The 72,089-nt window shown below is 44.7% G+C and overlaps 1 protein-coding gene across 3 annotated transcripts; it reads left to right on the top strand.

Annotated features, from left to right (window-relative positions):
* The first annotated feature begins 16,435 nt into the window (after nucleotides 1-16,435).
* Nucleotides 16,436-70,512, top strand: LOC147465031 (uncharacterized). 3 transcript variants are annotated; one of them, XM_086517568.1, is made up of 4 exons: nucleotides 16,436-16,834; nucleotides 66,391-66,735; nucleotides 66,954-68,509; nucleotides 68,591-70,512. In XM_086517568.1, the coding sequence occupies exons 1-4, from the start codon at nucleotides 16,787-16,789 to the stop codon at nucleotides 70,008-70,010; spliced, it is 3,369 nt and encodes a 1,122-aa protein (XP_086373694.1). In that variant the 5' UTR covers nucleotides 16,436-16,786; the 3' UTR covers nucleotides 70,011-70,512. The 3 variants fall into 3 exon arrangements, with proteins under 3 accessions (XP_086373694.1, XP_086373708.1, XP_086373701.1); XM_086517582.1 differs by lacking the exon at nucleotides 16,436-16,834 and adding an exon at nucleotides 46,436-46,470; XM_086517575.1 differs by lacking the exon at nucleotides 16,436-16,834 and adding an exon at nucleotides 47,030-47,176.
* The last annotated feature ends 1,577 nt before the right edge of the window (nucleotides 70,513-72,089 follow it).

Raw genomic sequence — 72,089 nt, 5'->3', positions numbered from 1 at the left:
CTCTTGTTGAGCTTGAGAAACTCTATAAGGAGGTTTATTAGGTGGTGAACTACCTAGAAGAAGTTCAATTGCATGGTCATCATTGCCTCGTTTAGGAGGTAGTTCACAAGGGATGTCGTCAATAAAAACATCTTGAAATCCCTTGAGAAAATTAGATAAGTCTAATTCCTTGTGATTGTTTATATTTTCTTTTGCTAAAACATTAGGTTCATATTGAGAATATTTAACAAAAATCATGTACGTGGAAATAGAGCTCTTTATTGACTTATTGAAAGCTTGTGTATGTACAATGGGTATGGTGTTACCCAACTCCTTAGCATCTATGTACATATCTTTTTACGTGAACCTAAAGTAGATTTGCCATTCAGGGAATTTAACATTGGTAGCCATGCGATCAAGCCATGGTGCCCCTAGAATTACATCCTCGTGCTTGAGAGGAGAGATAAAGAAATCCTCTTTGTCCACATTGCTTTGGACATGGAGCCTCAATTTCCCAGTTAAGGGAGTGACTGAGGCTTCTTGCCCCTTGAAAGCACCATCGGGAGGTAGGACATCTCCCATCACATAGGCTTAGATGCCTAGCTTGGTGGCCAACTCTGTGGATATAAAATTGTGAGTAGAAGCAGGGTCAAAGAGAATAAAAGCATCATGTTCTCTTACCTTTCCCCAAGCATGGCATAGAGGAGATCCTTTGTGGTGAGCATCCTCTTCTTGGATTTTGACCAAGGTAGCTCTAGAAGGCTCATTTCATGTATTCTTGTGGGGACAAGCATGATAAGCATGCCCTTGCTCCCCGCACTTGAAACAACAGTTATCTTTACGATAATGCTCTAGCTCTTCAGAAGAGAGTTTATTTTTGCCTTTATAAACTCCCTTCTCCTTAGCTCTGTTGTTGTTGGCATTGCCTTTGGGAGACTTTTGGACATGGTCCTTCCCCTTAGGCTCATTATTACGGTCCTTGTTCTCCGTGGGCTTAAGATTTCTCTTAGCCCCTTGTTGGAAATTGATTTGTGAAGCCACCATGGTATGGTGTATGACAGTGGACATGGTGCATGGCCTTTGGGAGTTGGCATAATCCGCCATATCTTCAGTTAAACCCGCATAAAATTGTTTTTTTTTCTCTCTCCAAAATCCATCTTTTTGAAGACAGTGGCTTTGAGATGTAAGTCCCAAAACTTGTCTACATATTTGTGAATAGATTTATAGGGAGAGAGCTTCAAGTTTCGCCATTTAGAGAGCACTTTGTCTTTGGCATCAGTAGCCAAAAATTGCTTCATAAAAGAAGCTTTTAAAGCTTTCCACATTCGTGGAGCTTCACCGTTTGCTCATAGGCTAGACCACCATTGCTCGTGGACTTTTGAAAATGCATAGTTACATGACATAGCTTAGAGGACTTCGTGAAGCCCTCATCTCCAAAACCGCATTGAATTGTTGGATGAAGGCCAAGGCTTTGTCCGTAGCACCAAAGGTGCCATCGTAGGTAAGGAAAGAGATGTTCTTTCCTCCCTCTTTTAACTTTTTGAGCTTGGACGACCTCTTCCACGTGGCATAGGATTTCCTATGGCCTCTTCTTTTTGGTGGTTCAAAAGCTGCACCATCACTTTCTTCAGAAGAGGAAGAGTATGAGGAGGATGGAGAAGAGGGTGACATCTTCCTTGCCTTTTTCTTCCCTTGTTCCTCCTTGTCTGCACCATCACTTTCTTCAGAAGAGGAAGAGGACAAAGAAGATGGAGAAGAGGGTAACCTCTTTCTCGTCATTTTCTTCTCTTGTGTTTTCTCTTCCCTTTTTGAATTATGGTATAGAGAAGTATGCGATGGCCTTTTCCGTTTAGGGGGTGTTGGAGAGCATTTTGCCCGTTGACTTCGTGGAGCCGTCTCTGTCGAGGTGGCAGGAGACTCACTTCTTTCTCGTTCTTTCAGTGAGGGCTCTACCGTTGAAACTTGGGTTCTCCTTTGAGAGGGAGATGCATCATCAAGTGGTAAGTTTTTGAGCCCTTCGTACGGATCCTCTTCTTCTTCCCTTATCGGAGAGAGGCCTCTTTTTGGAAGTCTCATAAGGAGGCTTCCTAGGTACTCTCTCTTCTTGGTGGGGAGTTTGGAGAATCCCATGAGTACGTAGCTACCGTTGCACTTCACCTTGGAGGGATGGATTTCCCATGGCTTGTTGAGGCCTGGTAACAAGGTAATTAACAAGCATAGGGGCATCATTAGTAGCTTGTTCATTAGCAAAATCAAAGCTATCAACATTCATTTCAATCTCTTTTCCTTTGTCAGCCATACTAGCAAATTTTAGGTGTAAACTTTTACTTGTACTTTGGCACTTCAAGCCCTAGTTGCTACTCCTCTTTACCTTCAAAGATAAGCACTCAAGCATCTATACCTGTGGCTCAAATATTATTGATTGCAAGGAATAGAAGAGAGGTTTCAACAGAGCCAAGAGAGCACCGTTCTTGTCAAGCTTCTAATAGCTCAATAATGGTTAAGCCGCCATAAGCAAGCCCTGTAGGACTCCACTATAAAGACCACAGCTCTCGACGGTGTCCCCGTTAATTGCATAAAGTAGGCGTGTTTCAAGGATGAAAAATCTCTATTCTACTTACTCTTTTGCAATTAATAACACCAAGTATTTTTAGCAATCTTGAGGACCTCTCTTCTTGAGCAAAAAAAGAGAAACCAATAGCTTTGATACCAATGTAACATTTAATGCACTAGCAACTTGTGTGTAGCGGAAATTGATAACATAGTGAGTATGTCATTAAGAGCAAGTTCCTTATGAGCATAGATACTGAGTACTTAATTGAGAAAGCAACATAGCAATTTACACCTAGCTAATTCGGCATTGACAATACTTGAAAAGAGAGAGAAATAGAACAATTGACACCAATTGAGGACCGGATTTACATGGAGCCGGTCCCCGCTCCATAAAGGCTTTGTATTATAGCTTCTCCCATCAAAGGAGACTTTTGTACAATACAATTCTTGTGTTCCTTGACAAAACTCGTTGGTGCAATGAATATGGAAGCTTCATGCACCAAATTATGCGTGAAAATCACACCTAGTGTCCCAAGCCTTAGTCCCAAGACCTCACACACCTTCAAAAATGGTGAGAGCTAGAAAGGAATGAGGATAGATTGAGAGGAAGAAGAGGCATCTTACGAGAAATAAGTATTCTCCTCACATAATCACTCTAATAGCATAGCTTAGCTTAGTAATTAGCATGGTAGAGGAGATGAGCATGCCATTGAAGCTTGGCTCTTGGTTGGATTTGCATCACAAAGCAAAGAGTGTTGGTGTAGGCCTCCCTTCTCAAAAGCTTGAGAAGATGATGAGCTTTCCATCAAAGTTTGGAGAAGGAGAGAGTTTTCTTTGCTCCACACATGAATGTGTGTGTGTGTGTGTGTGTGTGTGTGTGTGTGTCAATGCCTTTGCAAAATCATCCCCCCCCCTCTCTCTCTTGGTCGACTCCTCTTGCTATTTGCTCATGCTAGCATCATATTGGCCCCTGCAGAGCCTAGCCAATGACAATTAAGAAGCATAAGTGATAGCCTTGTGACATGTGTCCCCCTTTCCCCTTTTGTGAGAGCTTCAAGTATTTAAATAATTCATCTAAACTCTCATTGAACCTCTTTTTCTCCTGGCCAATAGGAATCAGGCAAGCCATTGGGCTGCTAAATGCTCATTGGACCCCTTGGTAGACTGTCAATAGTCTTCTAGGGAGCTTAATTTCTATTGGTTCTTTTATCAAGCATTTTTAAATTGATTAAACTAAATTTACTCTAGCCTAATTCTCATTGGTCCACCTCTATGGCCATCCAAGAGGATTTGAGGGGAGGTTGGGGGCAACTAGCCTAGGAACTTGACATGTGTCTAGTATTCCCTTTGTGTAAAGGGGAAGCCTTGGAGTGTGTGTATGTGTGTTTCTCTCTCATCCCCTACAAATCGGGCTCGCCCCCTCCTTCCTAGGGATGTGGGAAGACTTTTTAGTCTTCCCCATGACCATCCAATTTCCCTACACTTTGGCCATTGGATAAAAGGTTTAATTTTTGGAACCTTAGCCTATGGAAGTCTTTATGGAGCTGAACCTTAGGTCTTTTAAGCCCCATTGAAGCACATTACTCTTTTGTAGACTATCCCCCTTTTTATCCCTATATTCCCTCCTTTGGATCCATGATAGAGACCAGTGCAGCCTTACCAATATTCTAGCTTTTACTCTCGTGGTACTTCCCCATATTAAATGATCAGTTTAGCATGAGAATCATTTGGAAGTATTAAATATTAGTTTTTATGACAAAGTGCTTGAAGTGTTCAATTCAAACATGATCTCTCGAGAGGCATAAAAGATTGTCATGCTTAAATGACTAAGGTGCTCGAAGTGTTCAATTCAAACATGATCTCTTAAGAAGCATAAAAGACACATGTCAAGATCCTCCCCATATTGCTCTCATGAATGTGTTTGAATCCTATGGGACAGGCTTTAAAGGGGTCCAATGAAAATTTAGATGCATTTAAATAAATAGTTAAGCTCTTTCTCTCAAGAGGGAAAAGAGGACACTTGTACAAATGATATAATTAAATAATTCAAGAGAGAGAGAGAGAGAGGTGGACCAAGCATGAGAGGGGGTATATTCTGTCCCCCCCCCCCCCCCCCCCCCCCCCCACACACACACACACACACACTCTCTCATTATGCAAAGTGCAAGAGATCCATCTCCTTCTCTAAGCTTGTTGAGAAGTTGAGAGCGTACACCAACACTCTTGTCTATGGAATGCAAATCCAACCAAGAGCCATGCTTCATTTCTTAAGCTTGCCATCTTCTTCATCTTCATTACTATGCTATTATGCTATGCTAAGCAAGAAGAGTGATGATAAGTGAGGAACTATTTCTGTGTTTGAGGCCTTGGGACTGAGGTCGGGGATGTTTAATTCTTTTACAAAGTTTATGGTATGCTCGTGATGCATGAATCTTTCCATCTTCATTGCATCACCTAAGTCACAAGGAACATAAAGATTGTATTGTACCAAGTCTTTGTTGATGGGAGAATCTATAATACAAAAGCCTTTTGGAGGGGGGACCGGCTCCGACTAAATCCAGCCCTCAACTGTTGCCAAGTTCTCTAAACTCTCTCTCTCTCTTACAAAAGTATGGTTCATGCCAAGTTAATTAAGTATTATGGTTATGTTGCTACCACTAAGTAAGTTCACCCTCTATGTTCTCCAAGTAGTCTCACAAACATGCTCACTCTAATTCTCTTTATTCCGCTATTCTCAAAGTTCATAGGCCATTTCCATTACATTGGTATTAGAGCTATTGGTTTCTCTTTTCTTACTTAAGAAGAGAGGTCCTTAAGTTGTCCATGAAAGGTTGGACTTGTTCATTGCAATAGGGTAAGTGGGATAGGGATATATTATCTTGGTTGAGAAGGACTTAGTTCGAGGTACACCGTTAGGAACTATGGTCTTAATAATGGAGTCTCTCGGGGCTTTCCTTTGGCTTAACCATTATTGAGCTACGAGCAAGCTCAACAAGAACCATAATCAACCGAGCAATGTTAGACCCTCTCCACTTGTCTTTGCAATTAAGAGTGTCTAAACCACGGGTGTGGCTACTTGAGAACTAATTTTTCAAGGTAAAGAAGAGTAGTGACTAAGGTTTTTGAGGGTACCAAAGCACAAAGTAATTCTATACATAAGTTTAATTAGCATGGCTGACAATAACCAAGAGAGTAGAATAAACATTGATAACTTTGATTTTGCACATGAAGGTGCTGATAATGCCCACATGTTTGTTAATTATCTTGTTACTAGTTACATCAAGTTATGGACAACCCTGATTTGCAAGCCAAAGTTACCCAACAACTTCGTGCTTATGGGGTTTCCCTTCCTGTCCAAGAGGAGAGAGAGCTTAGGAGGTCTCTTGATGAGACTCCCAAAAGAAGACTCTCTCTCCCATGAGAGAGGAGAAATTTAAAGAACAAGAAAGAAGCGAATCCCTAAGTTCCTTTGAAGATGTGGCTCCACAAAGATGACGATCTAGACGATCGCCAATTCCTCCCAAGAGGAAACGGTTAGCCCATAGTCCTTCTCCTCATCACTCCGAAAGGGAAGAGAGGAAACAAAGGAAGAAAAAGGCAAGAAAGAGGTCACCCTCTTCTCCTTCTTCTTCACCTTCCTCCCCTTCCGACAAAAGCAATAGTTATTTTCCTAGAGAATACAAGAGGAGAGGACATCGTCAAACTTACCCTGCATGGTGAAGGTCTCAAAAGCTCAAGAAATTCAAACAGAGAGGAAAGAGTATCTCTTTTCTTACCTATGACGGCACCTTTGGTGATACCGATAAAGTATTAACCTTCATCCAACAATTTGATGAGGCCTTTGGAGACGAGGGCTTCACGAAGTCCAACAAGCTACGCCATGTAGCTATGCACTTCCAGAAATCTACTCGTCAATAGTGGGCTAGCCTTCATGGCAACGACGAAGCCCCAAAGACATGGAAAACTCTACGAGTTTCCATTATGAAGCAATCCCTTGCAAGCGATGCAAAGAAAAATTGCTTACCGAATGGCGAAGTTTGAAGATGCTCTCCAACGAGTCTATCCACAAATATGTGGACAAGTTTTGGGATTGATAGTCTTTTTGACAGGTATGAAATGTGCATGTTTGCTAAACCTGTCAACTATTGTCCATATTCTCGTATTCCCATGGATAGACTTGGGCAATCCAAAGATAAAATCCATGGATATGCTCTCCCATGGTGAATTAGGAATTGGCAATGGATGGAGTAATAGGCTGCTTCCCCCTATCATACTTGGTCTTTTCGCATACCACACATTTGGTAACATACTCTTGTATGTCCACTTTCATGGTAGGCCAATAGAAATACGTCTCTACTACTCAAAGAGTAGGTTGAATCCATCTATGCCCCGCATAGGGAGGAGCATGAGACTCATACTTTACTTTCTTGCAAAGAGAGTGAGTAACACATAGCCGATTGCCATGTAGAAGATAACCATCCTGCAAAGTGAATGGTTCTTCTTTCTTCCCTAAGGCAAGGGCTGAAATTACATCTTTAAAATCAGGGTCAGTAGCATACTCATCTATCATAGAAGATAGATCATTGTGAGTTGCTATGGACACCACATTGGCCCTTGGCCGTCGTGATAGTGCATCAGCTACTTGATTGTGCTTGCCAGCAATGTGAGCAATATGAAAATTGAATTGCGAAAGAAAATTTGCCCACCTCATTTGTTTGTCGGAGAGCTTGGTTTGCATCATCAAGTACTTAACACTTTGGTTATCCATTCGTAGGATGAATGGAGTCCCCAAAAGGTAGTGCTTCCACGTGTCTAGGGCATGTAGAATAGCTAAAAGCTCTTTTTCATTTATGCCCAAGACCCGTTCATCGGCATTGAACCTTTGGCTCTCATATGCTATGGCATGCCTTTCTCGAAGCAAAACTGCTCCAAGGCAATCTCCACAAGCATCACATTGGACCTCAAATGGTTTTGAGAGATCCGGAAGCGTAAGGATTAGTTGGGAGGTAAGCTTCTATTTGAGCTTGCCAAAAGCATTTTGCTCTTTAGCAGTCCATGAATACTTAACGTTCTTCATTGTTAAGTCATCTAATGGTCTTGCTATTTGAGAGAATTTGGCTATGAAGCGTCTATAGTATACACATATACCAATAAAGCTTCTTAGCTCATGTGGATTTGTTGGATTAGGCCATGCTTTTATTAGCTCCAACTTTGATGAATCCATACAAATACCATCTTGAGAGATAATATAACCTAAGTATTGAATCTCTTGAAGGAAAAATTTGCTCTTCTTTTGATTGATAAAAAGCTTGTTCTCCCTCAAAGCTTGAAAAATTACATGGAGATGTTGTTTGTGCTCCTCCAAGGACTTGTAGATGATGATATCATCAAAGAACACTCTAGTGAATTTGCAGTAGGGTCTAAATATTTTCTCCATTAAACAATTGAACGTGGCTGGAGCATTTATCAAATCAAAAGGCATGACAAGATATTCATAAAGACCAAACGTTGTACGAAACGCGGCCTTTACAATATCTTCATTCACTATCCTTATTTGATGATAGCCACTTTTAAGGTCAATCCTACTAAAGTAGGTCGAACCTTGTAGCTTATTTAATAGATCTTCGACCCCGGTACGGGAAATCTGTTTTTGATAGTGAGAATATTTAGCGCTCGATAGTCCACACACATGCAGTATGTACCATCTTTCTTTTGCACTAAAATGACTGGAGAACAAAAAGGAGAGGAGCTAGGCCTCACCATCCCTTTGTCTACCAGTTCATGCACTTGCCTCATAATCTCCTCTTGTTGAGCTTGAGAAACTCTATAAGGAGGCTTGTTAGGCGGTGAGATTCCTGGTAGGAGCTCAATTCATTGGTCATCATCCCCTCGTTTTGGAGGTAAGTCCATAGGGATATCATAGATAAAAACATCCTGGAATCCATTTAGAAAAGTAGACAAGCCTAACTCTTCTTGATTCCTCCCTTTTTCATTTGATAAAACATTAGCATCATTAGTAGATTCTTGACAAAAATCATGTACGCATAAATCGAGATTTTCATTGACTTATCAAAAGCAGGTGACTTTATAAGTAGTATAGTACGACCATACTCATTAGCATCTATATACATGCTATTCTCCCTATAGGTGAAGTAGATGACAACCCTCTTCATATCCCAAAATTTTAAGCACCATGGCTTGCCAGCATCAATAGTGTCAAATAGAGATCCTCGAATGACTAGTAATTTTGGGAAGGGTCTCTTTGAGAATCTAGGTACACAGCTAAATTTCTCTTCAGCCTATCACCCACAAATGGATGGCCAAAGCGAAATAACTAGCCTTACAATTCTCGATCTACTCAAGACTTATGTTACAGAAGTAGATCAATGTGCCCAATGGGAGAAGTACTTACCTCTTGTAGAGTATGCGTACAATAACACTGTCCATACCACTCCAGAGAAGGCTCCTTTTGAGATCATAGAGGGAAGACCTAAAACTCCCTTGCTACTCAAAGTACGTGGAAAGATCTTCGCTGCTGATGAGTATAGCCGTGACCTACATCAATCTTTTCAAAAGATTAAGAAGGTTATATTCATCACTCAACAAAGGCAAAAAACTGCTGCTGACAAGCGCAGAAGGGCCTTAACGTTCAAAGAAAATGATTGGGTCTTACTTAAGTTTCCCAAGGCTTGATTGAGGCAAACTACATGTAAAAATCCTTTGGGCCACCAAAAGTAGTATGCTAAGTTAGCAAAAAGATACTATGGTCCTTTCCAAATCTTAAAACCAATCAACGAGATGGCCTATCAACTCAAGTTGACCAACCATTGGCTGATTCACAATGCTTTTCATGTGAGCCTACTCAAGCCTTACAAAGGTGAGCCACCAAAAGAACCAATAATTGAGGACCTGCTAGAGATCAAAGATCAAGAAGAGGTGTTGCAGCCCGAATTGATTCTTCGACACAAAGACAAGGTACTAAGACATGGTAAGATTATCCAACGATATCTTATTAAATTTAAAATCTATCCTTTTGAAGATGCTAGATGGATGCAAGGAACATAGCTTAAGGATGGTACGAACCTTGTCAATCCTTACAATGCTACACTAGAGTAAGAAAATGTAAATGATCTCTAAATGAACAATGTTTTTGTCTTATAAGACTAATCCTCTTTTGTGCACAAATTTAAAGAGTATGCATGCTTAGAATCATGTTTGTGATGACGACGTCACTCAAACACCAAATAGAATTTGTCACTCTACTTTGGGATTATGATATGGACTAAAGAGCAGACATGCTTGCGACAGCTAAGTTTCCCAAGCACCAAATGGACTAGTCTTCCATTCTGGAATGATGTCGTAGGATAAAAAGGGATCCTCTTCCCCTTAAGAAACGTAAACTAATGACTACGACATTATCTCTTCTACCTCATGGTCGACAACAACTATGGTTTCAAGAGAGAGGCAATGTCATAAAATCTAATATCTAACCAACCCAAATGATTTTCTCATATTAAACTGATCATTTAATGTGGGAGAATAAACGGGAACAAGGGTTAGGATATAGACATGTGCTTATGGATCTATCTCAACACGGGGCCAAGGTAAAAGGGTCCAAATGAGAGATGGTATGTCAAAGAGCAATACTACCTAATGGAGCTTAAAGACCTTAGGGTTAGCTTCATTAAAGACCTCCAAAGGTTAGTGTTAAAAAGTCCTTAGACCTAGAACCTTAAGCAAGCTGGGGCTGACCTTGAGGTGGGAACCCTACCCAAGCTTGAGGTGCTTATCGTGCTTGCTGACTAAGGTGCTTAAGGTGTTTGTGGGAACCTTGCCCAAGCTTGAGGTGTTTGTCATGCTTAAATGACTAAGGTGCTTGAAATGTTCAATTCAAACATGATCTCTCAAGAGGCATAAAAGATTGTCATGCTTAAATGACTAAGGTGCTCGAAGTGTTCAATTCAAACATGATCTCTGAAGAAGCATAAAAGACACGTGTCAAGATCCTCCCCGTTTTGCCCTCATGATGTGTTTGAATCCTATTGGATAGGCTTTAAAGGGGTCCAATGAGAATTTAGATGCATTTAAATAAATAATTAAGCTCTTTCTCTCAAAGAGGGAAAAGAGGACACTTGTCCAAATGATATAACTAAATAATACGAGCGAGAGAGAGAGAGAGAGAGGGAGAGAGAGAGAGAGAGAGAGAGAGAGAGAGAGGTGGACCAAGTATACTCTCCCACACACACACACACACTCTCATTGTGTGAAGTGCAAAGTGCAAGAGCTCCATCTCCTTCTCCAAGCTTGTTGAGAAGTTGAGAGCCTACACCAACACTCTTGGCTATGGAATGCAAATCCAACCAAGAGCCGTGCTTCACTGCTAAAGCTTGCCATATTCTTCATCTTCATTAATATGCTATTATGCTATGCTAAACAAGAGGAGTGATGATAAGTGAGGAACTATTGCTTTCTCCTATTGATTGCTTCTTATTCCTCTTCCCTACCCTCATTCCTCGCTAGCTCTCTCCACCTTTGAATGTGTTTGAGGCCTTGGGACTAAGGCCGGGGATGCCATAATGCTTTTACAAAGTGAGATGTACTCGCCTCCATTGTCACTATGCAAAGATTTGAGTTTTTTACTTGATTGGTTCTTGACCAATGCTAATAACTTCTAAAAGACACTAAAGATGTCGCTCTTTTGCTTTAAGAGATAAACCCACACCTTTCTAGTAGAGTCGTCTATGAATGTTAGGAAGTATAACCTCCTCCTAGAGACTTGACTGATATAGGTCCGCACAAGTCGCTATGAACGAGATCTAGAGGACTTCCTAACTCCTTGTCCAAAGGCGTCGAAGTCAACCTAGTATGTTTGCCATAGATACAATGCTCACATAAAGAGAAGTTAGAGTAATCTAATACATGGATATAACCAGAACACTTCAAGACTTTCATTCCTTTTATATGTCCTAGCCGGACTTTGTAGACGACAGCTCGTCTACACAAATAAAATTCTCTTTCACACAAGAGACATAAAGTGAGTACAATGAACCAGACTTCTAGCCTTTAAGCATAACCAAAAATTTCCCTTCTTGATAATCAAAGAATCACGGGCAAATATAGTAGTGTAACCCAAATCATCTAGCTATCCAACCGACATTAAACTCTTTGTCAATTTGGGTACATGTCTAACATTATACAGCATAAACTCAGTGCCATTACGCATAGAAAACTTGATGCTGCCCACACCGCATATATCAAGCTCATAAGAATTGCCTAGCTTCACCGTGCCAGTGTGGCAATGTATGTAGAAAACCACTCCTTGTGAGGAGTCACATGGAAGCTTGCACCTGAGTCCACAATCCAATTCTGCACATATCACTCATAGTCGTGAGCAAACAATGCATCAAGACTCAAATTGATGTGAAAATCAACACATCATTTGACACTTCATAAACTTTCTCAATGGTTGGATACTCAACCACATTAAGCTCTTCAATTTTCATGTTGCTTTTAGGTTTGTCAGACTTTGCTTTCTCTTTGCCCTTATCACGCTGCATTATGCGGTAATCTTTCTTCAAGTGTCTCTTTTTATGGCAGTAGTAACACTCTACATTTCGCATGTCTTTGCCGCGACTCTTGCTACGAGCTTGCCTACGATCCTGTGAACGACCGCTGCTACGACTACACTTGCGGTTAGTTTCTTCCCAAACTTGTCAAAAATTGCCAGCTTCACCTGCTCCCATGTTTGCTTTTGCTTTTGCTTGTCATGATTGCCACTAGCCACATATGCATCACCATGCCCACTCGCATCAAGAGGTTGACGTCAGATCTCCTCAGTGAGCAACACTAATGAAATCTAACTTTCCATTGGGTATAGAATTGCTTATGGCTATGTTGAAAGTATCCCATGACAATGGTAGCGAACATAGCAAGAATATAGCCTTCATTTCATCATCGAAATTGAGACCTTTTGAAGTAAGCTGTAAAAACACGTTGTTGAACTCGTTCAAATGAGAACTAACATTATTGTCTGCTTTCATGTTCATGTGCATCAATTTCTTCATCAAGAAAACCTTGTTTGAGGTGTTGTTGCCATCCCAGCCTGACATAGAGCATCCCACAAATCTTTGGCATTGGTCTTATCCATTGTGGTAAAGGAAATGGATTCACCAAGGTGCAGGCGAATGGTCGCCACATCACGTTCATTCAAGTAATCCCACTCATCATTAGTGTACGCATTCTCTCTTCTTGCACGCAAGGGTGCTATCAAGCCTTTGTTGATCAAAACATCTCGCATACGCTGCCACCAAATGACAAAGTTTGGCCCATCAAACTTTTTGATATAGTACTCTTCTCTTTTGAAAGCACTGAGAGAATGTAGCAAAAACTTTATGGTGACCTGCCTGGGACAATTTTGGCCTTAAAGCTAGATGGGCGGATATCCGTCAGGATTATGATTGTTAGCTACAATATCGTAAGGGGCGATATAATGTAGTAGCGGATGCACTAAGCCGAATGCCTCGGATTAATTCACTTGCTTTCACAGAAATAAAAAGTGAATTTTTGGAGTCATTACGTGGCAAGTGTGCAAAAGATCAATCATATGCTAAAGTGTGGAGTGCAGTTTTAAGAAGGGATCCCTCACACTCACATGTCTTTGCATGGCCACATCAACATGTTTCTGCACGCATATATAAAAACTCCAACACACATAGCTCCACCCCTACTCACAGGAAAAGCTTAAGCGATGGAAGAATTTTTCCATTGACGATGGCTACTTACTCCATAAGGGTAGATTATTTGTGCCAAAGGACTCAGACACTAGACGCCAAATATATTTGAGTTTCACGATAGTCCAATTGCTGGTTATCCAGGTATTCGTAAGACGTATGTCTTAGTTCGCAAAAAATTTATTGGCCAAGCTTACATCGTGATGTTCAAGAGTATGTACTAAACTGCCAACAATGCCAAGTTAATAAGGTAGAGCGCCTCAAGGTAGGTGGCTTTTTTACATCCTTTAGAGACTCCACAAGGTAAGTGGGAGAGTATCTATATGGATTTTGTAGTAGGACTACCTAATACAAATCGTGGCCATTTATGCCCTATGGGAAATTGTAGACTGTCTAACAAAGATGTGTTGATTCATTTCCACTAAGACTTTGGTAAAGACACCCGAATTAGCACAGCTATTTATAGAACATATATATAGACTCTATGATCTTCCAACCAGTATCATTAGCTACAGAGATCGATAGTTCGATAATCCATATGGAGCGCTGTGTTCCAAAAGTTGGAAACTACACTTAATCTTAGTACAAATGATCATTCAAAAACAGATGGTCAAACCGAAAGGGTTAATCAAGTGCTAGAGCATATGCTATGAGCGTACGTTAGCAAGAAGCAAACCAATTGGGAAGACTACTTTCCTATATTGGAATTTGCTTATAATAGTTCAAAGCATGTGAGTACAGAGTTCAGTCCATTTATGCTTTTATATGGTTTTCAACCTAGATCACCCGTTACGGTGGGGTTGGCTACGGAGAAGAGACAACAAGTGAAGGATTTTCTCCAAGACCATTTTGATATGCTTTGAGTTGCTCGACAGAATGTTAAGCAAGCTCAAGATCGATATAAGAAGTACGCGGATGAGCATCGCCATCTTGCTACTTTCCAAGAAGGAGACAAGATTTCCTCAAGGTTCCGGAGTATTCAGAAAGTCTGAAGACGAAAAAAGTTGCTTAACTTTCACAATGATATTGTGGACTGTTTACCGTTCTCAAACGTATAGGTCAAGTGGCATATAAGTTAGCTCTTCCCGAGCACTCATGAGTTCATCCTGTTTTTCATGTTAGCCGTTTACGAAAACAACTAGGACATAATGATAATGTCGTTGACACAGGTGTGTTAGTTGATTGAACCGCCAAGCATCCCTCATGAACCCGAAAAAGATTTTGGATTCTCATGAGCTTCGCACCGGACATCATGTCAAACGACACGTGTTGGTAAAATGACTAGATAGACCTGAAGAAGGTTCTACATGGGAGAATGTCTCCACACTTAAGAAACATTTTTCTACGTTTGTTTTCCACGACGAAAATAATTCTCCAAGGGGGGGTAATGTAAGGACACGGGTCCTACGAGCAAGGCCACCGACACTACCGGACAATGTGTATGCTAGGGGGAGGCTACAAGATAGCATGGTTGGGTGGAGACTAGCACAATGCATTACTCCCCTCCTTTCAGAGCCCTTGCACATACAAAGTGTGTTAAGGTTGATTTTTTTTTAAAATCATACTCTGCAGGATTGACAAAAACCGCAGAAGGATTGACGGGCGTGACGAGTCTAACAAGCAGACTAAGGAGGATGGTGTGTGTGTGGTTTGCCTTGCTCATGGCCCTTCTCTAACGCTGTCCCTGCTTTGATTATGTCCTCGATTTGCTGATGGTTTGAAGCTCGGTTTCCCCCTTGCTCGGCCTTGTTCTACTACTCGCTGCTAGTAAGCCAGTGCTCCTTGCTGCTTGCGCGACTGTGTTCAAAGCCTCAAAGCTTGCACACGCCTTCAATTGCTCCAAGCCTTGGAGCTGCTCGACTTTCTATTCAAGATCAATGCCTTGCAGTGTGAGGCTTTTCCCCATTGCTCATCAATTGCCCGACTGTTTCTTGCTCGAGTTCTTTGGCTGCTGCTGCAGCCCAATTTGAATGGCTTGCCTTCTTGCTGTTGACTTTCTTGGCTGCCCCAATTATGCACTACCTTTGAATGGCCTCACTACCTGAATGCCTCATGAGCAGGAGCTCCTATGAGCTTCCTCGATTTTCCTACTCGCTCAATTTCCTCAGTTCGATACACCTGCACTCTGCTTGCTCCCCCTATGCTCTGTTCGGTCCTGCACCGATTGCCTCACTTGCTACCAAGGAGGTGCTACACACGCGGGTGGGGAGCGGGAAATGCCGAGGCTCGGGAGCTGTGCTCCTTGGCTCTGATACCAATTGATGGAGCAAAGGCGAAGTGTGCAAGAGAGGGAAGGAGAGAAGGGGAGAAGAAGAAGAACAATAGACACATAGTTTGGTGGAGCATGAGATAGTTATACTCTCTTCCTCCTTATTTCCTTTATGCCCAAAGAATAGATGTAATCGACGGACACCCAGCCATGGCCACCGGTCGCTTGGCCTAAAACCCAACACGATTCAGTATGCAACGATGCCTGCCAGCCATCAATAGCGGAAGGGGCATGAGAACACAGTGCGGCACCTTACTCCTCGGAAGCAGGAAGGGCATTAACAAGCACATACATGGCTTGTTGAATTGGGCATGCTTCTTCAATAGCAAGCAACCATGGCTACTCAGGCACCTGAAATAGGTAACACTAGGCCTGAAATGGGCTTGAGCAGCAAGTAGATCTGAAACGGGCTTGCTCGTCAGGGCTCGTGGAGTTAGGCCAGACCTTGTGGAGTCAAGTTTTTAACTACAAGGCTTACGCCTGTGGAATCCTCACTTTCTCTGCACGTAACGTCCTTTTTAATAGGGGAGTGAGAGGTTAGAGATGGATAATCCTTGTCCACATGTTGGTAAACAAGTGGCTTATTAACCAAGCCATGACTCGTGAGCTCTCTTTCTTGCATAGGATACCAACCACACCATTATTGCAACGCCGGTGGATAAATGGAAAGAGAATTAAAGGCCTCCTTTTCACTCCCATTTTTGATACCAAGAATTGTTTATTTTGACTTGTTACCTCATCTCCCTTCAGTGCAACACCTTCACTTTCTTTCCTCAACGCTCCTTCCCAGTTTCGACAACATTATCACGTGCTTGCATTGTATGTACATGGGTAGGTCACAAAATTGACAAGTGCATGCGCTGTACATGGGTAAGTTAGATCACACACGTCGCCATTTGAATTCGGCACTGAAGAAGTTTGGGTTTCCACACGCATTTGGGGGTGACCATTTCGTGGTGGGCAACGACGAAGTGCGGACATTAGGGTTCGCTCAGATTGGTAGCAGTCCAATTCTTTGTTGGAGACGCAGAAGCGATACGCTTTGCTTCAAACGCACCCACGCTGCCGTATTGTTCCGTTCCGCAGAGATCTGCCCTTGCATAGTTGGATATCAGAGAATTGCTCCTTGATTCTGCCTCGATACAAGCCTTCTTCAATTTCGGGTTTCTGACACACCTATGTATACGCGAACATCTGTTGCTTTTCCCCTTGTGTAGCAATCGAGTTTTCTGCTGCAATACCTTGGCGAGGGAGGATGAAGGTCCATGGAGATCGGAAGAAGCAGAGTGCACCGCACCATCTGGTTAGCATCGTGTCAAACTTTCTCTCTATCTATCTCCTCCCTCTCCTATTCTCTTTCATACTCCCTCTCTAGGTCTCATGTTCTACCTGAATCGAAAGGTACACCTAGACTGGCAGATGCAATGGGCATGCGTCTCCCTGACATTGAACATGTAGAAACTAGGCAAAGACAGTTCTGTCGTGAATCAGCCTAACTTTACGCCCGGGAAGTAAACTGCTGCTCCCTATTGTTATTGATTCCGATGGATTTACATACGTGATCCTTGATGTGTTCGAGGTGCACTTTGAATCTGGCACAGAGCGTGGGCTGGAGTATGTCGTCTGTGTGGCTCTACAATACGTGGCTCTACAATATGATAAGAAGCATATGTTGGAGCAATTTGGCAGCATTGGATTAGGATTTGATTGACCAACCATCATCGCTATGTTTACAGTCCTTCCTGTTTTTTTTGTGGTTCAGATCCTAGTGCACCAGCTTCTATTGAAAGCTGTAAAATTCCCAAACCTGGGCATACAAGAACCATCAAAATTTGAATAGAAGGGCAACATGTTTTGCTCTTAAAACAATGGGCAGGATTATTTTGACTTATCTTCTTTGACTGAGATGCAAGCTCTTAGAGTTCTTTAGAGGTTGGAGTCAAGCTTGTAAATTCTATGTTTTTAAGCTTGATTATTATTTCTTCTAGAGTATCATCAGGTCTGACAAGTCAAGGTGTCAATGCGTCTAGTCTCGTGCTCCAAAGTTATGGAAACAAGCTCCTTATAAGTTAGGGGCCCTCCCTGAATACTACGAAGTGTTTCTTTACTTACTTTGCCAAGAAGTTTTGGATGCTCTGGCTCCTTGTGTGAGAAAGGTATGGAACCAAATATGTGAAAATTTTAGGACAACCTTGTGTGTAGTAATGTTAGAAGTAATTCAAATCGCGAGAGAGGCTTGCTACTTTGGTATTGATTGTCCACGTAGTAAAGCTGCCTTCTTACGTTAATGGAGCAGCTAGTGTTGATTGGTCTTTTCTTCTTTTTGGTTTTGTGAAAGACTTATTCTCTAGATTCTAAATATAGGCCCCCTTTCTCAATTTACTCTTGTTTTCTCAAAAAGATTATCTAGTTTTGCAGTAAAGTTTGAAGAGTCTTTAGGAGTTCAAGGTGTTTTTTTGCACCGGAAGTCTGCAGAACTCAAGAAAGCTTGTTTGAAATCAAAATCTTTCTCCAGGATTCGTTCTTGAGGAAGAAATATCTTATATTTTTTCGATTTTCATGCTCTGAGGATATTTTATTGTGAGTTTATGGAGATAAGTACTCTAATCACTGCGTTGTTATGCGCATTCTATTGAGAATGCTTCTTAGGTGAAGTAAACTCTCCAAGTTACGGCCGCTATGCCCACTCGTTGCAAGAGAAACTCCAAGACTTTTGGTTTCAAATGCCATCCTAAATTTTCCTTTTGGTATGCTGTTTGGAAGTTCCACCAAAATCTATATTTTTATTTGCTTCTTATTACACCTCTCTAGTAGAGATAGAGATTTCCAAATGGCTTAGCTATTGTCTCAAAGCCATTTTGCGTAGCGTTAATGAACTTTGGGATAGGTAGTAAACATACCTAGTGTAGGGTTGTCACTGTATGGTTATACGGTAAAGTAGGGTACGGTTTTGTATGGGAAAATATGGCGTATTGGAAATTATATCATATGGTCTAGGTAATACGGTGTGTTTCTAAAAGAATTCTTTAAAACCATAAAAAAGATCTGCAAATCATCTCATGACTAAGGACTATACCTAGGTCCAAGGTTAAAGGACCTAACAAACTTATGAAAATGACATAGGGAGTTGACACGAATATCAAAGACTCAAGTTACAGGCTACAAATTTTTAGAAAGAGGTCGACGATAATGTATACCGAACGAGTGTACGACATGGGTATTTGTACAATGTATGTAACTTCCATGACCTACTGACTTGCAAGATTTTTAATGACTCGATAGGCGATCCTTGTTATCACGTTTATGAACTCTTCAAGAAGCATAAGTGAGAATTCATCTCTTTTATGTCTCCAAACTTGTGACTTTACAATGCTACATACAAAGTTAAATTTGAAGGACCTTTAATCCAACATGAACTTTGATTCTCAAAGGCTTTTGCTTACAAGTTTGAGAAGGATAGGAATGAAGTGTTCGTAAGGGCACCACATGCAGATGGAAATAACAATTTAAAGAAATGAAGTGGGAGGGCACCTCGTGGAGTCGTGCCGCCGGAAAAGCATAGAGGGAATGTACTTTTAAGCAATTCAAATGATTGAACAGAAAGAGATACGTATACACAAGACACCGAGTGGCGGAGTTCCATCCCAACAGAGGACTGGCTCCAAACTGTGGTGCCCCTTTCTATATTTCTTTATATTGCTTCAACATGTTACAACACCTGTGATTTTGCTTTGCATCTGCACGCGGTAGAATGCCAGAGAGAGAGGGTAAGAGTCCATAGTTCATATTTAAAAGCCCTTGGCCTACCAAAAGCAATTTACATGAAAAGCATTAAGTTCAAAATCATTTGGTCCCAAAAGCTGCCGCTAAAGCTGCCAGTGCAATTTGCGGGAGTTTGTATAGCCTGCCACGTCAATAGTGGAAAATGTGGGTGTTTGTACAATTGCCACGCCATCAACATGTCAGTGCAATTCGTGGAAGATCCGTACAACATGCCATGTCATAGTGGTTTTTATGCTAGGGGTGTGTATATAGGATCGTGCTTTATTTTAAGCCCCATTGGATGGGACCTTGTAAGTTAGGTTGGGTTCGGATTTTTAATCCTAACCCCTTGTGACTTTTAGGCCCCTTCGGGGAGGATTTGGAAGTTGATGAAAATTTCTTCTTCTTCTTCTTCTTCTGCCTACTCCCCTTGCTAGGGTTTAGGTCCCTTGACTAGGATTTGCAGGTTGGCTAGGGTTAGGCTCGTGATGACATGCTTGTAAAACAACTTAAGTTAGCTCAAAAATATTTGAGGGTCATTTCAAGGGTCATTCAATTTTCTCATTCCATATGGGAGCTCTTGATATTCTTGCATGGCAAAATTAGCCATCACACCTAGACCACGTTGATTTGTAAAAGGTGTGCATACCTAAGCAGTCTTACCTAATTAGGAATATTGAGTGGTTGCCACATAACAATGCAACGTAGATGCTTACCTATGTATGTTACAAGACACAACAAACATCGCCGTTGAGCACTCCTCATAGATGGTCTTAGGCATGAAGCTACTCAACGACTACCTCCTTATTCCCCCTGCAAATAACCTAAATGGTCCGGGCCATGAGCTTAGACAACTGATACAATCAAACTCTCCCCAAAATCCAGATTGTAGCTTGTGTTGCTTGGAGGTTCCGAGCATACAACTAAATGCTCCCCATACATGCAGTCTGCGTTGCTTGGAGGTTTCGAGCATACAACTAAATGCTCCCTAGACATGCGGTCTGCGTCGTTCAGATGTTTCTAACATTGAGACACCCGATCTACATCGTTTAGAGGCTCACAACAAACATGAACACTCCTCCCAAGGAAGCTCGAGATTGCGGCTTTGCTTGATCATCAAGGCAATGTGGAGTGAAGTGGTGGTCAATAAGAGTGAAGCTTGGTTGTAGACAGTCTGTATGTGTGCGTGGGCCTTGGCTCTTTGTATATGAGCTCATCTCAACTCATAAAGCTCGGCCTCTCAGGTGCAGTGGACGGGTTTTATGGATTCAGCTCAGATCTAGTACTTCACACAAACACAAGGTTACTTTAGTTGAGAGAAGTACACTGAACACAATGAAGAGAGGTAGAGAGATGACACCACATGTCGGGTCCCAACCACCCTCAAGGGTCCCCTTATTGTGTTGCCAGAGCAAGTACTTGCTTTAATTTCTTGCACAAATGTTGATACAATGGCTAAATGTTGAATACTGAGTGTTCCATGTCGATGATTAACAAAAATGCTCGACAATGATGCTCATGCAAAAACTCCAGGGTTGATTTTGTGCAAAATTGCAAAAATCTTGGTTGATCTGATGCAAAGATATTCAGACATTAGCAAGCACCAATTTTCTCTTCAGTTTTCCTCCCAAGAGTGTAAAGCACCAATCATTGAAATCAATATCAAAACAAGAGCCAAATTATCTCCAATTGGCACCAAGACAAGTTCAAAATATATAAAATCCATTCCAAATAAATTCCAAACAGGACTTTCTTAAACAAAGTCCAAAAAGATTTAAATACAGAGCAATTAGAAAATTCATCCAGGGTTTTGTTCAGATAATCGAACTTTGAGGATGACTGGCTTGTCCTTCTGGATGAAAGTGATCGTATGGTTCGGGAGTTGGAATGTCGCGTCATTCATGTTGTGCCAAGGCATGCCGAGAGAACGTCGCAATTGTCTAACTTCATGATGTGAAAATCTGCCTTTTCTCGATATCCTTGAATGCTTTCCTTGATATCCTTGAAGGGTTAGTGGAAGAGCACCAATGAGAGGCACCACCTTCCGAGTTTGCCCAGTGGCTAGCTTGGCTTCAAGTTCTCCACCTTGTGAATTGTAGCTTGAGGATGAAATTCTCGGTAGTGCCCGGGTCAAAGAAGATACGGGCTTTTAATCTAATGATTTTTCCATAAGCTTTGGACAATTCATTAGAACTTTGGAGATTAATGCCATAAATAGACAAGTTCAACTGTAGGTCTAGCTCTCTCATCTGGAGGTGGTCTTGCGGTTCTATTTGTTCTCGGAGCTGGAGGCTCCTATAAGGATGTTGTTAGATTCTTCATCTCCAGATGCTTCGCACCCTGCCTACAGGCTTCACACATCACGTGTGCTGGCCCTTGTTTGTGGGTTGGCCACGCGTACACCTATTGGACAAAGATCTTCAGGCACATTTAAGGTTTTGCTCAGCACTTTGCCCGTTCGGACCTATTTTTGTCCTTTTTCATTTTTTTCCCCGTATTTTTGTGCATTGTCGTTGGGGCTTCTTCTTGTTTGTCCTACCTCCCCCTATTCTCCTATACATAAGAGGGGGGGGGGGAGGGGGGATTGCACTCTCCCATTTATCTTGTCTTGTACACAACAATTTTGCCATCTGGAGTTATTGGGGCTTGCCGGCCTTTTCCATCCGTCTCTAGTTTGTCCATCGCCTCTCTCTCTCTCTCTCTCTCTCTCTCTCTCTCTCTCTCTCTCTCTCTCTCCACCTGAAATGGTATCAGAGCTCTAGGCTTGGATCAGCCATCGCCTACACCTGGGAGGCCCTATGGAGGATTTCATCGCGAAGAATCACCTTAGATCCATTTGCTTTTTTTTTCTGACTTGCATTTTTGCTTGCAGCTAGCGTTTTTTGTGGACAACCATCTTCTTCTGCAAGCCTCTGCTCTCGCCCTCCCTCCCTCTACCTGATCGGCACCTGTTGCCTATCCTTTGCATCAGCGTTTTTGGAAGCCAGACAGCCATCTGACTAGCGTTTTTTGTTGCAGGACAGCCAGCCTTTTGGATTTGTGTTTTTCCTGCACTAGCGTTTTTCAGCTAGCAACCCTTCGGCCTTCCGTTTTTGGGCAAGACAGCAGCCTTTAGACCATCGTTTTTTTACCTGTGCTTCATCGTTTCCTTCTCTCAATCTTGGACAGTTGGAGTCTCCCGCTCCTTGCCCCTTGGTCTTCCTCCTTGGAAGCTCAACAATTGTGACTATTGCCGGCGATTTCTCGATCACTTACTTGCAGATTTTCAGCCTGTTTTGGTGCATTTACAGCCCTCACCTTACCTTCTTGGCATCCGTGTTCATCACCTGGCGTTTTTCTCAAACCCCTGCGTTCTCGTGGTGTTTCGAGCTCCCTTTTGCTGCGATTTCACACCTGGCGTTTTTTCTCAAACCCGTGCGTTCTCGTGGTGTTTCGAGCTCCCTTTTGGACAACACCTCGACTTTACATCATCAACATCCCTTCGGGTTTCCCTTGCCTCTCCCGTCACTTACCCTCTACTTCGCGGTCTTTTGTCGTTCTATCCGGCATGGTTTTCTGATCCTATCTTCACATTTGCTTCTGATTTGCTTCTGCACATGAGGCATGGGGTTTCCTTTGCAACATGTACGGGGCGAAGACACCCGGAAGGATCCTTGCTCTGGAAAAGACTTTGATAGACTTAGAAGTCTCGTCATTTCCGATTATCCAGGATTTCATTTCCGGCCTGCCTTTGCTCCGTGATGAGCTAGCAACTTGTGGTCACCAGATCTCTTCCGAGGGCATGGCAACTCGGTTGCTACTCAAGCTTCCTGACACTTATGATTCATTGTTCCAGTCACTTACTACCTCTACGTGTCCTACTCCTATCACTTGCTATCACTTGGGAGGAGCTCTTACCCGCTGTGCAGCAGATAGCTTCGCGCATTCAGGACATAGCCACCTCAGACGCCTCTGCAAGCGCTACTGCTTTGGTTTCTACATCCTGTGGGGGTGGTAGTGCTCCCGGACAATCCGGACCTGGTTGTACACCTTCTCGCCGTGACATTACTTGTACCTATTGTGGAAAGAAAGGTCATTATGAAGCAAAATGTTATAAACGACGGTGGGACGGCAAGAAGGATCCAGATCCGGAGGATGGGATGGCTTCTCGACAAACGTTTGCCACCGCCATCTCTAGCCCTTCACAGGCGGATGGCTTCACCCTCTAGTTCCATCCACCTCCTTCTTCCCTCTTATGATCGAGATCACTTTTTGGCTTGGAGTTTACCGGTTTACCACCTTGGCCTTCTATCCTTTTGTGTCAGAGTGCTCTGCTTGAGGGGGGGTTCTCTCTACACAACAGTTTTGCCATCTGGAGTTATTGGGGCTTGCTAGCCTTTTCCATTTGTCTGTTGTCTCTCTCTCTCTCTCTCTCTCTCTCTCTCTCTCTCTCTCTCTCTCTCTCTCTCTCTCTCTCTCTCTCTCTCTCTCTGTGAAACCGGCCCGTAGGGCGGTAGGCGTTGGCTTTCACCCAAAATTCTTTACTTTAGACTCACACACAGAGCACTTTACAAAGAGAACCTGCGACGGGAGTTAACACTTAAACACACACACGGCTCAGAAGCTAGAATGCTCCAAGCAGACGCCGACAACAAAATTGGCGCCCCTTTCGGTATTTCTTTATTCTTTAGGAGGGTAAATTACAAGGTAAGGTCCTGGGAATCCTTCACGTGTATCCACCTAGATACCATTTGATTTGGCCAAATTTCGGCAGCATAACAACCCCAAAACTTGCGCGAAACCAATTCCCCTGCTGGAACTCGCTTGCACTGTCGTATACCCTCTGATTCCTGTCCAAAAACAGTAAATTCAGCACGCTGTATTTACTGGTTTTTGCCCTGTTTTCAGCCCCAAACAGTCCCCTAACTGTCCTTTGCCAGTGGGGCACGATTCCCAATGGTCCTGGCGTCCGTACGGCTGAAAAACAGTGAATTTACAGCGCATACACAGCGCTGATTTTGCACCTGAACGGTGAGGTTATGACCCTCACCAGTGCCTGCTTTGGAGCAGCAGTTAGCTACCCCTGTTCCTTCTCAAGGAGGTTCTTGCCTCAGCACAAAAGCATGAACCCACACAACTGTACATCAGTCAAATGAGTAGCCCTCTTGTGGGGCATCACATAACTGCACGTAGGGGAGAGAGAGAGCAGTGTGTAGTGTGCAGGGCATCACTCCTAGCACCACACTGTACATGAGAGGGAAAGGAAGCACTCCATAGCTCTTAACCTGTGACAAAAGCTGAAATGAGGCCTCTCCCAGCATAAAAATCAGCGCCCATTTTTCTGCAAGAGGAAAGTTCACGAAAATGTGACACTTGGCGCATTTTCAAGCATTTTCCCGTTTCGGGTTCGCCGCTTAAAAATATCCCAACCGACGCGTCAGTTGACTTCGCGGCAGAGTTATAAAATGTTCCCCTAGTCATACCGGAGGTAATGACGCGAACACATTTCACGGCCCAAAATAGCAGTTCCCTAAATTTTAGGAGATGCTTCCGTTGGGCTCCCACTGGTCTTCTGACCATCTATCCTCATTGGGACCGCATCCAAAAATGCAATGTGGCCCAACTGTCGGATACTTTTTGTTGGTAGTCCCACCTTGACTTTACGCCTTAATTGAGTTCACTTCCTAGTATCCACCAACTTGCTAAGTGCGACGGGGGGACCTATATGATCTTGCTCTGAGCCTAGACATCCTCTTACCATACGAATTCCAATGCCGACCACTTCCCGTCTGCGGGTGAATCTACCGTTCACATTGGCCATACAATGTCCGACCGTTTGCTACTTCAAAAAGAGGGTCTTAAACAAATAAAATAAACCCCATTGGAAAGAAACCAACAACCAAGGTTAGCAGTTGCCACATCTTTGTGACATGGTTAATAACTGCCAGGTCCTCGTGACACTCTCTATCTCTCTCTCTCTCTCCACCTTCCGCTGCTCACTCTGACAGATGTATTTGCTCTTGAGAACATGAAATGTAATTATGTAGTGTTTGAAAACATTCAAAGCATCGGCCTTCTTGTAATAGGGTTTCTCGTCGACTTTGTGTCAAACGAGGCTCCTGAGGTTGACTTTCAAGAGATTCTTGGGGATTTGTTTGTTGTGATCGATAATTTTGAATGTTTGCCAGAGTCTCTAACTTTCCTTTCATACGCTTGTAGCCGATCACAGCATGGTTCATAAGCTCGATCCTTGTTTAGAAAGACAATATTCTTGTAAGGGTGATGCCAACCCAATGGTATATCGCTCACATTGGTCCTCCAAGGAAATCAAGTTAAAGAAAGACACCGGAACAGACGTTCAAGCACTTTAATCAAGGGAACTGAAAGAGATACTTTGCACATGAGACACGGAGAGCACTGGCCCCAAACTGTGGCGCCCCTTTCGACACCTGTGGCTCTGCTGTGCATCTGCATGTGGTAGAATGCCAGAGAGAGCCCACAATTCATATTTAAAGGCCCTTGGCCTACCAAAAGTAGTTTACATGAAAAGCATTAAGTTCAAAAGCATCTGGTGGCATTTCCGTGGAGGGTCTCAGATACAAACAATGATCATTGTAATCATTCAACAATCACATCCAAATTGCGTTGATCTTTTCACGGATGTCTTGTTTTACTAGTTTTTGTTACTATCAGATTCATATCCTTTTTTTTCACAATTTAAGCAAACCGTGTCCTTGACCATCCCTACAAGATAGTACGTTCACAGAGCATGCATTTCACAAATCACACTTAGTTACATTGAATATTGTGTTTCATTTATTCAATCTAACCATCTCATCCTGTTTAGAACTCTTGATGCACCTAGATCCTTGTGCAACCATCTCATTGTTCGGGAACTCGATGTACTCACAATAGTAACTAGTTATCTCATTTAGATAGAAACTGGATGCACTAGAATCACATTCGTTTCACATTCACTTAGCCATCACATCGAGATCCGCTGATCTCTAACAAATGTCTAGTTGCACTAAGTTCAAATCATTCATTAGATGAAATGCTACAGACATTTGATCTTTCCAACACATAATCTAGAATGTTTAATTCAAGGTAATTTTCTATTTTATGTACATCATAAAGTCATTCCGCAAGATATTGTCAGCCTGTGAGTATCCCTAAAATCTCAAGGAGAAATTAGTGACTTCATTCAATCTAGGCAACTTGTGACAAAGGAGTCGAGTGGCTCCCCTCTTGTAGAGTCCGCACCACACAAGATTCAACCCGTTGATTCATCGATAGCTCTCAGAATAGACAGTGCGAATAATCCAAAAGCTTCAAGGTACAACTCAAAACTAAAGAGAATCTACGAGGCTCTCTTCCCCCATCCCTTTTGCATGGAGAGCCGAAAAGTTCTCTTGACCAAATTATGTGGTGGACCTAGCTTATCTTTCTGTTCTTTTCTTGTGCCTTGTGACCTGTTGATAGTCCCACTGCCCTCTCTTGTCTAGGGGCACCTTAATTTGAATCCTTGGAATTCTTTGATAACCATCATTTGATTCCCTTGCTCTGTCCGAATTCTCGGATGCACTATCATTTGATTCCATTACGTCTCCTGAATCCTGTGATGAACTTCTATCTATCTAGTTCCCTCGGTTCTTTCTTTTCTTTTTAAGGCTTGCCTTGTTGAGGTGGACACTGGCTTGTCCATAGGGCAGGTCAATGAGTCGGCATGCGTACCAAAACCTTGCTTGGCATGTCCTATAAGTCTTTGAATGGAGTCAAACTTCTTGTGCATACAATACAGTCGAATCTCTTTTGGCAATCCAGAACAAAACCGCTCAATGTGGTCTTTCAAAGTGATCCTCCGAAAGGAGGACATTTGCAAATAGGTATCTAGATCAAAACCTTTGGCAATAGTCATCCAAAGTGTCTTCATTCTTAGATGATGCCAAGCCGTGATGACATCTTCATATTCTTGCGTTGTGCAAGAATTAGTGAAAACTCTCTTGAATTTTAGCCACTGCTCAGGTGCTTCTTTGTGCTAAAACAGAGTAGACTGCCATGTCTGTGCGTTTCCTTTCAAGTAAGATGCCCCCTTCGTATCTTGGAGTGTTAAAGTGTTTTGAGAAACGACTCGTCGAAAAGGCCATGTGAAACTATTGTATGAATTTAAGGGCTCGATGGGTGTTGTGGTAGCTGTCACAAACTACTGACGTGTCAATTAAAGAATGGAGCCAACCTTCAGATCTCGATCGAGGGGCCTAAACCCTAAGAAGCAGCAAAAGAAGAAGAATTAGAAAACTGATGACGTGGCATCCAATACGGAAATTTGGATTTTACGCTGACTGATGACGTGGCATCTTGTACAAGGGATTTTGCGCTGACCTGCTAACATGGTAGAACTATACGGATTTCTGCGTTTTGCGTTGATTGCTGACGTGGTAGTTGTACTATTTTTCGTTAATCACGCTGGTAGTTTTTGTAGCTTTTTGGACCAGTTGCTTTTGAGTTTAAAGCTTTTTATGTAAATTGCTTTTGAGGCCAAGGGCCTTAAATATGTGCAAAGGGCTCCATCTCTGGCACGCTTTAGTGAGAAGGTGCAGAGCGTGAGTACCGGCATTGTACTCAATTCAAGTAATATAAAGGAAATATCAAAAGGGGCGCCAAGCATTGGGGCCAATACTCCCTGGGGTGGAATTCTGCCACTCCGTCTCTCTCTCTCTCTCTCTCTCTTTCAGTTTAGTTGTTATTAAAGTGCTAAAAGTCTGTTCAGTCTGTTCTTTTCTATTGGCACGTTGTGTCCATCTTGTGACAATGGTATCAGAGCATCACGGGTGTGCTTTTCTGAAAGCATATCGGTGCTACAAAAGAGCAAACAGAGCAAACCAGAGGCTATTGGAATTTTATTTGAAGTATCTTCGGGTCTGGACCCTAGACTTATTAGCCACTCCCACCCTTCATCGTGCATCGGGCGCGCTCCCGTCTGCACCGTTCATGTCTTATAGGGCATAAGCCATAAAGATCACTTGCAAGAGAAGGATCCAAGATTTGTTTCGAGCTGTTGTTTTTCTCAAAGGCAGTGCCATGCAGTGGTGGAAGTCTATAGCTACCAAGCCGCACACTCCACAAGGACTTGGCAAGCTTTCAAGAATATTTTTGCCCAAAGTTATATGGTTTCTGACATCTTCCTTTGGAGTGCAACTTTTGACAGAGGGGGGTATCTTGAAATGCTTGCCATGGAAACCCTAACAGATTATTTTTGGACATCTCTTAGTAGGTGTCTCTTTTTGTGCTAAAGACCATGTAGGTCCAATGTGATTGCTATGTCTTGGGACTACCATCACCGCCACATAAATATTTTCTGTCCAACAGCTTATGGACCATGATGCGGTCGGCTACGACCTTATGGAAGGAACCTAACCCTAATTTTTGGTGCAGGTTTCAGGATGGAAAGTTAGTTGACTTTTCGAGCTCGATTGATGTCGAGATTGCCTTTTAAGTTTGAAATCTGTTTGACAACTTGTTTGGTGATCCTGTTTGGAATTTGTTTGAATGTTTTGAACCTGTTTTGGTGCCGATTTGAATTGTTTGACTTTGGTTTTAATACTGGTTTTAATGATTGGTGATTTTACTCCCTGATGGAGTAGTGAGAAATGTTGTTTTTGGTATTGTTTGAACCTCGGAACGACGTAGACGGGATGTTTGGAGAGCGTTTCGTTGTATGCTAGAAAACCTCCGAACGACGTGATTGGATGTTTGGGGAGCGTTTGGTTGTATGCTTGAAAAATATTGTTGTTGTTACTCCCGTCTTGGATCTGGATGGTTATGCGGGAAGAGTATTAAGAAGTCTGAGCAGTGGTTACTCTCAGCACCTCCATACCACGCAGGCTGCGGTCTGAGGGGCGTTTGGTTATTAAAGGCTTCTATATCTCTCGGCCCAGACTTTTTAGGTTATACGGGGGGAGTGATCAGGGAGTCGTTGAATATCTCCCGGGCCGGACCTAGTTAGGTTATGCGAGAGGAGTGTTTATCGGTGACTTTATGTTTATATGTCTTGTAACATGCATATGTGAGTATTTGTGTTGCATTGTGATGTGCCAACCACTGAATATTCCTAATTGGATGAGATTGCTTGGGTATGTAATTTTAGTGCATCAAGACACGCGTGGAAAGATGAGTGCGGTCTGGGTGTGATGGCTACTACGCTGGAATATCAAGAGTTCCGATCTGGACGAAAGGAGAAGCCAACTCCTTAACAAAAAGAGCAAACTGATTGTCCCTCGGAATGATTCTCATAAATTGAGCTAACTTGAGTTGTTTTGCAGATATTCTGTAATCGTGGACAATTACTTTCTTTCAAGAAGGGGGGATGTCACAAACTGCTGACGTGTCAAGTCACTAAAGAATGGAGCCAACCTTTAGATCCCGGCCGAGGTGCCTAAATCCTAAGAAGAAGAAGAAGAAGAAGAAGAAGTGGAAAACTGATGCCATGACATCCAATACGGAATTCCAGATTTTACGTTGATTGATGACACAACATCTTGTACGAAATTCCGGATTCTACGTTGGCATGTTGACGCGACTGAACTGTATGGATTTCTGCGTTTTCCACTGATTGCTGACATGGTAGTTGTACAGATTTTCGTAAATCACGCTAGCAATTTTTGTAGCTTTTTGGACCAGTTGCTTTTGAGTTGTTTTCATGTAAACTGCTTTTGAGGCCAAGGGCCTTTAAATTTGTGCAGAGGGCTGTGTCTCTGACACGCTTCAGTGAGAAGGTGCATAGCACGAGTACCGGCATTGTACTCAATTCAAGTAATATAAAGAAATATCAAAAGGGGCGCCAAGGTTTGGGGCCAATACTCTCTGGGGTGGAATTCCAATTTCCGCCACTCCGTGTCGTGTGCTCTCTCTCTCTCTCTTTTAGTCTAGTTGTTATTGAAGTGCTAAAAGTCTGTTCAATCTGTTCTTTTCTAGTGGCACGTGGTGCCCGTCTTGTGACAGTAGCCTGCCCCATCCTTGAACTCCTTGGTCTTCTCGTTCTTTTTCTCACTGTCTGAATTGTCAGCAAAGGATGAAGTCTCCTCGATTGAAGTGCTAATTGGTTCCCTATGCCTTCTAGACGTTTTCACGAATTTATTTTTCTTGCTTTTTCTTTGCTTCTTCCGTTTTTTCTCATCCTCTTGGGAACTAGAGGAAGATGAATTGGTGGAACTCTTTGAAGATGAAGAAAAATCTAGGTCATTCTCGAAATGGACACGCTTCTTGGATCTGCTTACCACCTCAAAAGTCGATTTTGGAGCCAAATATCGAGGGAATTCCTCTAATTTCCTCTTCTTTCGAGAGTTCTTTTAGCTTTTCATCATCTGGTTCTTCTTCTTTTCAAGAGCTTTGTCAAACTTTGGCTATGAGTATAGTTTCTACTTTTTTGCAATCGGCATTGCTTTTTGTTTCGTCACCAACTTGATAGGAAGATGGACGGCCTCTTGCCATCTGAAGTGAACCTGGTCAAGCGGGTAATTCTTCAAGTGATTCACATATTTCGGGTCTTTGGTGTACTCGATGAATCTTCTTATACACGTCAACCTGCAATTGTCGTTTATACTCCGCTTTGTTGAGATTCCCCGCTAGGAATTTGCCAAAATCTCCGTTGGTTTCTTCCATTCCCACGTTGGGACTCAGCTTTGCTTCATCTCCTCGGCGACCAACAGTCGGAGGGGTGTGGTCTCAATTAGATTCTTCACAGGAACCCATGTGTGATGCAGAAGGGATCGGATCCTCCGTGGAAGACGAATCGTTCTGAGCTCCAAATGATTGTTACAGGCTTGGACACTCCAAGCGAGAAATCAATAGCAACACACGAGCAAAATCTGCAAAAATAACTAAACTTTAAGCGAGAGAGAGAGAGAGAGAGAGAGAGAGAGAGAGAGAGAGAGAGAGAGAGAGAGAGAGAGAGAGAGAGAGAGAGAGAGAGAGAGAGAGAGTCGACATGAAACAATAGAGTTCCGTCTTGGGATGCACCCCAATCTTCCGGTATTTCTTTATTATTGCTTCACAAGGGTATAACTTTGGAGGGTTCAGCTCTCTCCGAGACTTTGCATCCAGATGCTCTATAAAGACTGGACCTTTGGGCACTTATAAATAGTACAAAGGATGAGCCGCAAAAGCTATGTTCCAAAAATGCTTGGCACCAAAAGCATCTGCTCCAAAAGACATGCATAGAAACTGCTGCACCTCAGCCAACACAAAACGTGGATATTCGTACAGCTTGCCAAGTTTAACCCCTTGTCCTCTCGACAAGTACTTAAGGTTGGTCATGCCATGTCATTACTTTGTGAGAGGTAGGTCCTTTTTGAGAAATTTCCTCCTCAGGTATTCTTAATAAGTTGCCTCAATGCAATTAATGAAGGGTAAACTGATCATGTCTCGTATATCTCTGAGGTGTGTATCTAAATGGGTTTATTTTTGTAATCTTCTATTGTGTATACCTAAACTTTGCTAATGTGATCCTAACCCCTCTGGCTCAAGATTCGTCGTTTGCATTTCTATATTCAAAGAGTTCTTAAGAACCATCACTACTAGAATTGTACTACTACTGTTGTCCGCTGATGATGTGACAAGGGATGCTATAATGAATACGAGGGTACTTATAAGAGCTGATCGTTATATTTTTTTGTCCCTGCCATGTGTCTTCCAATGCATATGGCTCAATTTGATAATGCGATTTAGAGCTTCCTGGTTCAAGGCTCATCATTTGGTGTACCCTTAGAGAGAAGCATTCGTATATCTCTGTTGGGCATATTAGTATTACTACCATTGTACGCAGATGACGTTACTCGGGATGTTCCTTGACAACGGATGGGTTTTCTTGTTTTGTGGAGAAGTACTTTCCTCCACAAAGAATTTTCTTCTTTTTGGTGGGTTTTCCAGGTGGTCATTTTCTTTCAAAAGAAATTGAAAACTTAGCTGACTTTTGCTGTTGGAATTTAGTATCCTACTGCATTCAAGATTGTGTGTCGTGTTTTGTTTTTTAAGCTCAAATATACACTATGGTCTGTTTCATTAGCTCATGTAGTTTAAGTTGGCATGGTTTGTAGAGTGACCACTCGGGTTCAGGCTCTTGATCTTTGAGTAGCAGCAAGTAAGGTTAAACATCTTTATCCATTTTGCATGAACCTCATCCGAGAAATCCCTGTGTGGGGTATGCATTTCTTCGGTATTTGACACCTAACCCCCCCCCCAAAAAAAAAAAAAAAAAAAGGGAAAAAAAAAGTAAAAAGAAAAAAAAGAAACATTCCTTCTCCCCATCCTCTCTTGTCCTTGTTGTGCACACGGTCGAGCATTTGAACAAGACAACTGCTCCAGCTTGTGCTACTTTCCGACCTATTTTTGTAGTGGAGATTACACACACATTTGCAAAATTGGCATATTCCTAGAAGGTTCATTTGAAGACAGATTATTTCTTACTTGAGGCATATCCACCATTCTGCATACAACATTCTGACTTGACAACTTAACTCCATACATGGACCTGTCACTAAGAGATACCAAGTTTTCTTTTTGGTCCTGAAAATTGGGAGGGGTTCATTATGACAGCTGACAAGTTATCAAACTTTAAGCTTGAAGGAGGTATTTGTTTTTGGCTTTAATTGTGCAAATTAAATAGCAGTGCTCAAGACTTGCCTTTCATTCATGACGATGGGATGCTTTGTATTCATTGAATGCTGGACAACAACTCTCTTTTTTTACTACACTGGCAAGGGACAATTCCTCTGTTTCTACGATATACATACCTTACTGTCAGTCGACAAAATTTAATTGCTTCAACTCCCATTTCATGTTCTTACACAAAGTACCTTGATATCAAATTTTTTGATATATCATTCTTGGAATACTGACAGTTGGTATAAGAGCTGAAAAGTTCCCCTGAAGTCAAGCTGAAGGCTTAGTATGGGTCAAACTTTTACTGCTCAAACTTTATTATCGTCTGCTCCATGTACTAGCTGGCTAAGTTCTCCACGTACTTCCATTGTGCTATTCAATGCTTTTATCGATGTTGTCAAATCTTGTAAGCCAGTGAAATGGTGAGCTGTACTTTCAACAATTTACTTGTAATCAAGTTACTGATTTGTACATACTTTGATACACGTTCTCTGATATTCCATCATTCCAGTGACGAGTCGTACCTGACGTTTAAGGGGTCGGTTTGAGCTTGCGAGTATTGTTCAAAGAATCGATTAATATTCAAACCATTTGCTAAGAGGAAGCAATCGATTTATGTTTGCAGCTCATTTGCAAGATTGGTCAGGCGTTCAATGTTGACTGTGTTATTTTGAGAGACTAGCAGTGGCTTGAAGGCATACTGCCTCTAAATGCGGACAAATGTTTTGACAAATAAGTCTGAATTTAGAATTTTCAGCTACTCATGTTTCCTCATAAATGTATGCTCGCGGTAATGTAGCAGCAGATTTTTTGATCGATCCTTTAAGACTGAGTTGTAGCCCTTTTGTTTACCATTCTTTGTGGTTATACTCTCATTTACTACAAGTGGGCATTTGGAATCTGGATGTGACATGGGTAGATGGTCATTATGCTATACAGTAATTGTTGTGGTCGGATCATGGACAGGATGTGTTCCTACACTTCATTATCTTGGAGTTTTATATTTTGGACGTGATGTGTTCGTAGTTCACGAATGGGAATTATTGGACGTAGTATGGTCTACAGTTCAAAATTTCTACAGAGGCAACCGATGCTCAAGATGGCATTACTTTAAGGTACAAAGTTTAGGAGAGCAACATCGAGGTGTATCCTGTATCCAAGCCGGTGTTGGGGTGTCCATGGTAAGCTTCTTCATCGACTTGGTCTCACTATTGATGTCCACTATGAGGTGCAGAGAGAAGTTTAGGCATCTCAAGTGGACTGCCCAATGTGATCCTATTATTTAGTTTGCCTTTTAGGTATTTATTTTACTTATTTGTTGAAGTCTTGGGTAGGGCAATTTACTGGGATTGCTATATAAGCAACCCCTTGCCTCCATTGTATACACATTCAGTAATTCAAAACCAAGGTTGATTGGTTCAGGAGACTCTCTCTCTCTCTCTCTCTCTCTCTCTCTCTCTCTCTCTCTCTCTCTCTCTCTCTCGTGCTCACTCCCATTGGTCTCTACGCTTCCACATGGTCGACTTTGACATTTCTTCAGACTTAGCGGTATTTAAAATAGCCAAATTCGTTAGGCCTTTTCTATGCGACTGGAGGTACAAACTTCCAGATCATTATTTTAGGATGGAGTGATTCAAATTGGGGCATAGATCCAGATGAACGATGGCCAACAACAGGTTACACCTTTTCTTTTGGCTCACGAGTAGTTTCAAGGAGCAGAAAGAAACAACCTACAATTGCCTTACCATCCACATAGGCGGAGTATAGGGTTGTTTGCAATGCTACATGTGAGTCAATGTGGTTACAAAGGCTACTCAGCCAGGGTTGTATAACCATTGCGAGAAACCCAATTTTTCATGCTCAGACCACACACATAGAGATGAAGTACCATTATGTTCGTGAGAAGACCAAGGATGGCTCTATTCGACTAGAGTATGTTCCGACACTCTTGATATCTTAACCAAACCTCTACCACAAGCAACATTATGCTCTCATGATTGGTTCCTCATCTAGGAGCTATCTTGCGGTGGTAGCCTCAATATCTCCCAAAGGAACATTTGGGAGTGAGGATTGCTTTGTGGTTGTGCCCGGTCGTACCTGAGGTAAACATACATTCTCTTTGGTGCATTCCATGGTGTTGCCCACCCAGTAGGCTCGCATGAGGCGGGACTCCGTTCCTAGGGTTTCCCCGAGTCAGAATCTGGCGTTCTACAGTTTTGCTTACAAATGTGGGTCACTTTAGTAGTGACTTTACACATTTTATCACCAATTTTGTCCATTTATGGGTCGTGAGGTTTTCCAAATGTAGGGAGGGCATCTTTGGCCATTCCCTATACCCCAATTGTATTTGGCATATCATTGATTAGCAGAGCAACGATTGCTTGGGCCAAGGCACTCTCTCTAGTGTTTGAGCTCTCTAGCGTTTTTTCTCTCTAGCATTTTTCTCAACCCTAGTGTTTTCTCTTGGCAACATTTTTCCTCTATAATCTCTCTTCTTCTCTCTAGCCCTTCCACTTCCCCTCCCTTGTGTGCAAATTGCATAGCAGATTGGCTACCCGTGATCATTCGGTGTACAATACGCAATAGAGGACGTTTCCGTGGAGATCTATCATGATAGATCCGAGATCCATTGGCTGCCCAATCTTGAGACTCATGGTTGCAGACGAGATCATCACCCAATTCACCCTTTTCCATTGCACCTTTGACAGGTAGCAGGTAGTACGCAGAGAAAAGCAAGCGCTGGCTGATTTTGTGGGTACATAGGTGCCGCATTCATGCCGCCGTGTCACCATGTATGCCACGTCAAAACCCTAGCAATGCATCAACAAGTTTGCCACCTCACCTTATTGCCAAGTCAGCGGATCTTCCATGTCCTCTACATTGCCCATCCTTGCTGGCTACGTCATCAACAGATGCCACATGTCATCCTCAGCCAAATCACTATCTGGTGACAGCTAGCCTACAAAGCAAAAGGCCAAGGGCCACCCACCTAAGGAGTGAAGGACCAAAACACACATGCCAACAAATACACTTTCCTTCACATCTTACAATGTTTCTTCTCTTAGAAATTACTGTATAGCATAATGACCATCTACCCATGTCACATCTAGATTCCAAATGCCAACTTGTAGTAAATGAGGGTATAACCACCATAGTAACAGGGAATGGCCGTTTTCAGGTCTCCGTTCCCCGTTCCCATTCCAAGTTCCCGTTCCGAATCCCCGTTCCGTGTTTCAAACGCGAGTACCCGTAACAGGGAATGGCATTTTGTTCCGCGTTCCTGTTCCCCGTTCCCGTTCCGGTTTCCCGTTCCGGTTTCCCGTTCCTGGTAACTATGATAACCACAAAGAATGGTAAACAGAAGGGCTACAACTCAGTCTTAAAGGATCGACCAAAAAATCTGCTGCTACATTACTATGAGCATACGTTTATGAGGAAGCATAAGTAGCTGAAAAATCCTAAATTCAGACTTATTTGTCAAAACATTTATCCGCATTTAGAGGCAGTCTGCCTTCAAGCCACTGCTAGTCTCTCAAAATAACACAGTCAACACTGAACGCCTGACCAATCTTACAAATGAGCTGCAAACATAAATCGATTGCTTCCTCTTAGCAAATGGTTTGAATATTAATCGAGTCTTTGAACAATACTCGCAAGCTCAAACCGACCCCTTAAATGTAAGGTACGACTGGTCACTGGAATGATGGAATATCAGAGAACGTGTATCAAAGTATGTACAAATCAGCAACTTGATTACAAGTAAATTGCTGAAAGTACAGCTCACCATTTCACTGGCTTACAAGATTTGACAACATCGATAAAAGCATTGAATAGCACAATGGAAGTACGTGGAAAACTTAGCCAGCTAGTACATGGAGCAGACGTATGAAATGAGATAATAAAGTTTGAGCAGTAAAAGTTTGACCCATACTAAGCCTTCAGCTTGACTTCAGGGGAACTTTTCAGCTCTTATACCAACTGTCAGTATTCCAAGAATGATTAAAAAATTTGATATCAAGGTACTTTGTGGAAGAACATGAAATGGGAGTTGAAGCAATTAAATTTTGTCGATTGACAGTAAGGTATGTATATCGTAGAAACAGAGGAATTGTCCCTTGCCAGTGTAGTAAAAAAAGAGAGGTGTTGTCCAGCATTCAGTGAATGCAAAGCATCCCATCGTCATGAATGAAAGGCAAGTCTTGAGCACTGCTATTTAATTTGCACAATTAAAGCCAAAAACAAATACCTCCTTCAAGCTTAAAGTTTGATAACTTGTCAGCCGTCATAATGAACCCCTCCCACTTTTCAGGACCAAAAAGCAAACTTGGTATCTCTTAGTGATAGGTCCATGTACGCTTCAGTCAATATGGAGTTAAGTTGTCAAGTCAGAATGTTGTATGCAGAATGGTGGATATGCCTCAAGTAAGAAATAATCTGTCTTCAAATTGAACCTTCTAGGAATATGCCAGCTTTGGAAATGTGTATGTAATCTCCACTACAAAAATAGGTCGGAAAGTAGCACAAGCTGGAGCAGTTGTCTTGTTCAAATGCTTGATCGTGTGCACAACAAGGACGAGAGAGGATGGGGAGAAGGAATGCATCTTTTTTTTCTTTTTACTTTTTTTCTTTTTTCTGTTTTTCTTTTTTTTCTTTTTACTGTTGTTGGCCGTCGTCCATCTAGATCTATGTCCCAATTTGAATCACTCCATCCTAAAATAATGATGTGGAAGTTTGTACCTCCAGTCGCATAGAAAAAGCCTAACGAATTTGGCTACTTTAAATACCGCAAAGTCTGAAGAAATGTCAAAGTCGACGATGTGGAAGCGTAGAGACCAATGAGAGAGAGAGAGAGAGAGAGAGAGAGAGAGAGAGAGAGAGAGAGAGAGAGAGAGAGAGAGAGAGAGAGAGAGAGAGAGAGAGAGAGAGAGAGAGAGAGAGAGAGAGAGAGAGAGAGAGTGTTGTTATGGATCGATGCATACTGGACAATATCTTCACCTTTTATGAGGGAGTAGAGTGGGCCAGATCATCTTCGGAACCTCTCGCTTTTTTCATCCTTGACTTCGAGAAAGCATACGATCGTGTTGAGTGGGAGTTTCTCGAAGGATCATTGGCTAGGATGGGTTTCCCTTCAAGATGGATCTCGGGCATTTCCGCTCTCTTCAGAATTGCCAGCAGTGCTATTACTATTGGTGGTCGTGTCAGTCGCAGTTTTGAGCTCTCTCGATCTGGCCGTCAGGGATGCCCTTTAGCAGCATATCTGTATCTGTTTGTGGGTGAGACTATGTCAGACTTTCTTCGTGCTCAGAGTCATGCATTTCGTGGCTTGACCATGCCAGTACCTTCAGCTCCGGACCTTATCGATCAGGAGTTTGCTGATGACACTATGCTGATGTTGCGCTATGAGTTAGCAGCTCTTGATGCCATGCGGGGAGCCCTGGAGGTTTTTTGCATTGCCAGTGGTGCATGCATTAACTGGCATAAATCCTATGGGTTATTGGTTGGCAGTGATGACATACCTACATGGGGGGTAACTGATGGTTTCACATGGCTTCAGCCAGGTCAGACATGCAGATATCTGGGCTTCCAGGTTGGATTTGACGTTTCCTCACAGCAGCAGTTTGCACCTGTGCTACAGTCTATTCGCAGGAAGCTTTGTCATTGGTCTTCACGTCATCTGTCGTTGGCTGGCCGCGCATTGGTCGCCAACCAGGTCATTCTGGCTACAGTATGGTATACGGCCTCCTGTTGGATGCTACATTCTGGTGTGATAGCTCAGCTACGCAGACTCGTGCGGAACTTTTTATGGAGTGGCACAGATGGGACTACTGATACTCGTGCTGGAGTTCGCTGGTCCACGATTATTCGTCCTAGATCAGAGGGGGGCCTTGGCATTATTGATCCAGAATTACAGAGTCGCGCCCTTCTTACCAAGCTTATTGTTCGGGGTCTTTTTCCCGGCCAAGAACCTTGGAAGATGCTTCTTCAGGCCGCTCTTTCCACAGTGACTCCGCGCCTCGGAACTAGAGATGGCCATACTTGGCAAACAGGGTATCGTTTTCTCTTCACGGATGCCCCCTTGTGCACCAGCACTCTCTCACCCTTTATTCGTTCGCTCCTTCAGATTTGGGTATCCATGCGACGCGCTATCAAACGATCACCTCCCTCATGCCGTGAGGAGATTGAGCGCCAGCCTCTCATTTGGAATGATGCAGTTCTTGATTCTTCGGTTAATCCACCTCGTCAGCTTGGAGAGAGGACTCACATTGACTGGGCTGCTTGGGACACTGGACCTGCTGCCTCTATGCGGTTGTTTCATGAGACGCGTATGCTGGATGCAGATTTTGTGGCAGAACATTATGACATTGGTCGCGGGGTAACAGACAGACTGCTTGAGATTGGCTCCGCCATTCCTTCACACTGGGACGTAGTCATGCGCGGTACAGTTCAGATTCCTCCACATTGTGGCTGGGAAGGCCTCTTCTATCAGAGCACTCTCTTACTAGTTCGTTTCGACACTATGCTGTTCACAGTTGATACTGACTACTCTTCGGGGATGCATGCTAGACTGACTTATGCTACTACCTCTCCGCACCTTGTCTACCCCGATGCTCGTTGGGAGGCCATACGAGTACTTGGCTCCCGCGGGAAGCGTCGTGTTGACCCCCGTTTCGCATGATGCTGCACTTTGGAGGCTTTGGGTGTGGGAGGGTCGTGCCCTATCTCAGCTTTATTGGGACCCAGGAGAGTGGCATTGGCCTCACTCTAACCCTGCCGGCGCACATGTATCATTCTTTGAGTATACAGTCAGAATTGGAAGATTCGCATTGATGAGACAGCACCCAAAGCAGCCCACTCGTATGCATTTCTGGTTACATTCAGGTCTCTCACACGCCTATCTACGGCAATTTTGGTCAGCCATCTGGGATTTACATGTGGCTCGTCGTATTTCCTTTTTCCTTTGGATGATTGCACATGCAAGACTTCCAGTTGGGACTTGGTTAGCTTCTATGGGTCACGATCCGTTATGTACTCGATGTTCTTTGCGCCTACCTGAGTCACCTGCCATTGCCTTTGGTCATGCTCGTCTTCTCATGCAGTTTGGCTAGCAGTTGGTTTTTTACTTAGCAGAGCTGGAGTTCAGCATGGATTTCTCACTCGGGGATCTGTTTCCTGGTTGATGCCGATGCCTGGACCGCATCTTTTCTATGAGGGCTCAGACACAGATCCAGCTCTTATGCTTACCGCGACTGGTTACAGACGAGGGACTTTGGCTATGTTACCACAGATTGCTTGGCAAGGAGATCCTCAAACACGTGATGAAATCTTCTCAGTAATCACCAGCATTGCACTCTGGAATGTTTGGAGAGCTCGTTGTCTTCATATTCTCAGTGCGGCACCGCAGCTCCTTCAGGATACCCTCACTGTCATTTGGCTGGACATCATTCACACCCTCATCTGGCAGTGGGATTCTTCCTCAGGCACATCTAGAGCAGCCGAGGCTCGTCGATTTGATTTCCTTCGACGTTGGGCAAGATCTCCACTCTTCTTCACACTTACAGGTGGACAGATTACATGGCATTATGCGCCTCCTCAGTGGTTTCTCCTCCACTCATCACACAGACCACCATGAGATTGTACTAGTTGAGTTGTCACTATAGTGGCTCTCATCCTTACATTCAGCTTGTACACCCCACGTGACAGGCTATTTTGGCATCCGTTGGGGATTCTTTTGTACTCAGTAATATACAGCCCTGATTTTTCCAACAAAAGAGAGAGAGAGAGAGAGAGAGAGAGAGAGAGAGAGAGAGAGAGAGAGAGAGAGAGAGAGAGAGAGAGAGAGAGAGAGAGAGAGAGAGAGAGAGAGAGTCTCTTGGACCAATCAACCTTGGCAATGAATTACTGAATGTGTATACAATGGAGGCAAGGGGTTGCTTATATAGCAATCCCAGTAAATTGCCCTACCCAAGACTTCAACAAATAAGTAAAATAAATACCCAAAAGGCAAACTAAATAATAGGATCACATTGAGCAGTTCACTTGAGATGCCTAAACTTCTCTTTGCAGCTCATAGTGGACATCAATAGTGAGACCAAGTCGATGAAGAAGCTACCATGGACACCCCAACACCGGTTTTTATACAGGATACACCTCGATGTTGCTCTCTCAACTTTGTACCTGAAAGCAATGCCATCTTGAGGATAGGTTGCCTCTGTAGAAATTTTGAACTGTAGACCATACTACGTCCAATAATTCCCATTCGTGAACTACGAACACATCACGTCCAAAATATAAAACTCCAAGATTATGAAGTGTAGGAACACATCCTGTCCATGATCCGACCACAACAATGAATTGGCGCGCCTATCCATAGTGTTTTAGACGTATGATTGGTTCCCTGCTAGATGCATGTGCATTGAACTCTTACCTACGGGTCCAAACACTAATAACTTGAACTCCAACACAAGGGTCCAAATTAATTTTAGGGAGCGTTGTTTGCCCCTCTCTGCCACTCACAAGCCTCTCTCTGGCTGAAAATCTGAAGTCGAGGCCATTGTGGCCACCGCCACGAGTGCCATGCCGATCTCTGTTGTCAAATCTTTATTTACCGTAATCTGTGTCTAGCTTGCCTTTATCCTTGTCTTTTGTGAGTTCCTGCTTTTGCCTTTGGCTTCAAACTCCCGAGTCAAACAGAGCGTCGTCACATTTATAACAACTCTGGTCGTACCTCATGGGTACCAAGGCAGCTAATTGAGTACTGGTATTGCCATCCTTCTCCAACCGACCTTTGCCGCTGTGCTTTAGCAAACTTCTCCATTTGCTTTTGACTTCACAAACTTGAGCCAAACAATTTGTCGGGTTCGTTGAGAATTGTGCCAGTGCACAGGCCGCTAAATGGATGGTTGACGGTCCGTTATTCATAGCCACCTTGCTTTTGGTCTTGTCGTTGCGGGCGCTCGAGCCTCAAGCAAGGGGGGGCCATGTTGCAATTGCAAAACTTGGTATTTTGTACCTTCTCGCACTCCAATAGGCCACAAAAAATCTCCTTGCCGCTTCAAATTCCAAGCTGCAAGAACTCAAGCTGATAGCGATCCACTCCTCTGCACTAATCCCAAGCTGGAAATAACTCCCAAGCCGCACAAACCAAGCCACAAGTTGTCCAAGCCACTCGGCAGCGTAAGGTTCGCCCAAAGGAATTTCTTTCCGAACCAAGAAACTCCAAGCCTCTCTGCAGCATGCGTTTCAAAACGCTGCATGGGGAGGGGGACATGGCGTCGTCGACAGGGCACTAAGGAGCGGGCCGCTGGCATCTCAAAACGCTACACCAACGTAGTGGAGAGGTTGACACCACATAAGCAGAAGGCAAGGACCCGAACTTCGGCAACACGGACTGTCACGTGACAAGCTACTTCATGACAAGGGTTCAGTTCAGTCGAGTCAGTCTGACTTAGGAAGTGTTCTCGCACTTTTGCGAGTCTGTTCGCAGATTGGCATGCCGAGGCACTTAGAGTAGATGCATATCCTCTGCTTGCACACAACATGATCATCAGCATTACCATCAGAATCCATCAGGAGCAATTTTCAGTGCATAGAACCTATTTTACCTATTTTAGGCATTTTTCACTTATATTTTCTAAGTGACTTTTGTAGGGAACTGGGTAGGGCAAATGAGCCAAGGCAGTATGAAAGAAAACTAAGCGCTATGCTTATCTGGCAGAAGAGTAGGAAGTGCACAGGCAAGTGATTTGCAGCAGGCATCTCCCTCTCTCTCTCTCAAGCAAGAACCTTGAAGGCTTGGCGTTTTTCCAATAGTAAGCCCAGCGTTTTTTCAGTAATAAAGCCAGCGTTTTCAGCATTAATTACCTGGCGTTTTCAGCTGCTATCCAGAGCGATTTTTCAGCCTGCATCAACAGAGTTTTTCAGCAGCCTGTAGCAGCGTTTTCATAGGCAGCAGATCAGCATTTCCATAGGCAGCAGATCAGCGTTTTCATAGGCAGCAGATCAGCGTTTCCATAGGCAGCAGTCAGCATTTTTGGACAGCAGCAGTTCAGCGTTTTTATAGCAGCAAATTCAGCAGATAAGGAACAGCCCAGACGATGGCATTTCCAGCCGTCGCCGTCGCCATTCTCGTCGTTGCCGTCGTCTTCAAATTTTGATCTACATTGCATCACAGCCTCACAACTTGCATCAGCGTCTTGTACCAGATTTGTGCAATCAATAGCATAGACCTATCTCGCCATCGAGAGAGGGGCCCTTGGAGGAGGGTTTGACAGCTTGTATGGTGTCGTATTCTTCTCTCTCTTATCTCTTAGTCTCAGCACCTTCATTCACAGTGTTTATCCACTTTGTTTGTGATCACTTGCACTCTCTCATTAAAGGATGAAAGGCTCTCCCTTCCCTAAGTAAAAGGAACCTTGAGCATAGTTCGGAGCACTCGTCTGGAGCAAAGTTCAACATTCACTTCCGTTGCTCCTTACATTGGTATCAGAGCTTTGGCAGTGTTCTGTATCATTCAAGGAAAGAACCACAAGAACCACATAATTTTCTTTGCTTGTTGTGATCACACATAACCCAAGTCTACTTGGGCAAGTCGATTCCTAATCGTGTTTTCGAAGAGTGATAGGAAACCCAAGAAAGAAGGGCTTGTCCAGCCTCCCCTTGCTCTCTTCTCACTCATTGCGAGCGGACCGTGCACTTAGCGGCCGACCAATCAACGTGAGGTGGGAAAAAGCAACCTTGGTGTGAGCGCAAGTTCGCCAAGGGTGCGCCCGCATGGAAGAGTATCGCTTGGGTGAAGAGAAGATCCTTCTCTAACACGGATTACAAGCTCAAGAACCTCAAGAACCCAAGAGCCAAGACCCACAAGAACCCAAGTTCTTCGTGAACGTAAGAACCGACACCTTCAGTATATGGTCATCACTCGAAGTGGAATGGATACTTCGCATGGAGGTGATGGGCATGAAAGTAGCGAAGAAAAATCTCACCACCAAGGAGGTTTTTTTGACCCTCCTCCTTTCCCATCTATGCCACGGATTGTACCAAATCCTATGGAGGCTTTGGTCAAGTCAATGATGGACATGATGACACAACAACAAGAAGCGCAGTGCGTTACCTTGGAGCGTGAGCGTCAAGAAAGACAGACATCCTCAGAGGAACGGATGATTCGCGAGCGTGAACAAGCGCGCTTGGCGGACAAGGAACAAAAGGAAAGAGAAGCAGAAAGAAAGGTAGCTTTGGAGCGTGAGCTCGATGAAGCGCGCTTGGCGGCCGAAGAAGGACGAGTGGCCTTTGAGGTGGAGCGTGAGGTGCAGAGAGACCTACGCATGCAAGAGTTGGTCCGAGAGGTTCTCAGCTCGAAACCCGCATCGGCCAAAGATGTTGGTGGGTCTTCAAGTGGCGCAAGCCGAGATTCGGACTCTAACAACCGAGTCATAGAGAAGTTGACTTTCTTTAAGTATGATGGTAAGATGGATGCTACTGTTATTTATTCTTGGTTGCATCAATTTAATGCTTATTTTGCAACAACTAAGAAGACAAGCAATAGCAAGGTTTTGACGACAGCCATGTACCTTGCCGGTGATGCCATTAATTGGTACCACGCATGGCAAGACACACAGTTGGCCGCGCACCTAGAGAAAGCCGATGAAGACTTTCCTTCAATTGCGCCGACTTCCGAGACAAGCTCAAGGCGCGGTTTATACCACCACAGTACATAGCGCGGTGGAAAGAGGATTGGCGCAATCTCAAGCCGTGTTTTGCAGCTTGGCACCCAATCACGCAAATCGGATGATGAGCGCAAAGAGGCTTCTCTTCTTTGGTTGGATGAATATATCAAGTTTGATGTAGAAGTCTTCCACCCCTCGGATCTCAACAAGGCAGTAGCAATTGCTCTCTCCCAAGAGATGAAGCACAATGAGAGTAAGCCTAAAAAGAACAAGTCGTCTCAAAGTACCTCCCAGACTTCTCAGAACCCTCAGAATGGTAAGAATGGTAACTCTTCTAGCCAATCTTTCTCTAATTCTTCGGAAAAGAACTCTAACAATGAATCTAAGGATAAAGCTAAAGCACCTGCAAAACCTAAGCTAACCCCGGATGAAAAAGCCGCACAAGGAATTGTAGGATGATACATAACGGCTGAAGAACAAGTGATTTATGCTAAGGAAGGTAGATGTTATCAATGTCACGTCAAGGGTCACATTAAGAAGGCTTGTCTAAGACAGCCCCACCTAAAGAACCTAAGGCACCCACAACAACCACAAGCACTTTAATGAACCAAGCTGAATCTTCTCATGTCTCTGACACACACATTGATGAATTTCTCATGAAGTGTTATGGTTATGTAAAGGGTCAGCGTTTTATCATAATGTTTGATCCAGTCAGTATGCATGATGTGATTAGTGCCTCTCTTGTTGAGAGAGCCTGCCTGGAGGTTAGTCAAAAATCTCCTCTCGAGGTATCTGGCTTCGCTCTCTCATCACGAAAGAGTGCCTTGATGTGTTGTTTACGGTTGGAAATTTCTCGTGTCTCCTCTTTCAGGATGTGATATGCTTTTGGGCATTAGATGGTTTCGTGAGCATAATCCTCTCATTGATTGGGAGACCAACACCCTCACATTAAATGCCAAGACCGACTCTCGCATGATTCGTGCTGAGGAGGGTCTGTATTCTTTGTCTCTCATTTCTCATGTGCAAGTAAAGCGTGAATTACGACGAGGAGCACAAGCGGCATACATCTATGTTGCTTCAGTTTCCTAGAGCATTCAGGCTCCAGACAGGTATTTAGATTTGTTTACCAAGTTTCAACATCTCTTTTTGCAGGATGATCTTCCACCCCGTCTCCCACCCGAGCTGCCGAAGGATCATCGCATCAAGCATATGCAGGGGGCACAGCTTGTCAGTGAGGCTCCTTACCGTTTGAACAAGACACATGAGGAAGAGTTAGAGCGGCAACTCACGGAGTTGGTGGCTAGAGGATTCATACGTCCTAGTGTAAGTCCTTTTGTTGCTCCTATTTTGTTTGTTCGAAAGAAAGATGGTTCGTCTTGTTTGTGTGTTGATTACAGGGCATTGCAGAAGATGACCGTCAAGAATAAGTTTCCGATGTCTCGCATTGAGTATATCCTTGATAGGCTCAATGGGGCAAAGGTTTTCAGTAAGGTCGATCTCAAGGGTAGATACCATCAGGTACGGATATTCAAAGGCGACATCTTCAATACAGCTTTTCGCTCAGAGCGAGGGCAATGGGAGTATGTGGTTATGCCTTTTGGATTGACAGGTGTCATGGATACATTTAATCGTCTCATGGTAGGCCGTTTGGGCAATATGGTTGGTGTATGTGTGTTCATCTTTCTGGATGATAATCTCATTTTTTTTCATCGTGGGAACAACATGAAAAGGATGTCAAAAGGGTACTAACCCGTTTGGATGAGTGTCAGTTGTACATTGCAGCTAAGAAATCTGAGTTTTTCTCATTGAAGTTACTTATCTGGGTTATGTTATTTCTGCAGAAGGCGTCAAGCTAGACCCTGCGAAAGTGGAACATGTACGTAATTGGGATCTGCTCAAAACTGCATATGATGTCCGTTCTTTTCTTGGGTTATGTCAAGCATATAGTTCGCACATAGAGAATTTTGCACGCATTGTCGCACCTATGACTGATGTTTTGAAAGGGGTAAAGACTTGTCAACAGCGCGTAGACTTGCCCGAAGTAGCCATTGAGGCTTTCGCAGCTCTGAAGGTTGCAGTGACAGAAGCACTGTGTCTTATCCTTGCCTCTTGGGATGACCCTGACCCCTTTGAGGTATGGTCGAATGCGAGCAATGTCGCCAGCAGCGCTGTGCTTCAACAGCATAGTCGTCCTGTAGCTTTCCTTAGCCAGAAGCTCAATAGTGCAGAAAAGAACTATTCAGTTTATAATAAAGAACTTTTGTCTGTCATTCACTCTCTTAAGCATTGGAAGCGTTTTCTTTATGGTAGAGAGTTCACAGTTCGCACAGATTACCAAGTCCTCAAGTGGCTCCAGTCTATGTCTAGTGCACATTGGAGTGATCGCCAAGCACGGTCGTCATAATTTTTTGAGCATTTTGGAGGTTTGATTGAGTATGTGCTTGGAAAAGCTGACCCTGTTGTTGCAGATGCATTGAGTCGCAAAGGACAACTTTTTGGCTCTTGAGTCAAGATTCACAGTTTTTATACAGGGGGGGTGTCTTTCGACAACATGAAGAACCAATATGCGGATTCCGAGTTTGGTAAGCAGTGGTTGCAGGCTCTTGCTTCCCAAGGGCCAAGCAACTATCTCATTTGTGACAGTTCATTGTATTTTCGTCAACGTCTATGTGTGTTACCCTCTCTCAGACCAACCATATTGCATGATGCACATGATTCTCTCACCGGTGGCACAGGAGATTGAACACGACTTTGGAAAAAATAGAAAGATTCTTTTATTGGCCTAAAATGCGGAAAGATGTGTTTCGTTATGTCACACAGTGCACTATATGTCAAAAGGTTAAAGCTCCTCGGGGTAAGCAGCAACTATTCCCGATGGACCTTTTCAAGATATTTCCATGGATATTGTGACTAACCTTCCACCTAGTTTGTATTCAAGAAACACTCAATATTTGACAATTGTTGATCGTTTCAACAAGTTTTGCATGCTGATTCTTTATAAGGCCACAGTCACTGCACAAGATGTAGCACGGTTGTTCATAAAGCATTGGTAGCCTCTCTGTGGTTTGCCAAAATCGATTGTTTCAAATAGGGATATTAAGTTCACGTTTAATTTTTGGCGTGCGCTCTTCGAAAATCTTGGCACTAAGTTGAATTTTTCATCGGCTTTTCATCCACAGTCAGATGGTTAGACAGAGATTTACAATCAGTTGGCTTTTGATGTTTTAAAGTCATATGTGCATGATCAGCAGTCTCATTGGGAGCTCTATCTCCCATCGATACATGCTTTTTTGAATGACTCTTTTTCCTCTGCCATTGGTCGAACTTCGTATGAGGCAGCTTTTGGCCGTCCGTTTCAGTGACTTTTGACTCGCTCGGTCAGTCAAATGTTTGATGTCAATGCTGAAAGTTAGTCATTGGATGAGATTTCTGAGAGTGTAAAGCTTCTGCTAAGCAAGGCTCTTGAATCTCATTCACGGCAGGCTAATAAGCATCGTCAAGATGTTTCGATTAAGGAAGGGGATTGGGTGTATTTAAGAATCATGAAGCAATGTCTAGCAAGTTGGAAAGAGGTGTGCAAAGTTGTCTTTTCGAATGTATGGTCCATGTCCTGTCATCAAAAAGATAATGAGGTTTTAAGGAAATTACAATTGCTTAACTCATGGTCAATGCACAATGTTTCCATGTTTCTTGGTTGAAAGTGTTTTAAGGAACACCTCCAAAGGACATTTCGGAAGAAGAAGAACTGGAGATCATCGATGAAGCTGAAGTCATGGAGCCGGAGCAAGTGTTGTTGCATCGCTTTCGACATGGTTCGAAGAAGCAAGTGAGAATACTTTTTGAAGTTCAAGGATCGAGAAACCCACGAAGCAGTGTGGGACGACGAAGAGTTTTTCCAAGCTTACCCAGAGGTGTTGGCAGACTACAAGGAAGCCATGCAACTTGGTACCAATACTTCACTTTAAAAAGGAGAGGATGTCACGTGACACATCTAACCCTATGTGTACGTGGACAAGCTACTTCATGACAAGGGTTTAGTTCAGTCCAATCGATCTAGCTTAGGAAGTGTTCATGAGTCTGTTCGCAAATCGTGTAGATGCATATCCTCTGGTAGCACACAACATAATCATCAACATCACCATGGGAATCAATCAAGAGCAATTTCCAGTACACAGAAACTATTTTCCCTATTTTAGGTATTTTTCACTTACTATTTTTTAAGTGACTTTTGTTGGGAACTGGGTAGGGCAAATGAGCCAAGGGAGTATAAAAGAAAACCTAGCGCCAGGCTTATCTGGCAGAAGAGCAGGAAGTGCACAGGCAAGTGATTTGCAAGAAGCATCTCCCTCTCTCTCTCTCAAGCAAGAACCTTGAAGACCTGGCGTTTTTCCAACAGTAAGCCCAACGTTTTTTCATCAATAAAGCCAGCGTTTTTAGCATTGATTACCTAGCGTTTTCAATTGCTATCCACAACGATTTTTCAGCCTGCATCAACAACGTTTTTCAGCAGCCTGTAGCAGCGTTTTCATAGGCAGCAGATCAGCATTTCCATAGGCAGCAGATCAGCGTTTTCATAGGCAGTAGATCAACGTTTCCATAGCCAGTAGTCAGTGTTAGTCTAGCTTAGGAAGTGTTCTGGCACTTTTGTGAGTCCTCTGGTTGCACACAACATGATTATTAGCATTACCATCAGTATCCATCAGGAGCAATTTCCAGTGCACAGAACCTATTTTCCCTATTTTAGGCATTTTTCACTTATTATTTTTTGAGTGACTTTTGTTGGGAACTGGGTAGGGCAAATGAGCCAAGGCAGTATAAAAGAAAAGCTAGCGCTAGGCTTATCTGGCAGAAGAGCAGGACGTGCACAGGTAAGTGATTTGCAGCAGGCATCTCCCTCTCTCTCTCAAGCAAGAACCTTGAAGGCTTGGCGTTTTTCCAACAATAAGCCCAACATTTTTCCAGCAATAAAGCCAGCTTTTTTCAGCATTGATTATTACCTGGCGTTTTCAGCTGCTATCCACATCAATTTTTCAGCCTGCATCAACAGCGTTTTCAGCAGCCTGTAGCAGTATTTTCATAGGCAGCAGATCAGCATTTGCATAGGCAGCAGATCAGCGTTTTCATAGGCAGCAGTCAACGTTTCCATAGGCAGCAGATCAGCGTTTCCATAGTCAACAATCAGCGTCTTTGGACATGAGCAGTTCAGCGTTTTTATAGCAGCAAATTCAGCAGATAAGGAACAGCCCAGAAGAAAGCATTTCCGCCGTCGTCGTCGCCATTCTCGTCATCGCCGTCGTCTTCAAATTTAGATCTACATTGCATTAGAGCCTCACAACTTGCATCAGCGTCTTGTACCAGATTTGTGATCACTTGCACTCTCTCATTAAAGGATTGAATGCTCTCTCTTCCCTAAGTAAAAGGAACCTTGAGCACAGTTTGGAGCACTAATCTTGAGCAAAGTTTGACATTCACTTCCACTGCACCTTACACGGATAGTGTTCTAAAACGCTTGTCGTAGGGGGGTGGGTGGCGGCATGGAACGTCGGCAGAGGTGCTAGCTTCTTCGGCTAGCAAAAAACGCCAGCGTTTTGATATGTAGCTACAACGGCGGGGGGGGGGGGGGGGGTGGGGGGGTGGGGTGGGGTGGTGCCGGCAACGACAAGGGAAGTGACCGCTTCTTCTTCTCCTCTTTTGGGTTGCTCCTCCAATCCAAGGGCTTCAAGTGCTAAGCTCCATCAAGAAGCTCTAATACCATGTCAAAGTCGACGATGTGGAAGCGTAGAGACCAAGGGGAGAGAGAGAGAGAGAGAGAGAGAGAGAGAGAGAGAGAGAGAGAGAGAGAGAGAGAGAGAGAGAGAGAGAGAGAGAGAGAGAGAGAGAGAGTCTTCTGAACCAATCAACCTTTGTGATGAATAATTGAATGTGTATACAATGGAGGCAAGGGGTTGCTTATATAGCAATACCAGTGGGCAGTTCACTTGAGATGCCTAAACTTTAACAAGAACTTGCTCCATATGTGACTTGGCGAGTCTCTGCATGAATGAATTGAGAAGCCTCATAGGGAAAGTGACATCAAATTGGGTATTGAGTACCCAAAAAAGAGAACCAACCAGCTTATAATACTTTGTAGCATGTGCTACATCTAAGGGTTATATTATAACAACTAGTGGTTGGGATCCATAGGAGATATAAGATAGGTTTGGATTGAGTCATATCAAATGCTTCTAGTTGTTGTTGATTGAGAGAGATGCCCTCCTGTTTGCAATATGTCCAATCCAAGAAAGTAGTGAAGTAAGTTGAGATCTGTCATCTCATACTCCTTAGCCTAGATATTCATAGTACTACGAATGTGCTCAATGTGGCTACCTATAATCACAAGATTGCCCACATATAGGATAATAAGAGTCACCAATCCTCTCTTATTGTAAATATACAAATCTGGATGTGTAGAAGGACGATGAAAGGTCGTAGGAAGAACGAGTCTATCTTAAGCTTCCCCTTCGCACATATTGACTCAAAAAGGAGTCCCTTTCTCATGGGGATCGGCAGAGGTGACTGCCTTTCAGACACTTAAAGAGAAACTGACTATTGGACCAGTGTTGACTTTGCGGGAATTGCAAAAGTCATTTAAAGTATATTGTGATGCTTGTGGTCGTAGTCTGGGAGCGGTCTTAATGCAAGAAGGCCATGTGATTGCCTATGAAAGCCGATTGTTTTCAAGGCTAGAATTGATAGCACAGATTTATGAGAGAGCTTTTGGTAGTGATCCATGCTCTTACTTAGTGGCGACATTACCTACTCGGAGCTGATTTCATGGTGTTCACTGATCATCAGAGTTTACACTACTTCTTGTCACAGAAGCAGCTTTCGGAAAAGCAGACACGGTGGGCTAACATCTTGTCACAGTTTCACTTCCAGCTTGTCCATGTTCAGGGAGGGAAAAACTTGGTGGTAGAATCATTGTCTCGAAAGCCCCTAGTCTTGGCTATTTTCGTGATTCATTTTAAAAGCTTCGAGGACATGGTTGATCAGTACGGCACAGATATGGATTTTTCCGATGCATTCACTCGAATACAGAATGGGGAGATAGTAGCGGGACGTTCCATACGAGATGGCTACTTGATGAAGAAAACGATGTTGTGCGTCACACAGCCGTTGAGGGAAAAGGTTCTGATTGAGTGCCATTGTCCACCTTTAATGGGTCACCGCGGCATCGACACCACCTTGAAAGGTGTAGAGCGTTACTTCTTATGGCCAGACTTAAGAACGATGTGGACGACTCTGTACGTAGTTGTTTAGTATGCTAGAAGGTCAAGTTTGACAGGCATAAGACACAGGGATTGTTACAGCCTTTACCCATTCCCAACCGCCCCTGGGAAAGTATTGCAATGGATTTCATTTTTGATCTCCCGAAGACACAGAGTGCGCATGATGGCATTTGGATTGTCATATACAGATTTAACAAGCAAGCTCACTTCATTCCAGTGAAGAAAACAGACAAGCCGGATCATTTAGCGAGGCTATTCATTGCACATATTTTCAGACTACATGGCATGCCTGAGACAATAGTCTCCGACAGAGATCCCCGATTCACGAGTTTGTGTTGGAGGGCTATTTGGGAGAACATTGACACACGATTGCAGTTCTCGTCATCATTTCACCCACAGATAGATGGGCAATCTGAGATTGCAAATTCAGTTGTTTTGGATTTATTGAAGTCTTACATCTTTGATCAGAAGACTCAATGGGAAAATTATTTACCTTTGGTGGAATTTGCCTTCAACAACACAGTTCACTCTTTGACGTGGAAGGCGCCATTTGAGATAGTTGAAGGTGCTCCGAAGGTTCCACCCTTCCTTAGCACTAAAGTCAAGATTTTTGAAGGCGACCAATACGCGAGGGACTTGGACACTGCTTTTGCCAAGGTCCGGGAGGCTTTACGAAATCTCAAGGAGGACATAAGAAGGCAACAGATCGACATCGACGAGATTTGAAATTAAAGGAAGACGATAGAGTGCTCTTACGTTTTGAGAAGGCACGCCTAAGAAAACGAAAGGGGAAGGAGTGGCTTTTTCCAAAGCTTAGCATAAGGTATTATTGTCCTTTCCAGATAAAAGAAAAGTAAATGATGTCTCCTCTCGACTAAAGCTGCCTGATACTTGTAAGATTCACAATGCATTCCATGTGAGTCTATTGAATCCTTTTCCACCCAAAGTGGAGGAAAGCGAGGAGATACTCGTTGCAGAACAGATTTTGGCACACAAGGAAAGAAAGATGAAAGGTAAATCGATTCGGCAGTTCTTGGTTAAATTCAAGAACTATCCCGCATTGGATGCGAAGTGGATGGAGGAGCAGGACCTAGCAGATACTCCTCAGATTTTGGAACTTTACCTTGAAGCATTCGGTTTAGCATAGTCTACTCCGATAGAACCCCAAATTCAATAAGTGCAGGGGGTTGGCACAAGAGGGGAGCTCCTTTGTCAACAGATTGTCTCGATTTTTGAATAAGGTCATGGATGTCTCCTTTGGGTTTCAAGGACACTAATGGGCTCACCAATATTCTGCTGTATGACTTTATGACACGGAATTCCCGAAATTGAATATGATTGATTTGTACTCTCTCATTTGACTTGTTGAGTGCAGGAACTGAAAGACGAAATGATTGCAGCATTTCGGTCTCATAAATCTCTATAGACATGATCACAATAAGGATTAGTTAATCGCGGATCAGTGAGGTCCGGAATGGATCTAGATGCGATTGCTAAATACTTTGTTGGCAGTCATGGTTTGAGATTTGGAATGAATTTTTGTGTGATTTCTCATATGATGTCTCGTGATGTCGTGTGATGTGACTGTCGATTTTTGCAAGTGCTAGATGTGTCGTGTCCAGTGCGTCTGTACTAACCGTCAGTGTCTACTAAGACAATTTATGGCCTGTGTCTGTTTTGCAGGCGTAATCGAGTGGCTGACAATACGGATCTCCGCAATGCACACTGACTTGCTGTTGTACGGAATCCCGTGATTCCTGTTGACCGGCTGACGTGGTAGCTGTACGGAATCTCGTGATTCGCATTGACTGGATGTTGACGTGGCAATGCGTACGTATTTTTGCTTTTTACGTTGGCAGGCAGTACGGATTTCTGCAGCTTACGCTGATTGCTTTTTGTTGGCAGATTTTAGCCAATAAGGTTTTGGGCCAAATTGCTTTTGATATGAACGCTTTTGGGGCTCTGCTTTTAGCAACCCTTGTAAATCTTTATAAGTGACCCAAGGGGCTCACTTTGCAGAGCATCTGGACGCAGAGTTTGAAAGCGAGCACCTGTGGGCCGGTTGTACTTTGCTCAAAGATTTATATAAAAGAAATACTGAAAAGGGCACCAATCTTTGGGGCCAATACCTCTTGGCACGGAACTACGCCGGGCCATGTCAACTCTCTTTTGATTTGTGAAGTGTTTTGAAGTGAATCTCTGCTGTGTCGCGGTAGAATCTTGACTTGGGGTGTCCAAGTTTGTTACAGTGTGCTCCTCGTCCTGTGAAAGTCTGGATAAGCCCATCTCTGTAACATCAAGCTCCCCAAGCATCTCCTCTGAAGTATCATAGAATACTGTCTGATGATGGGCAGTCCTAGCATTGATGTCTCTCAATATGATAATGTCACCATCCTTGGAAAACCCCCATATGTCATCATCCAAAATAGAAAAGGGGATTGTCCTGTAGGTGGTGCATATATTGACGTACTAGGAGGGAAATAACAAATAACAATGTCTGTCTGTCTCTGCCTTCAATCTCATTCACATGTACCTAGCTTGCTCATCCTTGCGTGCTTTATGTATCAATGGCTACAACTCCTGCTGAATAAAACTGCCAGTCCCCCTGAGCCTCGTCCTCGATGCTCTGATCGGGTCTCTTGTCCGCAAGCTGTCTCCCATCTATATCTCCTCACCTGTGGCATGGAGTGCCTAGGAGCTTGATGTGTCTTAGAATAGAAAATGATGTCCCTCCTAGTGAAACTATCCTCAAAGGCATCTACATCAAGGCGTACAGATCCATTACAGTTCTAGGCGGCCACCTTTAATTTAGTCCTATAGGTCATGCACCGTCATGTGGAGCGTCGCTCCATTATCACGACCCTCTCATCTGTATAAAAAGCAGTCTTTCCATTTTCCTTTGTTGCTCTAATCTCTAGCATTACCTCCTTCATATCAGCAATGTGCGAGAGTGTGAGGTCGTCCCCAAGAAAAATACCCGTCTTTTTAATAGTGGGTCTTTTCTTCAAAAAGTCCTCCTTTGCTTCCAGAGAGGGGAAGCGGAGGATAAGTGCTCTTTCCTTGGAAGTTTCCCCCTTGCTCTCACTTTTCTTGTTACCTACTCACCAAGCCTTTGTATGCGTTGGAACTTGGCGCAGTAACCCCCACATAAACATGAGTTTGTTGACCTCTTCCTCAACACTATCTTGGTCTTTGAGGCAGGTAATCCTCACATGTAAGGAACGCAAACGCCTCCTTTGCTCCTGTGCTAGTGTCAAGTTAAATGATGGTGGGTGTGGGGGTTTTGCCTTTGCCTTTGCCTTTTTTGGTGACCTCAATCCGAGTTTTTGTAATTATGTCCACCCAAGAAGTCGTCATTTCTTTATTTTGCATTACCTCCTTCATATGAGCAATCTGCGAGAGTGTGAGGTCGTCCCCAAGAAAAAAACTATTCTTTTTAAGAGTGGGTCTTTGATGACCCGCACTTGCTCTTTTATGGTGTTGAGCTCTTCGATTACCGATGGTTGAAGTTCCCCTTCTTCGAGTGCACTTTGTGAGTGCACCTCTTCAAGCTCCTTCTTGAGTCATGCAATCTCCTCATCCTGGGCCGTCACCCGATCCTCAATTGTCACACACACACACACACACACACAGAGAGAGAGAGAGAGAGAGAGAGAGAGAGAGAGAGAGAGAGAGAGAGAGAGAGAGAGAGAGAGAGAGAGAGAGAGAGAGAAGAAGAAGAAGAAGAAGAAGAAAGTTTTGAACTTCGTATGAAACTATTCCAAGAGACCTTAAAGATCTATTCGACGAGCAGAGAGAGAGAGAGAGAGAAGAAGAAGAAGAAGAAGAAGAAGAAAGTTTTGAACTTCGTAGGAAACTATTCCAAGAGACCTTAAAGATCTATTCGACGAGCAAAGTTAAACTCAATACCTGTTATGCAAGAGGGAAATGGCATAACCAATCTACCACACTTGGAGAGAGAGAGAGAGAGAGAGAGAGAGAGAGAGAGAGAGAGAGAGAGAGAGAGAGAGAGAGAGAGAGAGAGAGAGAGAGAGAGAGAGAGAGAGAGAGAGAGAGAGAGAGAGAGAGAGAGAGAGAGAGAGAGAGAAATGAAATGAAATGTTATATTAACGTCTTCAAAAGGCCATAATGACCTATGAGACCCGAAAGGCCATAATGACCTATGAGACCCGAAAGTTACAAAGTGGTGGATCTGATACAAAGTCAGAGTAACAAAATAACCTACCAACAGTACAAAACAAAGATATATACTATGGGGTCCTAAGCTGGTCGATGTGAGCCAAGCAACAAACTAAGCAAAAAATGGGCGGCTTGTTGGGATAGCTGAATCACAAGAGATCTATCATCGGTCGTTGGCGAATCTCATCAATTTCCTCCATGGTTAGTAGTTTGATCGGGCGTCGTGCATGCCTGGCCAGCGTGCTCCGAATTTTCTGTCGTAGCTCCGTCGATGCTGTGTAGTTCTTCGCAGTCGCTGGCGCCTGGATTTCCCCAATTCAATCGCTCGGTCAATCAGTGTGCCTCTGGTGTGAGATGAGGGGGAGCTCTGTTGTGGGAGTGGCTCTTGCGGCTGTCCCGTGTCTACTCTGAAAAAGTCTGTGATCCGTCTTTGAGACTGGCTAGCCTCTCCATTCATCAGGCTATCTCCGTGTCTGCGCAGCTCGAGCAAGAACAAACCCAGACATCTCTGATCTTCGTATCCCATGACTCTTGAGAGTGGTCCAAAACCCTCTCTGAACAGGCAGTGGAATCGGCCTCGTATCTCGTAGTAGACGGGGCAGCGGCATGTATAGTGTAGCTCTGTCTAAGGTTCCATGTGACACAAGGGGCATGTCCTGTCTTCTGCTGGTACTCCGTTGTATCTCCGAGTTTCAATCCGCAATTGGTGAGAGGATGTGCGTAACTGGCCAATAGCACATCGTATCCCATGAGACAAGTGGGTATCCATGTATTTGGGTCTCGTCACAAAACCATCTTCCGTAAGCTAGAGAAGGTGGTCTCTGTAAAAAGCCATCTTCGTGCCCAATTCCTGTGCTGGTTGTATCCATGTCCATGTATTTGGGTATCCATGTATTTGGGTCTCGTCACAAAACCATCTTCTGTAAGCTAGAGAAGGTGGTCTCTGTAGAAAGCCATCTTCGTACCCAATTCCTGTGTTGGTTGTATCCATGTCCTCCTGGTGTCTAGCTGGGTCAGGTCTTGGCGGATGAGCTTGGTGATCTCTGACTGTGTAAGAGTGAGAGATGGTGCATCCAATGAGTAATGGAATGGTGGCAGCCTGTCGATGTTGAACCCATGTGCCTGAAACCATGATGTCATCTCCCCATACTAGCATGCTGTATCTCCTTGTATGGCTAACTGTCGAGAGGATTCAAGTGCTATGCGAGCATATCTGAAGTTCCCATGTGCGGTTTATGAAGGAGACTGATCTGGTGAGCGCCTCCACCACTAGTGGAGGGGCCGCTAGCTCTGCTCGGATAATGGCTCGCGGTACTGATGCCTTGGCTCTAATGAGCCGCGAGATCATAGAGACGAGAGGTTTCTCCATGTTCCCCCAACCGTCTGTGCGACCCGGCCTCCCGTGGTGATCCAGTGAAGGTCCCCATATCTCGGTTCCATAAAGCAATGCTGAAGCCACCAAGGTGTCAAAGAGCCAGAGCTTCGTCCGTGGCTTCTGAAACTGAACCTGCGAACACATCCTTTCCAATCTACCCAATGCTGCGTGGGCTCTAGTAAGTCTGGTCTCAGCTACTCTTCTGAGTGAGAATGCAGGTCCGTTGAAAACCACTCCAAGGTAAGTGTAAGCGTCTGTGTACTCCACAATCTCCTGGCCGTATGTGAATGTAGGTGCTGACCTCCTGATCCACTGTGGGGTGGTATTAAACACCATAACCTTGGTTTTAACCAGGTTGACAAACAAACCACCTTCGTGGGCAAACGTATGCAAAGCATCCAGTTGACGTTGCATTCCCTCTGGGGATTCGGAGATCAATAGTATGTCATTAGCATATAACAAAAGTGGAATCCATGTCCCTGCCAACTGAGCACCTTTATCTCCATTGGTGTCAATGTAGTCAGAAATCTCATCCACATACATACCGAAAAGAGCAGGGGAGAGCGGGCAGCCCTGCTTCACCGCAATAGTGGAGTGAACCGGTGTAGAAAGTCCCTCCGGGGTGCGTACATGCCCTACTACTGATCTGTACAATGCCATGGTCCCCCAAATGAGTTCTGTGGGTACTCCCATTTCCTGTAGTCTGCGCATCAGTCTAGCTCTGGGTACTTTGTCGAAAGCTTTGTGGAAGTCCACAAAGCTACAATAGATCCGTCTCCCATGAGATCTGCCTTCCTCGATGATGGCCCCGAGTGTCAGGATATGGTCAAGAGTAGAGAAGCCTCTCATGAATCCTGCCTGCCCAGTTGCACGTATTCCCTCCCTCTGTGCCCATCTACTCAGCTGTTGCTCAAGGATGGATGCATACAACCGTGCCGGTGTGTCCCCAATCATAATAGTGCGATAATTCCGAGGCTCCATGGGGTCTCCTGATTTGAAGATAGGTACGATCGTAGATAGGCTCCAAGTGTCCGGTAGGCCCTCACACATGGCACGGTTAAACATAAATGCTAGAAGCTCTGCTAGTAGGTCTTTGGCATGCATGAAATGCTCAGCGACTAGGCCGTCATGATCATATGCTCTCCCAGTCTTCATCCTGTCAATAGCTTTCTTCACCATCTCAGGGGTGTGAAAGACACATGCGAGTGGGCATGGATCGGGGGGGTCGGGGAGGGGCGGCTGTCCAGATACTGTGTACAGAGGTGATGCGTACTGACCCCAGGTCTTTGCGGAGGAAATCGCGGGGGTGGGGGGGAGGGGGGGATGCTCATGAAAGAGCCGCCACGCCTCATGCGAGTCCTGACTCAAGAATAGCTGATATAGATTCTGCTCGAGTCGAGCCAAAAAAGCCCTCTTCTTCCGCCGCACCAGGCGTCGGAAGTCAATCTGTGACTGTCTGTGAGTGACGTCCCCCAACAGCACCTCCTTCTGAAGTCTGGCCCTAGTCTGGCGGCACTCCTCATCGTACCAGCTGTTCTGAGGCATGCTCCCTGATCGGCGGCTCTGCTCAGGCTTGGTGTGTGGGTATGCTTCTGCTGCTGCCTCATGTAATGTTTGTGTCAGTATAGTAGTTAGCTCCTCCAGAGGTCGCCCCGGGTCCTCAGTGCATAGGCGTCTGTAGATTCCGTCCATGTATACAGAATCCGTCTCCCGTGTGAATGTGTAGCGAGTGGGGGCTGCTACTCGTGGCTTGTGTGCTACACTGAACTGGAAGGAGATGGTCACACCAGAGCATGACCCACTGCCACCTCGACTGGTCGCTCCTCTCTCGCTGCAGCCCGGCGAGCTAGAGACTCCTGGAGAAAAAAATGGCTAATCTGAGGTAGGCGTGACGCCACTCTTTCAGCAGGAGAATCCTGCCTGTCCAAGCTCTCTGTCCAGAGAGCCTCTACCCACTCTCTGAGTGCTGAGTCCAACAGGACCCTCTCTGGGATGCGAACCATCGTGCTCCCACTCCTCTGCATGTTTGCCACTGTGACGATCACTAGTGCATGGTTCGAGAAGGAAGTCCCTGCCAGAATGCCCACTGTCCCTCCCAAGTCACTAAAATGGTCACTAGTGTAGAAGCGATCTATCCGCGATAGATTCACTCCTACCACTCTGCGGTCCGAACGAGAGAAGGCAAGGCTGTCTGGGGGCCTCACAAAACCAGAGTGCTGCCAAACATCCGAGACCCTCAGAGTCATATAAAACCTCTCCCAAGTTGCTAGCTCAACTCCATGCAAAGTAGCGTGGCTACGACCAATCTTGTCAGAAGGGTACTCCAACATGTTGAAGTCCCCTCCTATGCACCACCAGTGTTTTGCCTGCGGCAGAGACTCAACTATCTATGACCAAAAATTTGCTCAAGCACTCGCCACATTGGACGCATAGATGTTCAGGAAGCCTACTAGGCAACCCTGAACCTGCATAGTAATCCACTGAGCCCTGCCTGGCACAATAGTCCCTCTGCCCACAATGGATTGCTGCAAAGAGTCCGCAATAGTCATACATACCCCACCCTGGATACCTCCAGGTCCAAAAGCAGCTGACCAAAAAGTGTCATATCATCCACGCAAGAGCTGACCACAACGTCTAATGCGGCTCTCACACAGATTGTGCTCCTGAAGCATAAGGAGATCAATCTCTCCTCCCAAAAGGCAACGCTGAAACTCTTGACGCAGTCGGCCCCGTTGACGCTGAAACTGGGACCCACCTAATCCTTGCACGTTTCATGAGACGATCCTCATGGGGAGCTAGAAAGAACAGATGTTGCCGTAGCAGCTAGACGGGCTATCTTCGAGGCTGGCTTGGATGGAGAGTAATCCGCATCCGAGCGTCCTCTAGATAGGCGTGACTACAACGAGTGTCTGGCCCAAGCCCAAGTAGAGCGAGCCGTACGTAAAGCAACCTCCTCCGTCCAGGAGTCCTCATGAATGTATACATAGCATGGCAAGCACTGTGTATCGGCAAAGAAGTAAACCACAATGTGTCTACATCCTGCTGAATCTGGAGGTGTCACTGCAAACTTGGCCAATGGCCACAGAGTCTGAAGCAAGTCTGCAACTCCTAGTTCTCCCATGTGGTGGAAGAACTCTAGGACCTGTGTATGCAACCATCCCAACACTGAGTCGAGAGTCCACTCTGTCTGGTCCCTACCGCCGCAGAGGTGAAAGGCGAAGCCAACTGCTGAGTCTATGGCCTCTGTCCCCCTAGTTGCAAGGAACAGAACATGGACCCTGAAGCAGGCTCTCTCATGGTCTGCTGAGGGGTCGCCGAGAAAACGAGTGAAGTCGTAGTCGAAGAAATCCCATCGGCGCCGGATGTCAATGCTCGTCAGACCTCGAGGGATATCTGCAAGGCGGGACGTCTGCTCCTGTAGAGGGGGCCGCAAGAAAGGCTGTCCCTCCCTCGCCAAGCGACTCGTGGCAAAGGCGCTGCCAAGAGATCTCCTAGCAGTCGGAGAAGGCCCTGCCCCTTGGGACGACTGTGAAACTGAAGCGGGAGGGAGGGGGGGAGAAGGAGCAGGGGGGAGCGGTAGAGAAGAGGGGCGGGGGGGGGGGGGGGGGGGGGGGGGGGGGGGGGGTAGAGGTAGAGAGGCAGGAAGAAGAGGCGGCGAGGGAGGGTGAGGAAGAGGGGGGGAGCTTTGGAGGGGGAGGGGCTGCCGAGAGTGAAGCTGGGGTGGGGGCTCAAGCAGGGATCTCATCCTGCTCAAGAGGACCAAACCGGTTCCCTGTGGAAACCCACTGCTGCTGAGTAGGCGCCTGAGGACCACTCTGAGTGTCAGGTTGTCGCTGTGGCCATTGGCGTTGTCAACCACAGACCTGCTACCATCCCTCCTCCGTTGGAGCCCCAGGCTCAGAGGGTGGCTCTGCATGTGTCCACTGTCTCTGTCTGTGTCTGCTGGCCAGCCCTTGCAGGCTGGGGCTGAGGTTGTGGTGTAGGTTGAGGCCTCCTCCGTGGACAGGCCTTAGCTAGATGGCCCATCTGTCGACAAATGAAGCACTTGTTCGGGAGGTCCGAATACTTCACACTCTGTCTAAACCAACCCCCACTCACACGAGGCAGAAGAATAACCTTCGGGAGCGTGTGAGTGTCTCTGACCAAAACGCGAATTGAGGGAATGCCAGCCGCCTTGGCAGCTACTGAGGCTGCCATGCGATGTGTCTCCAGGACAGTTCCAATGGCTGAGCCGATCCTAGACAAAAGTGGTAAGTACTCCCTCGGCAAACCCGAAAAGCAGTCGGAGATGGGGATGTCTACCTCCTCTACTAGAACATCCGAAGTAGAGTCGAAACCATGTCTCCACTGTCGAAAGTGGGCTCGTGCTGCTCGGATGCTCAATGGACTCATGGCGATGGCCTTGGACGCCATCTCGGAGGTCTCAAACTCGATCTCATAGTAACCTGTTTGAGTATCTGTACGTCCAAAATCTTGCCCACCTCTACGAGAAGGCGGGCTTGGAGAAGGTCACGCAGCTCTCCTCTGCTAGGTTGGGCGACAGAATTCGCCTGCAAGCGCTCTACCTCTGCGGCTAGGCTCGCTTGCTCTGTTGGCGAAAGAGCAAGTCGAATGGTGGGCTCAGCGGGGTCGGGATTCGGGGGCTTCGGACGAGTCCCTCTGTGGCGGAGCTGGAGCCTCCATTTGTGTCTACTGTTGTGTCGAAGAAGCGGGCGGTGAAGCGACTCTGCAGCCGAGCGCGCCGAGCACTGTCCAAAGAAACAGTGCTACCAACGCGAAGTGCAGGAGGCTTCGGGGAGAAGAAGACCGGGGGGGGGGGGGGGGATTGGATAAGGCGGGTGGAGTGTGGGACCTCAAGAGGCAGCCCGCGGGCAGGGCAGGGCGGACGGAGGGGGGGTTTGAAAGGCGGCGCGAGAGGGGAGGGGGGGGGGGGGGCAACGGCGGGTACGTGCAGCAGGGGGGGTGGGGCGGGCTGGGTTGCCGCGCGCAAGGGGAAGGCGCGGGCGGGGGGCTGCGCGAGGGTTGCGGGGGTGTCCAACAGTAGCGAGCGTGGAAGCTAGGCATTTTAGTTGACATTCTCGCATGGCAAAGTTATTATACTCTCAACAGGTTTGTCTTGTTCTGAGTTGAAAAGCCTGCACACAACCTCCACACTTATCTCTTCCTCTCAAAACACTACCTCTGAGAGCCAACTATGCCATTTTTAGCGGAGTTAGCTTCACGAAGGTAGAGTTTGAGCTACGCGCCAAGAGTTGTTGACGTAAGACAACTCTATCGAGACCATTATGCAAAACCTACCTTTTTTGCACGGAAAGGAGGTTAGTTGAGGTTGGGTCACGATGACAGGGCCATAAAAATTCATTCTTCCTAACCGATGAAAATAAGGGCAAACTTGAAATCCTATGCAAATCTAAGGCTTTCGTACCAGTCAATTCACAAAAGTCACCTCTATTGTCATGTTTGGGATTGCTAGCTTCGAGAGCGTGTTTATGGGAAACTTGTTGGTGTTCACCAGCAGCTCTCACTTCAACACTTGAGCCTCACTTCAGCACTTGATTATGCACATAGTGTGAAACTTGAGCCTCACTTCAGCACTTGATAGTGTGAAACCCCATGAAGCAAATGCTCTATTTGAGGACAATGATCAGGGCGATGATGATGAAGACGACGATGATGGTGATGATGATGCAAAAGAGGACCCAATTCAATGTTAGAAAAAAAACCGGGGTCCAGTGTATTTTAACCGGTTGAAATCCTAAAATCCCGGTTAGATTTTGAGCTTGCCTTGAAGAAAACTGGGCAATTTTCACATGTTTTAGTGTAATTACCGGCAAAAGCTTCAAATTTCGACCTAAAAACTGGGAGAATTTCAAGTTTGCCCTTATTTTCTTCGGTTAGGAAAAATGTTCTTTTCTAGCCCTGTCCCAATTGTTGCAAGCCTCCGCAGAGTCGAATTTTAATGGCAGGCACTTTCCCACCCCTTGATCTTGGCTTTCTTCCTAGAGATGCATTAGCACATTTGGCCGCCCATGGAGCCAGGTTTTTGGTTCTAGCTCGACCGTCGTGCACAAATCATATGTCAGCTTGCTATCATTGATTTATTCGAAATTGAGCTAATGACCATGTTGGTAGAGCTTTTATTCTATAAAATTAGACTACAACCATGATTCAAAACCGGATTCAACCTCGCATAGCCATGTGGAGAGTAAGGGTCATTGCTAGAACCAATTCGAACCTGGCACGATGGTGCGTTGAAGGTGCACTTCATTTATTTAAAAGACTTCTTCTACCCTAGCTTCTTGCGGCACTAGGTGGCCTGGCTTGCCACCGTCCTCTATCTATTCGCCCACTACCTATGATGTGTTCGGGCGGGAGTCGTCTCTTGGAATGCATTGATTGCTAGCCAAGAAGCTCTGGGCTGTTTTTCACAAATGCAAAGCGAGGATCTCTCTCTAGATGCAATCACTTATGCTTGTAACAAATGTAGAGAGAGGGCATCGCTCCAAATGCAATCATGTACACTTGCACCTTGAAAGCATGTGGCATTTCACAAGATGCTGATATGGGAAAAACAATTAACGATGATATTGTTAAACTAGGGTTGTTGAAAGAAAACATCGTCATTGGCACTACGTGGGTCGACATGTATCTCAAATGTGGTGAGCGTGCAAGGACCTTCCTGTCTGGGATGACATCTCTTAGAATGCAATGATTGCGAGATATACCCAACTTGGGCAAGGCCAATAAGCTCTGGGCTGTTTTCGACAGACGCGAAGTAAAGGTATCTCTCCAGATACACTTACATCTTAAAGCCGAGGGTCACGGTCACGAAGCTCCAAACTGTTTTCAATAGATGCAGAGAGAGGACATCTCTCCAAACGCAATCAAATACACTTGCACCTTGAAAACATGTGGCATTACACAAGATGTTGATATGGAAAAAAGAATTCACGATCATACTGTTAGATTGGGGTCTCTGAAAGAAAGTGTAATGGTTGGCACTACCTTAGTCGACATGTATCCTGAATTTGGTGGACTTCGTAAAGCACAAAAAGTGTGCGAGGACCTTCCTATCTAGGATGTAGTCTCTTGGAATGCACTGATTGCAGAATATGTCCACAAGGCCATGAACATCTGTGTTGTTTTCGACAGATGGGAAGCGGGGGTGTCTCTCCAAATGCAATCACATTCGCTTGCATCTTGAAGGCAAACATGGCAAGGCGAAGGGGGAGATTTACGATGAGACATCCAAGGCATGGCATGACGACGAGACAGACATATGCTCCAAGACTATGCTAACCATAAGTCTCGCACCGTCATGTGGAGCGTCGCTCTAGTATTACCACTTTTCCGTCTCGATAAAAAGCGATCTTGCCTTTTTCCCTTGCCGCTCTAATCTCCGGCATTACTTCCTGGATATGAGCGATCTGCGAGAGGGTGAGATCATCCCCGAGAAAGATGCCAGTCTCTTTAAGAGTTGGTCTTTTCTTCAAGAAGGACTTCTTCGCTTCCATGGAGGGAAAACGGAGGATGAGTGCTCTTTCTTTTGAGGTTTCTTCACTGCTTCCATTTTTCTTTATGTTGCCCACTCTCCATGCCCTTGTGTGCGTCGGCTCATGAATCCCCATCAAGGCTGTGCGTTCTTTTACTTCTTCGTCCACATTGCCTTTGTTTTTAAGACTGCAAATTCTCAGATGTAAAGCGCGCACCCTTCTCCTCTGCTCCTCCTCAAGTGCCTGATTAATGATGTTGCTGGGTGTGGACGTGGGCGTTATCTCCTTGCCTTCCCTTTCTTGGCCACCTTGATCCATTTCTCGGCTTCGTCCGCCTTCTGTTGAGTTTTGGTAAGAACATCCACCCAAGAAGTCGTCATTTCTTTGTGCTGCTCTTCTCCCTCTTGGATGGCCCGTACTTGCTCCTTGATCGTGTTGATTTCTTCGATTACTGAGGGTTGCAGTTCGCCCTCCTCCTGTGTGTTTCTTGATCGTGCTTCGGCGAGATCTTTCTTGAGCGACGCGATCTCTTCCTCTTGGGTCGTCACTCGGTCTTCCAGCGTGCTTATCTTGCTCTCTTGGATCATCACGCGTCCTTCGAGTATGTTTATTGTACCCCAGAGATTGCGGTTCATCTTGGTAATGGTCTCCGTCATTTCCTCTTTGCATTTTTGAATGGCATTCTCCAGGGGGTCCGCTTTATCGTTCATCTTCCTCATGCTTGATCGCCGTCCGCAAGGGGGGGGTTAGATGTACGTGTGCACCCACACTAGCAACGGGCGCGGCAGTTGGGCGAGTGGGGGAGCCGTCCGCAAGGGAGAAGACGTGTGTACACCCACACTAGCGGCGGGCGCGGCGAGTGGGGGAGCGTGAGGCGATACGACTAGAGAGGGGCGTCGGTAGTTACAAACGGGAGAGAGGGGGGGGGGGGGGGGGGGGGGGGGGGAGAGAGGGGGGGTAAAGTATGAGGGGGGGGGGTTTAAGGTATGGTAAAGAAAATGGGGGAGGGGGTTTAAAAATAAAAAAATAAATTTTTTTTACTTCGTACGCGTAGAAGAAGGGGGGGACATCCTACGCGTTAAAACATTTTTTGGGGGGGGGGGGGGAGGGGGGGGGTTGAAACCCTACGCGTAGAGGAAGGGGGAGGGACATCCTACGCGTAGCATGCGGGGAGGGGGGGGCGGGCCTGCAGAGGGGGGTGCAGCACGCGAACAGGGCAGGGCAGCGGGGGCGCGGGTGCAGGGCAGGGCGGGCGCGATGGTGCAGCTCAGGCAGCGAGGGGCAGAGGCAGTGAGGCGGGCGCGTGGGTGCAGTGCAGGGGCGGGCGCGAGGGGCAGAGGCGCGGGGGGGGGGCAGGGCTGCGGCACAGCGCGGGCAGCAGGGCGCACGCGCGAGCAGGAGAGAGAGAGAGAGAGAGAGAGAGAGAGAGAGAGAGAGAGAGAGAGAGAGAGAGAGAGAGCTTTCTTGAAATTTGAAAACAGGATAAATATGGAGACAAGTATAGCAGCTCGAGCAAAAGCAAGTATGGTCAAACGTACAAAGACAGACGACCACCTGTTGTCGAGAAGGTCGTTTCCCAAAAATCGAATGACGAGCCATCTCCATCTCAACACTTATGGATCGGAAATGTGTCTACATCTGTGACTAAAACGATGTTGGCAGAACAGTTCTCAAGGTTCGGTGATATTGAAAGTATCAAACTCTTCTCCCAAAAGAACTATGCTTTTGTCACACTGAAGACTGTAGAGGATGCTGTCTATGCCAAAAAGGGACTCCATGGTACAGTATTGGGAGGACTTGCTGTCAGAATTGAGTTTGCAAGAGGGGTAAGTATGCAGATGCTAAGTGCACTTACTTGAAAAGGTGACATTGTGAGGTGTTAGTGTGCTGTTTACGTTGTTTATTCAATGCGTTCTATTGCCACCTGTCAAATAGTTAGCCTGTAGTTTGTCTTGAAGCTTCAATAATTGAGAGGTGAGTACTACGATTGTGTTAGGCGTTGTCTGTGATGGCAATTTTATGAGTCTTTCAGCTTTTTGTCCAGGCGCAGGATGGGAGACCAAATCCCCATGCTGAAATAGACGAGAAGGATCTGAATGAAAAAGAGAGGCAAACGGAAGAGAAGATTATATACCAGGACAAAGGTCAGAAAGATGGTAAACAGGAAAAGAAGGCAGCAGCTACAAAAGTGGTCACTTCAGATGATATCAGCAGGCATTCTTCTGACGTTCCCAAAGGAAACAAAAATGGTGACCCCAGTGAAGTACTATGGATTGGATTTCCGCTCCATTTAAAGATTGATGAAAAGAAGCTACACAAACTTTTCGCACCATTTGGTGGCGTGGAAAAGATCACAACTTTTCCAGGACGAACGTATGCATTTGTGAGGTTTCAAAATGTTAAAGCTGCTTCCAGAGCAAAAGATGCATTGCAAGGGAAGCTGTTTGATGATCCGCGTGTAAGCATCAGTTTTGCAAAGAGTGAGGTGGGTCCAGTTGATAATTTTCATGCAAACAGTGAGTTACGGCCCCCCTCACCTCTGAAAGCAGGGACAAGATTTATTTCTTCAACTTCTGTGAAGGACGAGGAAGGAACAAGCTTGTTTTTGTCCAATTCATCTTTTAAAGTTGGAACAGAGTCAAATAATTTCTCCATAGCATCGCCTAGAAAAGAGGAGATATTCCCCCCCATAGCGCCTCTTCCGAGCTTTGGCAGTTTGACAAGCCGTAGTGAGCCCCCACATGCAGGCAAGGAGTCTCATTGGTCATCTAGCCACTTTTTCCCTGCAAGATCTGGAACCGGCATAAATGATAAACCTTATTCTCCACCGAGTCAGAGTATTGAGCCGATTGTGAACATTGACATGAAAGATGACTTTTCAGGAAATGCAGGCTCAAAACATGTGCCAAAAGCTGAGCTCGATAAAGGAACGCAGGTGCTTCAGAAAGATAAATTTTCAGAGATCAAAGAGTTGAAAGCTGATGACAATTGGATGCTGCGTGAGTATAGCAATATCAGGGACCAGAAGAGGGCGAGGTTTGAAATGGAGAATCCCAATGGTGGAGCACTGTTCTCATTAGGTTCTCCCTCAGCAATTAGCGACAAATTGCGCTCACAGGGTGAAGATGGAGATGCAAAGCGACCACGGTTAGCGAATGAACATTTTTGGGTTGAAGCAAAGGATAACAAGCCTACGGATTATGCCAATGAAAGAGTACCTCTTCCTCCTCATGATATGTGGGATGACCAGGTGCTGGTAAGCAGTGGGTTACTGGGAAGAACGCCTGTAGTGAGTGATAAGGAAAAAGAGGTGAATGTATCTTTGGTTTCCAAGGAGAATCTTGAAACCAAAGATGGATCACATAGAGGTCTGCTAGGGAGAATGCCCCCAGCTGATTCGACTGTAGACCAGCCTTTAGTGTCTCAAAGTGAGCATGTGCTTGTTGAAAGTCCCATCAGTCCAGCTCGCACAGATGCAGGCAGTCCTAGCTGTCCACCCCCTAAAGATGTATTTCGCTGGGAGGGAACGATTGCCAAGGGTGGCATGGAAGTCTGCCGATGCCGCTGTTTCCCAGCGACTAAGGAGATTGATGTCATGTTGTAAGTAGTCTTTCTGTTGCATAACCAGCTTGTCTGTTGTTGTCTGATTTCCTGACGGCTGTCCTATGCCATTGCCTGCAGCCCTGACATACTGAATTGCACGGCAAGAACCAGTCTGGATATGCTTGCACAATATATTTCCCAGGTAAGGGATTTTGCTGTGGTCCTGTTCATGCCTCAAGGAGTTCCAGATGTAGCGCCATATCAAGAATTAATGGCCTTCCTAGCTGATAAAAAACGAGCTGCAGTATGCAAGCTTTCTGAAGAAAACACTCTCTTTCTAGTTCCGCCATCCGATTTTGTAGAGCAGTTCTTGAATGTACCGAAAAGTAACAATATTCTGGGGGTAGTGCTTGGACAGCAGCAACAGCGAAGTCAATCATCTCAAACTTCTACAGATCACAGTGTTTCTTTGACATCACAGCAGACCTTCGATTCAAAAAGGCAAGGCCATCAGAAACTCGATACTTATGCAATGCCTGAGGACCCTGGTACGATTCCTGTTCATTCTGTAGAGATGAAGACGGTCAAATCTTCATCACAGCAGATTGGTTATCAACTTGAAAGCTCTAAATTAGATCATGGTGGGTCCATGTCCTTTGAAAACATGCTCTGCAAGAATCGGTTGGGTCCTGACGTGGCGCAGGACAATGAGGTCGCTACAGACAGTGGCAGGATTTCGTATGGAACACAAGGAAGCAAACCTTTCATGCCTGAACATCAAGCTCATGAAAAGAATCCTTTGCCTGACAATAGAAGTCTATCTTTCCAGATCTCTGGTAACTTGCCCATGCCTATTCCGATGCCCCTACCCATACCCCATGGTTTGCAGATGTTTGGCAACCCAAACCTTCCTCCTGGTGGTAAGATGCCACCTCATCAAGACCCAGTCATGCTGCCACGCCCGCCAATGTTTTTCCCTTCTCGTACTGCGGAGCAGCTACCAATGCCAGGCTCAAATCAGACAATTAGTGACAGTCAAAAAGCTGTTGGCTCTTTTGCATTCCCGGAGCGTCCTTGGTCGGTTCCAATTGTACCACATTCTCTCCCCATGACTCAAATGAACCCCCCTATGGTGCACCCGCAACCGTCATTTTCTTATGGTCCAACTGCACAGCAACAATTTCCTGCTTTTGATGGCCGACAACAAGATGGGCCGGCACAACCTTCTAGTTTTGCTTTCAGGCCAACAGCAACAAATACAAGAAGCCTGCCATCACCGTATCCGCTTGCCTCAGAGTCTGGTCCACGGCCACCCAGCCTGCCTCTAGGTTTACCCTCCCTAGATTCTACTCTTCGGCCCCCTGTCCCACCAATGGGCACAGCAGCAGCAGATCGAGACAAGCAAGGGTCAGAGGCTGACCAACAACAGGCTTTTCAAAATGCTCTGGCAGGAATGCATAATCCGAACAGTTCAGAAGAAGATCAGAAGAAGTTTCGAGCAACTGTAGAGCTTGCTGCTGCATTATTGCAGCAGCTACAGCAGCAAACCAAACTGTAGCCATCAAGCTCACCGTTAGCTTTAAAGCTATGGGTGGTATCCAATTGAGTTGACGGAGAGTGCTGGTGAGAAGTCATGGGTAGACCACGCCCTTATCTTCTCCCTGATGTGCAGGCTCGAGCCAATGAACTCTCTTGCACTTTGATGCGGTAGAAAATCGGTCTTCTTGAGACTTGATTCAACTCAGAGACATGTGGTGGACACAGTCCTTTGGTTCCTTGAAAGGTTGGATGCTGCAGACATGTATGCTCAATAACTTCATCTTGACTCCATAGTAGTCAAAAACTGCATTTGACAAGCAAGCCTCCCACAGCTTGGATGATGCTATTCTTCAGCTGGCATTTGTTTTAAGTATCCATGCAGTTTAATTTCTGGGAGTTGTGCATTTTTTGTGTTCTTGTGGTTGAAGGAAGGTGGCGAGAGAATGATCATTGCCTGATTGTTCTTTGCAAAAGACATGCTCTTGCTCATACCTAATTGCAAACTGCTCCTGGTTACATGGCATCTCAATGAAGATTTTCAGTTTGCTTCCAAGTTGTTTGCATTCAATTACCCTTTTTGGGTCATGCTCGCGTTGTGCTTCCGAGATGTCTGCAGTATGACTTTCGTTGACCCATTCCTGAAGTGTTAACACCGATCAACTGGTACCAGTCACTTGCTAAGACTGTCTACATTCCTAATGGCTGCTGTTGCGGTAAGAGTCCTTGGCATACCCTGCTTTCAGGGTTATGTTTGCAATTTGAGATCCTTGAGGTGCTGTTTAGCACCAAGTGTCTCTAATTTTGTTGAATTTGTCATATATCATATAGCCTTTTTTTCTCGACAGATTCCCGCTAATTTTGCTTTTTCGTTATCGTGGGGCACATACTGGTCCATTTTGTGGACCCTTGTGAAGTTCCCTCCCCTTTTCTCTCTCTCTATCTCTGGCAGCAGTGACAGTTGTTTAGTTTAGTCGGGAATAACTCTCCTAATTTACAAGCTGCTGCTCCTCCAAGATGACCTAATTGCTGTTACTTGACAGACGTTTTCACTGATACTGAAACTGGTCGCTGTCGTTTGATTCTGCACAGAAGGCTCTACTAGCAAGATAGACAATCATGATTATGATATGATCTCATTATTATGCTATGATCGCTCAATTTGGTCTGAGAGTGGGATACCCAAGACCATGGGAACTTGCCGCAGATGCAAGCTTGCCTCATTGAGTTCATACCTGGTCGTGTTTTGATATTATTTGGAAGCATGGAACTTTGCCGAAACTATAAGGTTGCCTCCTCTTGCATCCATTATTGCTTACAGAGCTAATTGTCTTTGCAAAGGCAAAGACTCTTGCTTGACCACTTTCATGCGATTTCTTGACACTGTAAATAACTTTTACGCGAAAGCAAGTACATGAAGCCATCCTCCTGAGTAGCATGCATCCATACTCGACTCCACAGTAAATGATAATTTTTGTTTTGGGATGCTAGGCTCATTTTCCAGGGTAACCAAAATCATTAGCCTTTTCTTCATAAAGCTAGGATTATGTTAAAACTACAAGGGCCTCTTATAGAAGAATAAAAGAGCCTCCTCAGAGTGCTGAAGCCTTCGAAAATTTGTTGGTGGCTTGAGGAAGCCATAGGGAAGACAACATTGCCTATGGGGATGTGTATTTTAAACCATTATGACGGGGAGGGTAGAAGGGGTAACTTCATGCACATCTTGTGCATTTACAATTAGACTTGCTATACACATCACACCCACAAGCGACCATACTGTGGACGACTCCCTCAATGGAGAAGTCGGGTAACACCCATCGTGCGCAGCCCGTGAGCTTTCTTAGTTTCTAAGTGTACTCTAAGCTGAAAGCTACATTAAGGAGACTATAAAGATCTCTTGAGCATTGTTGATTGTGACAATGAAGGCCCTTTCTAGGAAACCTTTCTTACATTTTCCCAATGAGCCAGTGATTGTGTGAATTGTAGGTGATGTTTTGCTGTTCCCATGTACCAAAATGTGCACGAGAACTTGCAACTTGTACCTCCTATTGTGCTTTGCCTCCCTCATTTCTATGAACTTGCACCTTGACTTTGTTAAATG

The sequence above is a fragment of the Adiantum capillus-veneris genome, chromosome 1 (genome assembly GCF_014529385.1).
Source record: "Adiantum capillus-veneris isolate H3 chromosome 1, ASM1452938v2, whole genome shotgun sequence".
Taxonomy (NCBI): domain Eukaryota; kingdom Viridiplantae; phylum Streptophyta; class Polypodiopsida; order Polypodiales; family Pteridaceae; genus Adiantum; species Adiantum capillus-veneris.
The sequence above is the reverse complement of the archived record's forward strand: the minus strand, read 5'-3'. Positions and strand labels throughout refer to the sequence as shown.

Bases quoted from the DNA above. Each gene is read 5' to 3' on its own strand.
- LOC147465031 (XM_086517568.1), top strand. From the start codon at position 16,787: ATGAAGGTCCATGGAGATCGGAAGAAGCAGAGTGCACCGCACCATCTG. The intron at 66,736-66,953 runs GTAAGTATGCAG...CTTTTTGTCCAG, and splicing joins GAATTGAGTTTGCAAGAGGG to GCGCAGGATGGGAGACCAAA. The intron at 68,510-68,590 runs GTAAGTAGTCTT...CATTGCCTGCAG, and splicing joins AAGGAGATTGATGTCATGTT to CCCTGACATACTGAATTGCA.